Raw genomic sequence first — 72,089 nt, 5'->3', positions numbered from 1 at the left:
TCATTTTTTTTTTACTTCCGATTTGATAGGGAAGGCCATATGTTTGTTACAGATTAACTCGTTTCATTAATGGTGCTTGTACACTCAGCCCCGATGGATTGTTTCTTTTTTCTTAACAGCATACACTTCGCTAGCTGTCGATTCTTGCGTAGCATTTCCAAACAGGGATGGTACAGGACAAAAGATAGAGTTTTTAACGAACAGGTAAACACTTTTACTTTGAAAAAAAAATAGCACATGTATTTGAATTTGATCAAAGTGTAGATCGAACTTTATTAACATTTGGCTAAAAACTTGTGACGAAACATGTGAAGACATGTGCATTTGTTTAGTACAGTTAATACAGTTTTCCATGCAAGGTAGTTGCAGTTGGTGCTGTTTTCGTTCTAGTAGATCTGGGAAAGGTAAAGAATTTAAATCCATGTTACACCGGCTTCAAATGTGTACGGTAAAATTTAGGCATGGTGCAGTTAAACCATGGTGGCGAAATAATAGTGATTCATGGGGCCTGTTAAATAAAGAAGATCTACTTTGGGTCAAACGTTACAGTTCTGACGACACATACTGTAAAGATGTCGCCATGGCAGCTTTGTCGTAGCGGTACAGGTCCTTCACATGGCCGTTTAAGCTGCAGTATATTATTCCTTTAAAACAGAGGAGTTTAAATGTGCTGTTTGCACCTTTATTTAGGGATAGAGAACGATATTCAGCAGAAACGGTAGTGTTTCTCTCTTCATCTGATAATAACACAATGAATGAGTAAAGACATTACAAAAATGAGTTACTGAGTGGCCTAAATCTGATTTATCGTAGAATTACTTTGTTAAGCATACGTTGATTTTATATTTTGCTGATTGTCCAATTTATTGTTTTAAACCATTGTTGCCAGGTGCCCGAATGCGGATTATCTCTCCGTGATAGATACTTCAGTGGGGACTATACAGCAATCCAGCAAAACCGTTCTCGTGGCTATGTACGCCATACGATTTCAGCAAACAAACGATCTCTTTATTTCATGTAATATAACCTTGTGTCGTGAAAGCAACAAGGGCTTATGTGAAGCTGTGAGTATAATTAATTTGATTGTATGGAATCTTTGTTCAATACTAACATACATAATTATAAGATTCCTCCGGGCTTTGTCCGGTTTCCCACGATCATAATGCTGTTTGAGAGGTTGAGTCGTTTGAGAGGTTGAGTATGGCGTAAAACACCAATCAAACAAACAAACAAATAAATAAATAAATAAATAAATAAATAAATAATGAATTCGGCGGCTTCGGTTGCTCAAGGCACTGTGTCCTTATGACTGTCAAACCCTTCATCGTGCTCGAATCCAGTTCTCGCTGCTTCTGCTGCGGTTTTAAGTCAGAAATTTATAAAGCACCTGGCGCAGATCGATTTTTTTCTTCGGTTACCTCCATCTATAAGTGAAATGATTGTGAAGCACTAAAAATGTAAATAAATAAAATAAATATATACACGTCACTTGGTGATGAAAATGTAATACACATTCTTTTATACTTTGCAATGCACATGGTTTTAGACTGTCTAGATGAGCCCGGAAGCCTTCTTCATAGACGATAACACTGGAAAGGCGAAAACACAATATTGTTAGACATTTATATGATTTTGTGTATGGAATGATTAAGGTGATCTGACAGCCAACCCATTTCATGTTATAATGTATAACTGAAGATATAACATATATAATTGTTTGTCTATATTACACATTTCTTTTCCTCTGGTTTTGGCCAGTGCCGTCTCATCCGCATATCTTTGATACATTTCATAGCAACGCTCTCTTTTCATAGGTTGACTGTCCTGTTCAAACCGGAGGTCCATCCAGAGGATTTGGTCGAAGAAAAAGAGATTCCGACGAGGCGGAGTATGTGTCTTTAACACAGCATGCGATGGTAGTTCAGTCAGAAGCCGAAATAGGTAGGTTGTTTCTATAAACTAAATGTTCCCTAATATTAAAGAATTAGTTTTTCATAGAAAAAGAACATTCATCATCAACTGACTCTGGCTGAGTCTGACTGCCAATGCCGTTGTCAAGAATATTTCCCTTGTATCAGATTCATGAATGAAGCAAAATGTGCTGAATAATATGACAACCATCGCCCTTTGGGTACATAATGACACTTCTGACTTGACGCCGCAGTCGAACCTGGTGGAACAGGATTCGAGCCCGTTGCTGAAGAGCTTATCAACTACGGTTAGGTCTACGCTTGTCCAATAAAGTAGCCAGGGCACAACTAAGAAAGATTTCAGAAGTGAACATAACCATAGCAAGAATATGTGCATATATAGATATATGTATGAATTTGTATTTCGCAATCATACCCTATATGCATAATGTAGGTTTAAAGAAAAAAAAGGAAAACCAAACCCCTCATGTATTACACTTTAGACTGTGCTCTTCAGCAATAAAATGAACTTTTTGTAAGTACTTGTGTTTTTCTGTTGACAGACGCAATTCGTGGATGCAAGACCCGAACCATATACCAGACCACAGAGACATCATGCCTACAGAATACAGTATTCCTAGTTGTGACTGCGGTCTCCGTGCTGCTGCTGACTGTCACATTGGTTATAGCTATTGTACTATGTCGTCGTTGCTCCTATATGCACAAAACATCAAAGTAATCCCCTGTCTCAGAAATCTATGATCGGTGTACATATTTCATCATGATTCGAAACCTGTCGAAAATGTTCTGATAGGACATCTCGGAAGAAGTTTCTATATTTGTCAAGCAAAGTGAAAGGAAATGTCCCTAAGAGACAGACATACTTTCCAAGTTATATGATTAACTTCTGATATCCCCAATCTCTTCGTAAGCGCTTCACATACGGCCTATTGCAACTACATCAGTTGAACGATCGCATAGACAAATGCAGCGCACTGCGCAACTAAATCCATTTTGCAACGAGACAAATGGTTACTGTGATATGCATTTCTGTTTACCAAGGAGTCTAAGCGTTCCTCCTCGAGATGTCTTATGTTACGCGATGTCTGAAGTTACGCGATGTTACGCGATGGCTAATGTTACGCGATGTCTGATGTTACAAGATGTCTGATGTTACATGATGTCTGATGTTACGCGAAGCCTGATGTCGCGCGATGTCTGACGTCACGCGATGTTACGCGATGTCTAATGTTACACGATGTCTGATGTTACGTGATGTTATGCGATATCTGATGTTACGTGATGTCTGATGTTACGCGATGTCTGATGTTAATCCTGGCTTTGCTGTCTGAAATTCCTCAGGTAGCCATGTAAAACCAGCCAGCGACAGTTATTATGATTTTGCACAGGTGGTCGGGAATCTCTTGAGTGCAGTTATATATTGGTTGAGTTGGCTATTCATAACTAGTATATAGTCCAATCCAATCAGCCACATGAGAGTTTAAAGAAAACATTAACACTAAGAATCTGTTAGCAAAGAATATAAAACACTATCCAGGAAAAAATAGATGTATTTTATTTTTGAGAATTTTTTTTCAGCCAATTAAATGCATTTGACACAATAGATTCTACGGTAGCCTTTTCTGACCTTCTTGTAACGAGTGGGATCGCATCAGATTGCAGTAAGAATACAGGTACATATAGAGCTCCATGGACCTTGAAATGAATTATTTCAAGCCAAAAAAGTACGGATGTGACGTCATTGATGCAAAATGGCTCCAAAAGACCACCATATAATCCGTTGTTTTAAAATATTTCATATTCGATTTGAAAAATTCTAATTAAAACTTGATTTGTTTACCAGGATTGTTTAAGGGCATCCATGTTATGATTGCTTCAATTCAGTGTTTTCTTTGTTAACTATAAGCAGAACTTCATTACCTAGAAGTATGCAACTTCCCTATAGCTTGTCTACACGACACAGTACACATGTTACGTCATTTTTATATTTCCAAGCAACTCTGAAACAATTACTGTCAAAGACATTGTTGTCCATTTACTAAACTCTCCATTGTAGTAATTTGTTCAGTCTAATTCAACACAAGCGCGTATGGATCCCACCATGCATTAGCCGTTACTCAAATGATAGCTAAGCAAAAGAGGGAAAATATACATGGCTGCACAGATACGTCACATAATGTGTTAGAAATGGAAGAAAAGTGTGAAGTGCCGAGGAGACTAGCCATAGGGAAGTTGCACACTTTTAGGTGATGGGCTTCTGCTATAATTTATCCGCGTTTTGAGAAAGGTATATGGGAATCTAAACACGGGGCCTGAAATCTGAACCCTGATTTGCAGGCGAGGTGCTAAAATTTTACGCCATGGGTATAAACACCCATATACCCTTTTCAACATGCGAGTGACGCTTTTGCACCTACAGTATTTAGGGCTCCAAGATGTACCATTGAATGCAGAGTTGCAAATGAAAATGACGAACTCGTCATGGTCACTCCTACGCAGTAATTGTATTTCACAGGTTATAAATTATTTAAACTATTAAATTTAATTATTTATGTTATTTCTATGCACACGTGGGCTTGGTGTGCAGCTCAGACAAGTGATTAATGTTATTTTAACCTGTAATTAGTCGGTTGCAAATGAGAACTATGGGTGAATGCTTATATCACACTATGCTGTGTAATGATTTGACTCGATATTGGTTGGATTCATATTTAAAACAAATTCATCGTGGGTGACCAAAGGGTTGTGCCCCTTTTCCCCCTGGACAATGTGCTGCTGTATTCTGTGTTTCCGGTTTATGCTGATTTCTTTTTGTTTTACATAATTGATCGTAAAAATTAATGCTCCACTGTCTTACATAAAAGTTTGCTTATTTTATTATCAAACATAGCGGGTTTGCCGCATAACAATTGTTTTGGCGCTATAAATGCCTAATATTATCATCTCTATCTTCTTCATGATGGGCTTTGAATTTATCAGTACGTGCATTCCGAGTGATGCTTACAGCAATCCATGCTTAAGTATTTTAGTAGAACCACAATATATCTCCTACTGATAAATCATGTCTCGAATCGTCTGCTATTTATTAATGCATATCTTATATATATTCCTAAAACAATTGTTCAGATACCATCAACTGTCGGTGTTGAAATCGTAACTTCTTAGGCATCATGTGGATTGTTTCCACAGAACGAACGAATATATGTATTAATTTAAGGAAACTTGTGACACCCTACTGCTTATTTTTCATTCTCAAAGTGTAAATATTTGTTACATATTATAATAAAACAGTTTGTGAATTTACTAGTAGTTGTTTAAATTTAACTTACTTGGTAAATATTCAAATATATTTCAAATAATTATGGCTTTTAATTTCTAATATGTAATATTCTATCGCTGATTAACAGTATCATTGGTAGGTAAACAACGTTATATATCTCATGATGTAATTTTCGATATTTATTTGTTTATTTAAATGATGCTTCGTACTGAATTATTATTGGCTTATAATATGGCGGGCAGGAAACCGCGTGAACTCCATGCAAAAGTACTACTCTGGACGGGGCACATGCATGGCAAAACTCCTGACCTGAAGCTTCAGAAGAACAGCAATCCATCCACTAATCCGAATTAATGCGCTCCCTGAAAAACAACTTCAACGTAATCAGACACTACACCAAATCTAAAACTCCATTACATGCGTTATCATTGATTTCTTTATATCCTTTAGGGAATCAACAAATGGGAATTGTAGAGCAGGGCCATCGCTGTCTTTAGTGTGACATCCAAAAAAAAACCATTTATGTTATTTATTGAATTAATTGGTGATTTAAGCTATGATCAATAATACTTCAGATTTATGGGTTGGAACCATGGTTGTAACTGAAAAATCACCGGAGCATCGCGGGCGCGAGGCCTGATTTTTGTCAGGGGCTAGTGGAATTTCGGCAGAGGTGTGAAAGCCAGACTGATCGGTCAGAGGGAGTCTCACTTACCATTGAAACATCGCTAACACTAAATCTATACGTTGTCACCGAGAGTTACCGGCCCTTGAGCACACTTACGAATGTAGTAGCGTACTGTGGAAGGTTAAGTCCACAATTGTTAACCTTTTTAGTTCAACATGGCTGTTACCATGTTCTTTTTTGTTTCTTTGTTTAACTAATCCTGAATATCCAGTTATAGGGTAGGAATCCAACCTAACGTTGTGTTACATACAGGTCACACAGCGTAAATGAACTTTTACTACTGCGCTCAACGCTTTTAGGCACGGCAAATAGGTGAAGCAGGTGAATTCTAAAGTGGATCGATTTGATGATTTGATATTCATTTACTGGATATCCACATAATTGTACTCAGAAAACACCACCTTAGTGCACGGGATAACTTAACTCAAGGAGCCTATGAATTCACCTGTCAGGTTGTTACATTTTATATATACTCTATATTCTTTCTCTTATGCATACATCACTATTTGAACCAATAACTTCGTTACCGTTTACAGCTTTTCGAGACCGCTTTGCTCTCGAGAAGTTGGTTAGATCGTCCGCCTCGAATTTAAAAATTTTACTTGCTGCTGCCTCGCGTGACGCTCAGCACTGCGAGGTTAGGGCACGGTTACATCACTGGTTGGCCCGGTGTCAGTATAATGTGACTGGGTGAGGTGTTCTTTCTGGTTTCTTCGGCATGATCCTTCACTAGCGGCTGCACTTTGGCGGTATACAGTATATGTAAAAACACCTAAAGACTCCTCGCCGTCATATGCAAAATTGTTACGACCTTATACCCCAGGCATATATACATACAACTTCTCGACCTGTCGCAATAACCTAGAACCCAGATGATTCGTTTGTTATTCATGATATATCATCATTGATTTCATGCTAATTGGATTGATTTTCCTTTCCATATGGTTTCTCGAAGACAGGTTTATTGAAAAACCCAAACGGTAGCCTTCGCACGTGCGAAATTTCTTCCTGAAACCCCTCAAGATATCCGTGGGAAGACACTACTACATAAACTCACTGACGGCCTGGAAAACGCACCTTTTGTGAAGGAAGTTGAAGAATTTATTTTTGATTATTAAAAAAAAAACTCCGAAATTAGGAATTTCTCTACTTTATGTGAAGAGAAAACTTTCCGCCCTAAATGCCAGTTACCTGACAAACCTACAGCCTTAAAGCCAGTGATGTACCAACAAGTGATGAATCCAATCATGCATTCTTAGGGACTGATGTGTTTTGGCGAGAGAAGCAATTTATAGTGTAATAAGCCAGCCATACAGTTATAGCTGGGACTAATATAACCGATAAATTAGTTTCAGGTTATGGGTCACATCTTCGTTATTGTCGTGTGAAAAAGCTATTCATCTACATCTTTAAAAACAACTGTTTATTGATCTTATGCAAACTAAGATGGGTAGTTTTTAATAAGTTATGTTCATGGGCCTAACTTTACATCTCGTTTTAAGAAGGAGTTGTTTATAGAACGGAATGAATCCAGCGGCAACCCAATCAAGTACTAATAATATTTACTGGATTAACGATCAATTCAAAACATTATGATTGCATGTACAATGCACACCATTAATATTACCTTCAGGTAATCCACTATTTTAGTCTATACGTCATGTGAAAACGGAAAATATGTTAAGCATATCGGCAGTAATTTAAGTGACGACGTGACGTCACTTAAATTGTATTCAAATCTGTAAATGTCGAAAATTCTACATTACAATTTACCTTACATTTAATGTAGGTTACATTTATCGTCATTTCATGAGTTGGCCGAGATGTGGAAGCTGATAACGGATCTTTCGCTACCTCACTGTACCTATATGTGTAAGAGGTTATCATTAGTGTTAATATTTAATTAAACAGTATGGGAATTACATGTAAACAGGTGCATTCGTCTGGATAATTTGACCTAAGGTATAATGCGCTTCATAGTCGGATTACAATACCTGCGGGAAATTCCAACAAAAGGGAGTGGGTGTGGGGAGTGTGCTTAAAAATTGTGAATCCCAATAACGGTGAGTTATATTTATGGTCAGCTGTAATATTAAGGTATATGACATGATAGTAATGCTTTAAGATATACATCGTTGCCTCAGAAAATTAAGTGCCTTATACATATGCCCTTAGGTATGAAGGTATGGCTCTGAAATAAACTCTGTCTAGCAACTTGTGACAGGATTATGCGATTAATGGGAGAAATGTCAACATATACCACTTAAATAATAAGCTGACCTAATAGGTTTGACCCGATTGATGAGATGTTCGACGATAAACCTGTCATCGGCTAAATGAATCAGTATATCGAGATAAGTGAAGTATTTACACTGTAGACTGCACGGTTAATAGAGCAATACATTATTAAAATGTTACCAATTTGCCACCTCATGATACGCTTCATTTATCGTTGCTAACCTCTGTATTTATAGACATTCTCCGTGAAATCTTCTTGCTACCGTATTACAAGAAGAAAACCATCTCTTCTTGAACTGCAATCTTGCTTGTGGCGTAACATAATATGTATACCTATTCTTGAAACCAGTGCAATAGATGTATCTTTTTTCGGCATATAACTTATATAGCATTTGCTTTAGATATAATATAAAAGGCTACATCATTGAGAGCAAAACCTGGGCAGCCTCCTCTTGTAAGTTTATCTCCGTTACGGTTTTTGTCTAACTCTTCAGGTAAATGCTTAGCATTTTATACACCCCCTATAACACTATTGCTTAAGCAGAACTGTTGAGGTAAATGTCAACTTAATAGACGGCACATGATGTCAGATGTCGCACTGAGCTTTTTTACTTTACTGTATCTCAGGATTGGCCATTGGGTGAAAAGCGACCTAGAATTTAAACAGGTTGTTCGAGAATTTCGGGCTCGATGTCATTAAGAAGGACAAATAATTAGTATCTCATAATGCCCTTCAAAACCTAGAGTGTTTGATTAAAATGGCCATCTGGTACTCAGCTTACTATTACTATTTTATCTTGTCCATACAAAGAAAAACAAGCGCGCGTTGCTGCCAACGTACCCTTGACTTGGGGTCGCAGACTCAAAGCTGATATCGTTATCGTCGCTGCAGGGTTTGATGTACCTTTCGATTGGCGATGGTAATTCTGGTCACGCCTACATCCCTCACCAATAAACCTGATCGTAATTGAAAGATTCTTGTATACAGTTGTCAAATAAATAAGTACATAAAGTACTGCAAGCATTTTGCAGGAAAATGTTTATCATGTCCCAACGTTTAATGACATGGTCCATATCTCACGTCAGCAGGACGAGATGCTAATTTAAATGATATGTAAAAATATGCCAAAGTGTAAAAATGGTTCAGCGAAGGAGGTGAACTTTTCTGGACTCTCTGCGGCTTGAACGATACAATAACTAGGTAGAGTGGCGTGTTCATTTCAACTATGATGTCTGTATGCTTTACAGTCAAGGGCAACTGTTAAACTGATAAAAATACCTGTGCCAGATTTCTCCTGTTGCCTGCGCGAGGATCCACGTACTAGTCCGAGGGCACCCGGTGGTAACAGGAACACACTACTCAGTTGGACGTTACCCTGACACGACCAGTTTTACCATACGCCGATACTCAGACAGATTAACCTGCATGCAAGCCTACTTTACATGCACAATATCGACAGACTGCAGAAACAGTAACACTCGGATTCAAACACAAGCTGCTCCAGACGCTGGACCGCAGACAAGTGATATCAGCGTTATTGCAGTGGGGTAAGTTTTTACATGTGGAAATTGACTTGAACCTAGGAATCGTTCATTTACTAGCGGATTTAAACATATCTGAAGCTGTTGTATGTCATGATGCATTGTACGTTTTTATAAACATTACACTTGTCGTTGCCGTAATTTAAGACACAACAGAACTGATGGGATTGATAGTAACACAGAGGACAATAAACTTTGGACGGAAGAATGGTGGATTAATATTCTCCTATTAAATATGGGCTTTCACAGAATCTCTGGGGTTGTAAGTAAACAGGACAGCATATTTAAATGCCAAATGAACATTTAAGCTATTTGTTTTTGGCTAACTTCAGATGATGAGTTATGTGACCTACCTGTTATCTACTCATTCATTCAGTCATCCGTCTTGTTTTATTTGCTCTTGTTTTAGATGTTAGCCCTTCATTGTGTCATTATATACAGTGCATTCTGTCTAGATCAAGATACCTCCCAGATTCTTCACTGGCCCTGATATTGTATTAACATTCAGTGAGTTTGTTGGAGGCAGTAAAGACTGCGTGTTTCAATGGGTGTTTTGGGACAATAAAAGCTGCGTATAGGTACAAACTCATTGAGTTTGTTGGAGGCAGTAAAGACTGAGTGTTTCAATGAGTTTCTTGGGGCAATAAAAACTGCGTATAGTTACAAACTCAGTGAGTTCGTTGGAGGCAGTATGGACTGAGTGTTTCAATGAGATTCTTGGGGCAATAAATACTGCGTATGGGTATAAACTCAATGGATTTCTTGGGGCATGAAGGACTGCGTACAGGTACCAACTCAATGAATTTCTTTGGGCAATAAGGACGCAAAGCCAGCCTTCTGTGCTGTAGTCTTTATATTATACCCACTATATTCATCAGCCACTTAGGGCGAGGCTATAAAAAGACAACAGTAAATAAGTAATGTGCGTGGCGTGTGAAGTAAATCCACCCCACTCGCCTACAGTAAGTAATGAACGCACGCATAAATAATTGGCATGTCTGATGCTGTAAACGATGTTACATCTATCTGGAGCTTAAAGCGTGTCACTATTATTGCTTGTACTTCTGGAAATGTTAGAAATCAACGCCAGAAGGGTTTATACCTTGAATAAAGGTAATGAACTACATGATAATCCCTTTTATGCTTTTTATCGGACTTTTGTATTTTTCTCTGTTGCTTGGTTGAATAGCTGTCATCCGTCGTTCACCGAAATAAAGAAAGATCAAACTTGACCAGTTGAGCGTGGACATGATTTCATATGAACACAAATAATTCATGATATACGTTCGTAATGCATTCGATAACGAATCGTCACAGGCATGGTCCATGCACTAGTAACCTAGGCGATATGAAATAGTGACGTGGTTTGCTTGGCCATGTGGAACTCCTCGTTATCTGTATATCTGTTCTTCGATTACGCGAATGATTCGCTTCACATATATACAGAATAACATATTCTGTTGCACCGTCTGTCTTTCAGAGGTTCTAAGTTTAAAAAGAACCCGACTTGTTGTTGGTTGGCTGTCAGCTATATTGAAAACATCTGACTTACCCCCGCACGTGCTTTACGGATTTATTTACAAGCGCCTTTTCGCACTTTGGTATACACCTGGTGGTAGAGTAAATAAGCAGGGCTCTCCATTAGTATGTCTTCTCGGAGCTATATACAAGGAACCTGTGTTATCCAAAACATAGCAAAACGTTAAACAACATGTAAAAAGATGATGACCACTCGAGAAACTTTTCCAATCTGGCGAGGTGTACTTAAACCGTAGGCATGGACGGACCGGTACTGATGTGTGGTATACTTAATATCAACCAACCAGCTACTCTTAACCAAAGAATGGGTTATTACTGAATTTAAAAAGACATGTATCGATTATTTTACTTCATCTGCAATATCTGAAATATTCGCATTATAATCATTGACTGTGGTAAAATTGCAACTAATGTTTACTATATTAAACTATTGTGTCGTAAGTTCTGGTTAATCGAGCATCAGTACAATAATTTGCTTCGAGATCATCAGGAAAGTCAAACATTCGGATGTTTTATGGCTGAAAAGGAAAGGTTACAACACGATGACAGCATAATACATCAGCGATATCGCTCTTAATAGAATCTGAATGACAGACGCCTCGCTAAAGATATTCGTTCAATGTATGTAAAGCGTTAGTCATCACCGTACCATTATCCAAACGTCTAGCTTTTCATAAGCCAAATCACGAAATATGAAATTCCTGTGGAGTGTTGAATTTTGGTTAGAACGTTCAGCAGGTGCTGTATATCAGACGAATGCCGCAAGGTTTAGATCTACATAGAGAACACTGTTTATAAGGTTACAGGAAGAGTGTATTCTTGACCATAGCAGTTGCACCAAGGATTTTCACTGTAAGCTTTGTGATAAAACATTAATATTTTTATATCACCCGTTTTCACTGAACTGTAATGTTGATGAATTCTTCCGACACGACGTGATAGGACATAGTAAGAGATATGTTGATAAGCGGAAATTTCTTTAACACTGTCGATTTATTTGAAATGCTTGTACAGATTTGAAACTCATCCATGTAAAACGAAATCCAGATTGCTTGTATCAACTATATCCATTACTACATTAATCAATGAAGGATATTCATTAACATACGTCACTTCTCTTTAATCTGTCAACTGTCGTTTCTTCTTTCGTTGTCTTTGAGATATGGAATAAGCAGATGAACTTCAAAACGTGGTGATAAGAATTTACTAATGGAGAGTAAAACCAGCGCAGCAACGACAGTGTGATAGCTGGCAAGTGTTTACACACAACCTATGCTTAATAATTTTTCAGACATATGACGAGGAGGAATCATTAGATGTGTTCATATTATGTGTCCTCTTGTGGCAGGGCGAGTCCAAGTCGCCAAAGTGCTGCTGCCAATGAAGCATCACGGAGAAGGCAGCAGGCATGACACCTCACCCAGTCACATTATACCGACACTGGGTACACAAGTCCAGTTTCCTTGTTCTAACCTCTCAGTGCTGAGCGCCAAGCGAGGCAGCAACAAGTACCATTTCTAAAGTCTATGGTATTATTATATTTTGGTTTGATCCAAGGATCTCCCAACTTCGAGGCGGACGCTCTAACCATTAGACCACCAAAGCGGTCTAAATGCTTAAAAAGTAGCAACCTATACGCCTCATAGAAGGCAGAATGACTGGAGCAAAATTAGGTAAAAATATGCGTTTATATTGACAACGAAAATGGAAGGATGGTAACTGCAATGTAATAAACGTCTTTGGCGAAGAATTGCACAAAATGTTGTGCATTTACATACAACCATGTGAAGGTACAATGCATCGGGGAATTTTACTCTGCCAGCAAAATGTTGGTATACATAAGTTTCGGCAGGCGATTTTGTGAGTTGATTTCATTTACTGCATACAGATAAATAACGCGCTCATCGTGGAGAAATCACTAACTACAGGTCAAGACAAGCTTGGTGAAAACAACAAACCTTTGCCATCAGCTAGAATTGTGTTTGAACAATTGCATTTAAATTGCTCTCCAGATACAACCATTCATTACATTCGGCTGAGATACTAACAAATCTGATGTATATTCGACGAGCTCAGGACACAGCTTAATGTGTTTAACTTTGGAGGAAAATAAAATGAAAATAAACCTGGTACGTTTCCGTATATCCACATAACATTCTTTTTTATTGTACATCGTTATCAATTAACGATATGTGCACACGACCGTTTGAGACATTGACACTGTGTACTGGTGATTGGTATAATCATCGTGTGTAAAACCATGTGTCAGCAGTTGTTCACAACTTATAGGCTTCGGTTGCGTTTTGAGTTGTTTCACTTTTGTGTCATGTTTTAATTATACTCTTACAACGTGACAACTTTTATTGCTTAGAAATTCATACCGACATAGTGAAATATTGAACCGCTTCTCCGCTGGTGGATAATCTTCTTACATATTGCGTATATTTGATAGTGAAATAATGCTCGACAGATGAATTGGTTATACCATTATTATAGACTGGAATCGTTCATGAAGGATTGCCTACGAACGTAAAAAAACGACGCTAAAATTGAGATACCCAGAATGAATAACGACATATGTAACTTTAAATACTGATATTCAGAGAACCATGGGAATGTATTGTATTCAGCCCATGCCATGAATTTTAGTTAGAAATAAAGCCATATGTGTTCAGCTGGCAACACATTAAGCGGCACCACGTAGAGACAAGTCGGGTTAAGGAAAAAGGGTGTAATATGGGCCCGTGATTGATGCTGAATTATTAAGTGTGTAGACTTTCATGACAGGTGCACAGGGCTCCAGTAATCAAAGCTCTGTTTAAAACATGTCTTCTCACTGATTGATTACAGTATTAATACTATATCCGACAACGAAAACCCAACTGAGCAATGTATCATGTTCGCAGACTTGAATGACACCAACGGGTATTTGGAAGACCAACTGCAATATCTCTTCTAACCTGTGTCTGTATCTCCACTCTCTGACAGAAGTGTCAACGACAAAACGCACGTGTTCGCGAGAGAACCAAATCAGCCAATCAGTTTGAAGGACACACTGTATAATTTTTTGTCAACTGCCAAAAAACTATTCTTTTAATTTGCATAACGAATTAATGCATACCAAGAGATGTACCTCTAAATTTGTGTTACTGTGTTTCAAAATGAACCATGCAAATTCAGTTGGGTGTTCTTGAGTTATCTGGATATTGATTTTGATGTTAGAATGGTTTCACTTTTTTTTTTAATTTTGGGAATATTCGACAACAATAAAACTTTCTTATTTTATCGACTGTGACTCCTTAAAACGATCATCTTTTCACATAAGTACGATATTCAACAAATGCATTCGATAAGGAAACATATTCAAGTGTTTTGTCTTGGTTTACTGGACGATTGCAGCTGTTCTGTAAATAAAAACGTAAAAATATGGCTCAAGTTTTAAGCAACGAGAAAATCTGGAAATTTTATGTTATTGCGTGAAATTCAAACGTATCATACTTTATGCTGATGTATATTAGAAGACCACAGAGACTATTAGCTTACTCACAGTGTGCACTGTTATACAGTTTTGAAGAATAGACTACTGACGTGTTCAATATGTCCTCATAAACAAGATGTCTTTACTCGTCAAGAAGATTGAAAGATATTGCATGTTCTAACAGAAAAACATCAGCCAAAAATTTGTTCAGGCTCTTTTGTATGAAATAATTCCATGCAGCCTGCATGTTTTTGAAGATATTTTCTAATTTACATTCCTACTGGTAGAGTTTTGACACTAGATGAAACACAACACAACATAAAGTAAATCTCGTGGAATTCATTGATGGGGAATGTCAGATACACATGATAGATTGTGTACTAACAACAACTATAGAGTAAAACCAGTGCAGCGACGATAGTCTGACAGACGGCAAATGGTAGAGGGCGGTTTTACTCCCCTGGTTTTATCCCCTGTGCCTTAGCATTTTATATTGTAGTTAAACCAGGATTCAGGTGGTAGACTAAGCATCCCCGAGGCCTGATCCCATTTCATTGTTTTAATGTTATAGTATGTAAAATGTGATGACAGCACAGCGTTTTGCGTAATTCTACACAAGAGTCACGTAAAATATTGCCAATAACATAAGTGCATTTTAAAAAATTAATTCTGCTTAAGCCATGGTGCGAGAGAGCGTGTAACTTGCAACTATTTAACCATTTACATGAACAGTGAGAATAAACCACTAACTGAGGTAATTTGACAACAGGCTGGCTTTCAGTGGTAGGTGTGACAATTTGTCAACTATTACACCATCTCCCGCTGCTTTTGTTTTACGATCAATGTTGTAGACTTTTATTTTATAGTCCCACATGAACCGGGATTCTGCTGGTGGACTGAGCATCCCTGAGGGCTGGTAATTGCTTTTTCTGATGTGAATGTACATTAGGTATCATGACAACACTATACATTTTGAGTAATTCTAGACAAGCGACGTCTATATTTGCCAGTAATATCACTGTTTTTTTTTACCTAATTCTGCATACACCGCGGTGGTATTGGGCGTATATATAATGCTACTTTCTAAGTATTTACATAAACAGTTAACACAAAACTCTGACTGAAGTAAATTGACAGGGCACCGTCACCAGTTACATTTGACCACCATGTGTCAACTATCACACTGTCCTCACAACTGGCATTTTACCCTCTTCGCTGTTGTCTTTTATATTGAACACTTTTATATAATCATTTGTACCAAAGCCCGAAGGACTTTCATTCACGGAATACGAGATTGGAATTTGATTTGGATGTCATGACCAGAATGTCTACATGCAAAAACTTACATGTCATCGGCTTTATTTAGTATTTATATATATTACGTCTTACATATTCCTTTGGAAACTGGTATTTTACGTCGGCTTGGAAATTATCGAGTTGGAACCCCCCTTTATGTTTTATGAATGGTATACGAATGTCGTACTTGGCGATTAGATCCATTTAAATTTTCTCTAACTGGAGAAAGATCTTTTGCGCCATGTTTTGTAGGTATGTATCTAATTCGGCTTACCCGGATCTAATATAAACATAGCGCAGTTTAATATTACAATTATTAATTGTATCTCATTCGGCTTATCCGGGCCTAGGGGTAACATAAACATAGCGTAGTTTTAATATCACCACTGCCTTTATTTGAATAGCCACAATAACAGTGTAATGGGCATACATTCAAATCTTTTCTCAAAGACAATGTTCATTGACAATTTGACCTAGGATATTGTTTTACCTGTTGATGGCCTGAAATATTATTCGAACACTTCAATTGCCAATCACAGAACGATGCGTTGTTCACTGACACGATTCAATGTTACATCAGCATGGTGCATTAATGAACATTTGCAACCAACGTGTGACTGATATTCATGTACCTATGTTTAACATCCACCTGGATATTTTTCATCGACTAGGAGTTTGAAATTTGACCTGGATATTATGTCTAAAATATTGCGTGCCTTCTCCCAAGAACTGGTTTGGATGATTTTGTCTTGTATGTCCCTGGCTTCATTTAGTATTTCTATAATTATTTCTTACAGGTTTCATTCTTTCAGGTGTTTTTAGGCGTCTAAGACAAATTCGTTCCCAGTTCAAAGATAAATTCGTTCAAGAGCGTTCCCAGTATGTATATATGTACATACTGGGAACGCTTTTTCATGATTTCGACAGGTATACTTAACGCTACAGGCCTGCTGAAAGAATGCCGTCTTAATATCACAAGTGGTTGCATCGGTTTGGGGATTTTTGCTGAGCCTCTATCTTTACTTGGAATTCATGATAGGAGCAAATAATCATATATGTATAGTATTCAAGATATATTCAAGATTCATATTCAAGATTCATTGCATTCCACAGGACATAGTTTTGTTTGTGAGATTCACCATGGAATACTGAGATAAAGACCTTTAAAAATAGGATTATTCTTTATCAATTCATAAATTGAATACATGGTCTCCTAAAGTTAATCGCTTGACGGCATAGTTCAAAAACTACATGTATGTGCTACAATCAATGTAGTGAGAATCATTTTACTAAATAAGCCCAACAGACTGCTGTCCGTTACGTCGAAATCAAATTAAATGATGGGTAGGTGATCTGTGGCTACAGATAAGCCAAGAAGCCAATTCATCATTCATGATGGCAATAACCTGTTTCATAAAACGGAAGCGCTCAAGATTAGACTTTGTTTCAAACAGATTACAAGAGTCAGAATTATCATAAGTTATCAAAAATATTCCTGGAACAATTTATATTCATCGGTATTTATGAATAATTTACACACGAGCATGTGTCACAAAGGCATATGGAATAATGTAAATTAGGCATACCAAAAAAGAAAACAGTGACCGGAGAAAGTAAAATATCACAGTATGTTCTAAGTGAATAGAGTGCGCTTCGTGACACCCGTCAGGTGGGGCTTTCAAGATACAAAGAAATATCATATAATTGCTTGTAAAACATTAAAGTGGACACATGTTCCCTCCCGCCTGTAAGCTGACAACCCAGGTGACGCTTTGAGAACTCTTCCGATGGGTAAACAGGCAAAAGAATATTATGGTGTCCAGTCGACATTAAGTAGTACGTTGATATTACTGCGTTGATATTTGTTGTAACAGAACCTGAGCATATGACAGTGTTAGTCTTTATTACATGCTACTCTCGTTTAATAAGTCACGTTTGCAAATAGGTTCAGGCATATTTAATGATACGAATGTGTAATATTGCAGATGTTGAAGTTTCAAGCACTGGGCTTGTATTATGATAACTATGTGAACGACTTCATCTGGTATTGCGTTAAGATGGCAACTTCTGGGTGTTCCCCGGCAAGTTCAGGAAGCTGCATTTACGTATCCTTTCCTTTCTGATGTACTGATACTGCACGGGAAAACAGGCCTCGGGCATCAGGTAGTGCCAGTCAGGATCGTATCAGGACAGGACCGGACATGATCGCAAGATTTTGCCACTATTCGAAATGAGACAGTATTACCGCTCGGTGGTGATACACCACCGTAACGCACCCACTCTAGCTATTTCCAAGATAAGTTCTTATAACTCTGAGGGCCGCTAATTGCGACGCACTTAAGGAACCACGTGTAGGTCCCTGTGTACACAGCAAAGTGTATCTTCCACTCTATCGCAGCCCTTGGTCTGTCTTTCATTTATCTGTAAATGCATTCCAAATATTCCGTGTTAGGCAAACATAGCTAGAATTCATCAACAATCAGTTTTGGATGTGCGCCAATAGGTTAGAAATAAATATGGGACCGAAAATAAAAAGCCAATTTAAAGCGTACCTCTGTTTTTGTCTAGTTTATTCTGAGAAGTTGTGGCAACTGATACGGACACACTCTAGGCCGTAACATGAAAGAGGTGGCCTTTATTGACAACACCATTGGGAGTGTCCTTGTGAATGGGTCATCTCAAGAAGAAAGTTTATCTAGCAAATCCTCCTTCCTTTTTATTTTGGATTCAAAGTGCTGTATGTACATATGTCTACTAAAGTATTGTCAGGTTGACGCCTTTGTGTAAAGATTTGCTTAGCGCCTTTTCAACAAGGACATTAAATATACCTGCAATTAAAGGCGAACAACATCCACTTGTGCTGTGCATATACAGCATGAATTATACGTCGTTTTATTGTATCTGTGAACACTTCATGTCTTAAGTTTACGAATTAAGATTTTTTCAGAATCGTATCAATTCTGCTCTCATTGATCACGCATGTGTATGTCGTGTTTGAACATACATGTTTTCATAAATACTGATATTAAAATACTAATTGTCAGCAGTTTGTGAGTTTCATTCTTTCTGCCGACTAAATTAATAGAAATCAACGTCAAGATAAGCACAAATTGGGAATACTGAGAGACCTATCGTTTCAATTTGTACACCATGCAAATTATTCTCTTTAACTGTGGCGGCAATGTTCTGATTATAAAGCTTTCAGCTGTCTATAGCACATGCCATTTTCGTAAATGGAGTTATTTCCCTTCATTTATGAAACACTAATAATTATGGCAGATTATTGACCGAAATTGATTTTAAAAGGCCAGTTTACTTAACGTGTTCAAACTATCAAGTCTAGGTTTATTATAAATACTCAGTGACCTGCGGAACCCACACCCACTCTGTCAAATCCCTCTGATGGTTTGTTGACTGGGACGTCCTTAATGAAATGTGTTACTTATAGTGCTTCGATCACATCTAAAAAACGTCTCAAGCACGCCCTTGCACTTTAATATCCGGTTACTAGTATTTCTTACTGTTTATATTAGTAATATATAACGTCTATATTCAAACAAAACGTAAGTTTATAGATATCATTCACACTCTACATGACTTTGTATTCGACATGAAACATGAGTCTATAGCGATAAATAACTCACAACAAAATAATTACACTGATGATAAAAGTTAACATTTACAAATAATATTTCTTTTACCAATAGCTGATCCACCATCGATTATATTATTACATATATTCGATCAATTGTCTGCATGACATGACATGAGTGAGTGTTAAGTGAACGACATGATGTCCTATTCACATTTTAATAAAATAACAACAGTCACTTTTCAAATGCTTAATATGCTTAAATGCTTACTCCCCTCTAAACTTTGCGTAAATATAAAAAACACACTTAGTCTAACATTTGGACATAATGTCCGAAAGGCAATCAATTCTTTGTGCGATTTTGTTGCAAACATCTTTGCGAGGTGTGCCCGATAACTCTACAGGTGTCCTTCGATTGTATCATTGAAGCATACCGATAGGTAGCGTGTGCTCTTTCCCAAATACATCAGTACAAAGTAAAACTCTGACAAAGCTGACATTTTTTATAGTAAACTATGTAAGTGTAAGTCTCATAACTAGCATCCACATTGGTCGGTTGAAAACTTTCACTTTCTGGGTCAATAACTGAAGGGCCAGTTTGCAAGTGTTTACTCCATCTTAGTGGCTTTCACAACGAAGCAAAAGACTCCTTAGGTGAGAATTATTTGAAATGGAGCAATGCAGAAAATGTGTCCAAATACAAATAAAGACGGTCAGAATTATGGACTACCTTATACAAAACGGCTTTGACCTCGATTATCGACTTGGAATGCCCCTTGGTGCAGGAGTATTATACGATTCTTGGACTTGACGCTTATAGATTCAAAATATGTCCTTGTGCTTACTAACTTGTCTCCACGAGCTTCTCTCTGGCAAAGTTTTTAGTAAGATTTAGCGAATAGATTTTAAAAGGTGGAATCTTTTATGATTCCCGTGTCCACAGGTTTGACCATGCAATTATCAAGTACTTTACCTTCTTTGCGTCTTGAACCTGTATATATCAACTGTATAACTATTTTTTATCACAATTATATCAATCAAGACTAGAGCCCTAGAGAGTAGCGGAACCGTTTCACACACCTACTTCGATTTAAGTGCACTTTCTCTATTTCAATTAATGTGTCTGCTTGAAAAATGGTCACAGTAATGACCACATTTGGTTTATTCCAGATGTACAGCGTATAATACGAAATTGACATATACTGCATGGAAGAAGCTACCCTTCAGTTGTATAGACTATTTTCTAGTACATTTACCCCTTAGCTTGTATAACGCATATGGTTAATAGTAACTGACAACAAGTAGCAATTATTTCTAGAGAAACCAACCAAGCTCCTCATATTTAACCGCATGCATCTTTGACACTATGTTCTGTTAAATAGTGCTCTGTTAACTGATTTACAGTGTTGCTCCGTCGATATCTATTCCGGTTGTCTTTTTGACATTCTATATGCGTGATGGTTAATTTCTCATTTCAACTGACCCCTATAACACGGAGAGTGCTCAATTAAGGTAGGAATTCTGAATGATGTAAAATGTCAATGGACCATGCTCTGCCAGCTGTTTAGTACCAGACATAAATTATAACACAATTAAAGTGCAACTTCTTATGATGTATATATATAGCTACTTTTGCCACACGTTTGTTTCTGTATTTCATATAAATCTGCACAGGCTAAAACACACTTGACATCAGTTTTCTCCGAGCGCCTCATAAAAAGTGCGAATTTATGAATGTCCTTGGTTATGCTAAACAGAAGCAGGGGGATGACCATGATAAACAGTTTTTCTTGATGTTTACGGAAGATTTCTAGTCTCGGGGTCAGTGAACTATTGTAAACAAGACGTCGGTAAACTTTATCAGAGACACGATGGATGCCCATGTAGTTTATTTACTCAAGGGCACAACATACTTGTTAGAGTCACAAATGGCCTGGAATGCCGGTTAAAATGCATGTTACCCAGATAATACGAAGAGCGAGTGACCTTTAGCTTAGATCGCCTGACTACCTCTGACTGATCTGGGAGAACCTTGAAGAAACTGAAGACAGGAATTGTACATGGACGATATGTAGACGGCATCATGTTTACAGTTTATAGCTCTCAGAATCACAGTGTACCCATTGACGCCAAGTATGCTCTTCAACTCTTCCTGTCAGACGGAGTCTGCTCACGGCATGGCATATTAACTGTGCATATATCCTACACCATTAAAAACAGATTGGGGTGAATAAAATAACGTATACGTAATAACGGCTTCATAGTTCACGATTTAGCAACCCCCCTAAAAGCATTGCTTGAACAACGCTAATCCAGTGGTATGCTCTTTTAGCTCAGGTTGAGCATTATTTATGGTCTGAATGAGTATGGCACACAATCTCCTTCTTTTCAAGTTTATTATTCGCTTCGTTAGACTCCTAACAAAATGCGAAATTGAGGAAAACGTTCGCGAAGATGGCCACCTGTGCTAAGGTAACTTTATCCTTGTTGTTTGGGGCATCAAAGCTCACGTGCCAAAATGTCACGTTTTCAGAATACCTGTCAGCAGCTGTCTGTGGCCTATACATTGGTACAGCGAATAATTCTCTGGCTGCTTTTCCCTCGGTGAGGATGACTGGCAAGGCTGTATCCGACAAAGGTGTAAATAACGTCTGCTGAGTAGTCTGTTCTAATCGACTGTAGTCGCCATAAAACTTTGAGACGTACCACTAAACTATTATGTCATGATATATGAAGACTTACGCTAAAATGCACGCAAAGTAATCCACCAGGATTACTGCTTCTCTGCGAACTCCTTATAATAATGACATCATTGTTTGATAACTGTTTCATTTAAGCAGAAGCTGTTTAAGTTTACCGTTTATTTTTTTGGTAGCATTCACAGAATGTCTCGTAGATTATTAATATCATGATTCTTTCAGAGATAAATGTAAACTATGTGTTTTAACCCGATGGATAAAAATAATATAAAAAATACCATGTTCGTTTAAAGCTTTACTATTTGTAGAACAGATTCATTTATTATCTTCATACTTCAATTATTGTAAACTACATATAAGTCTAAAATATCAACGATCCTCTGACATCCACTTCGAACATCACGCTTCAATCTAAGTGATATTCTGACTTCATTTAAGATGATCATTAGACCTCACTGGGACCACATGTCGTGTTCTGGAAGTTTGGTTATTAGAACATCGACCGTCTATCTGTTGTCAGTGAACATTGCTGACTGCATCACTATTACATCTTTGTGTTTGATCTCTGTTGAAATCGAAAACGCAAATGAAGTAAACATTTTGACTCACGACAACTGATGAATTTGCATGATACACGAGTTGGATACTGATTTCATTGATTTTCCTAGAACATTCCATGCATTTTTCCATATTCACTAAATCTTGTTGGATCCATCTCTGTGCATAAATGCGTTCTAATTTTAACGTTGTTTTGAAAATTGGTCAAAGAATGGTCTATGTGTTGAAAGAGATTTGTTCCTTAAAACCAGTGTTATTCATTGAACGATATAGAGCTTCACCGAATGGAAATGACATTCACAAAAGAATTCACACTCACATCATGGATGGATTTTTAGGAACAACGCAAATGTGTTCAAGGTCAGAAATGTAGGTTTAATTTTGTATGCAGGTATAATGGGACGAATTAATCCGGTCAAGTAATGGTATGCAACATTTCTGTATATGCATGTATGTTACAATGCTATATGTACATTGTTGTTGAATTCGAGTCATTATGGTCAGATGGGTCATGATCTTGACGGTCTATTTTACACATTCAACAGGATTACAAATGTATCCACTAGTGTGCATGGGTCGCATTTACAGATGAGAATAATTCACACACTGAAACACTTTCACAGGTTAACAGGCTAGATCCAGGATAATATGCTTGTTTAATTGTCTGAGGTATCGATGGATTTTTGGGAACAATGTGAAGGTCTTCGATGTCAGAAATGCAAGTTTAACTTTATATGAAGATATAATGGGAAGAATCAAACCGTCGTAGTCACAATCTTTCTGGTCAATTAGCTTTGACAATGAGGAAATGCATTGCTAAAGAAACTGCATTTATAGGCATCGATTTCCTATCAGTGGAGAAAAAGTCCATTTATTTATAGCACACCGGGCACCAAGGTGAGACATAATATGATGAATTCAATAACAGTTTCTGAAATGGCGAGAATAATCTCACTATGGCACTTGATTAATTTCGCGTGTACATAGTAACCACGAAATGTCTGTGTTTTTTGTCAATGGCCTTTCGTCTATGCCAGCGATGGTAATATTGTTTATGATACATCAACATGTAACGGCCGGATCATGTGCTCTCTAGTTGTTTACAGTTAATGTCTACGGCTGTTGGCAATTCAGCCTCTCCAGCGCCTATCTCCATCCAATTCTAATCTCCTCTGTGCTTCAATACGGCTGCAAATAATTCCTGGAGGTGATCACGTCTGTGTCAACACAAGTGCTGCAACTTCCTGCCATCCATTAATCAAACCATAACACTACGGTTTTGGGCTTCAGCAAAGTGGCTGTACAACACCATTATAAGCTCCTACGCATGTCATCGGTTCGTGAAACTGTGCATAAACTCAATTTTCAGTAAAATTACTTATTTATTTAATTGATTGGTGTTTTACGCCGTACTCAAAAATATTTCACTTATACAATGGCGGCCAGCATTATGTTGGAAAGAAACTGGGGAGAGCCTGGGGGAAATCCACGACCATCTGCTGTTTGATGCCAGACCTTCCCACATAGGGCCGGGGGCTAAGCTAGCACCAGCTTAACTTGAATTCACAGCGCAATTTTCAGTAAAACTTTAGCCACTAGGAAATGGGTATGAAATAGTTTGTACATAATACGATAGTCGTAGGTCAGCGCAACCATATTTGAAGATGTCTTCTGTAGACAAGAGAGCAATAACTCCGCTTATACCTATGTAAGTAGAGGAATATATAGCCTGTGTAATGCAGAAATGAGTACAGCATCTTAAGCCTAAGGCACAACAATATTTTACACAGCCACTTTGAACATGCGCTGAGTACACAGTCGCTTTGCAAATTAATTATTAAACTCTGGAATCCATGGGCGCTTTAAGACCATACATGTGTACCTAATATGCATATAAGGAATGATAGTTCAGAGATCCATTTGGTCATATATAATTCCAGAATTGTTTCCACATTGACCGATCTGAATCGTTTACATTTACTATATCACTCTAGAACTTGGTACGCTCACACCTCTGCATGCGGTCCTCAACGGTTCAACGGTGTACTGCATGAAAACTGGATTATATAAATCCGGAGTAATACAAAAGATTAGAGCATGGATAGTAAACCTACAGCAGTGAAGGCTAACAAGTGAAATCTGGCTCTTGTCAGATACCTCAGAGTTTATTTTAACTGTTCATATACATACTTGAAAAGTAACAAATTAAACACTCTGTCGCCATGGCTTAAGAAAAATTAATGCCTGAATAAGACTGCATAAGATTAAAATTTACTAATCAGAAACCGGCACATCAAATCTAAATTTATCAACCGTAATATCGAACTCTGATGTCCAAAATACTCCCCAACATTTCCAAAAATAAAAGAAGGGAAACTAAGATAACCTTAAAAAGAATGGCACGATGTCATGTGGCTTACTTGGGCTTCATATAGACTGTTTCATGTGCCAGTCGTGGTGTGCATTACTTGCATTACTGATGATAGGGAAGATGTAAACTGTGTTTCATGGTAATAGGTTTATTACTTTAGGAAGAGTTGCATGGACAGAATACATGTAAAAGCACTATTACGTCCTATATGACGATAATTATGAAAAATAATCACCCGATTGCCATCAAACTTAAGATCAGATGACAGATTTATAGTAGGGTTCAGTCTGGGAGGATATGCATGTGCAAAATCGTGTCTACAGATGCACAGCTGGACAGACAAACGAACAGACAGGGTGACTCAATAATAACCCCCCTCCCCCTCCCACACACACCTTACTTCGTTGAAGAGGTATATTTTTATTCATTATTTAAAGAATAATTCACGGCAGATGCCTCAAACGCATTGTATATCAACGGTATTTGTCTTCGATAATAACATACCGGCTCCATAAATCCAGCTTTTTCCAGGCACGGAATTTCAGGAGAGAAAATACAGAACTGTATTTTGATAGTTCTGCTAGCAATAGACGAAATAGCACTACTTCTGTACTAAACCTCTGCATAAGTATAGTCACACAAAATAAATGATGGCTGAGTAGTAAGACGAAGTTTGAGTCCGTAAGTCCGTCTCTTGTGAATTTATATCCTATGCTCTTCATCGATGGACGGCAAGTGACATCAGCTGGTAGGCCTAATACCTGGTTCAAAAGATCTTATAGGAGAGAAGTAAGTGATTGTATATTGCCAGATTTTAATATTTCGTTAGGTTTGTATGAACTAAGCAATACAATGTCATCTCTCAGCGTGAGGTTTTTCCTTTCCGGTACTCAGGAGAAGTCAAATGTGCCAGAATTGTGTGCACACGACTGTGTACATTATGGGTATCTATGTTTTGTAATTAAGAGAATAAATCTAAACGTAGATTTAAATGATTGGGATAATTTAAAGTATCCTGAATATCCTGTTATAATTAGTATGTTCAAAAATGTGTAATGTCACGGTAACCTCACGCATGATCGAATCTAATGCAGTTGAAATAAACCAGACTAATCTATTACTCTCCCGTGTGAGTGAGCCATTTTACTGTGTTATACTGAGTGTAAACGGTGCCTAATCTAGAATTGGGTAGAAAATGAGGCCAGGTTTACTCATTATGTATACCGTCTGCGTAGTTATTAAATTCCTTGTCAACTCACATACCATGAATATTGAAGAAACTGAATTTATTATGACAATACCTGATCTATGCGTACGTCCGTATCGATCATGTACCTTTCTTTATTTATTACGGGTGTCATTACATACTGTTGCTTCCCACAGCTGTTCTTACAGCCGGTACGCTCATGTTCACCAACTTTATCTGGCTTTCAAGAACAGCTGACGACGCCACGAAAGTCTTTGTTGTAGGACACCATACCCTGCATGAAACCAACCATATACCTACAGATTATAATCCCGATGGTAACGCATATAACCTACACATTTCCTTCACTCTACAAACGTCGGATTACAAGCACACAGGGTGTTGCGAGGTGAGCTGCACAGTAAGGAGAAGTAGCTTGTTTTAAAGGCAACCATAAACTATGCTTCACTGAGGCTGTATATAATGACTTGTACTTATAGACATGTTTCAACTCACTATTTCCTCGCATTCAGGTGCGAGCGCCAGCGTGATGCTCAAGTTAGATACCGCGTTTTTTTTTTGTTTTTTTTTTTGGCTTACATGCCTTGAAAAAGACAGTGTTTATGTCAATATGATCACTTAGGCAAAAGCGGAAGCGGCAGTTGCCAGTCCGCAGCATCTGTTATATAGTAGCCTTTTCCCTCTGTCGGAATATGCACTGTGTTTTGAACTCAAACCGATGGCTGGATTCCATCTAGCCACATCCTCCTCTATAACGCTCGCAACTGGTCACACATCGATGTGTACCAAAGATGGCCGTAGTCTTACAGTGTATAGCAATGCCCTGGATTATAAAGTGCAGTAAACCCCAGAGGCTTACAGACACAGAGAGAACGACTTTGGCCAAATAAAGGCCACTCTCTCTGTGGTCAAATCACAGGACTACACGTGAAAGGAACAACTTCTTTACACGTGCCCTTTACTTTGTTCATTTGATAGCAGAGCATTCAGAACAGACAGCCGCCTAAGTTTAGCTGCTACCGACGGTCGGTAAATATTTTAGCATATTTTTCGATAATTGACTTCAAATGTCAGCTCCGGTAAAGTACAGTGCGTAGGCAGTGGGAGAGGTGGCAAGGTATTCCAGAGGATTTGAGTGCTCACCGGGTAAAATCGTTACAAAGGACTACTAAGTATGCTTATTTACAGGATGGTGAGTTAACCAAGTCTCGTCCGTTTATTACACCCTGTGTTGTTGTCCCTTTTTGCTCTTTTGAATGCAAAGCTACGTGACTTGGAATTGCCGGATATTTGATTTGCCAGCAGCCCAAGATCGATGTATGCAACACTGGGAACAAGCACATGGCTTCCGTTTGTGTCTTGCCCCATTTCCCGCCTTGAGGCTTAATAGATTCTCTCAAACACCTATCAAATACACCAACGTACCATTAGATGGAGTAGATTTTCACTTTAAAATATCCACGCAATTTATTTTCATTAATTTTTGTTTCATCATTTACTTAAATATTGCAACAAATTGTTACGCATCTCCACTTTCATTTCATGATTTTACATGATTCCATGTCTTGACTCAACACAGACTTTTTAAAATGTTTTGAGAAAGAATAAAGCTTAGTCCTGCGATACATTAAAAACGTCAATATGTACTTATGATGAGTTTGTACTCTGTGCTGTTTTTAACAGATATACTTCTCCGTTGTACAACTTTTCTAACGGCCGACGGATGGAAAGAGATGTAGTCCTCTGATAACAGTGAGAGGAAAGAATAAATTGTAGGAACATTAACAATTATGTTCAGCTTAGCATCTGTCGTAATAAATTAGCTGTAAATGCTCGTCATATTCCACATCACCCTCAACTGGCTCAGTGCTTGGCTTTGATGTGGAAGCTACAGTAGAGTTTAGCTTAATGTATCCAATAGGACCTCTGATGGAAACGTAGCATACAGCCCACAATAAAGTAGTTTATAGCTTGGAAGTTGCTAAGGATATTACATTGCTTGTGCCCCTGAGAAGTCCTTGGGATGGTCGGTGGGGAAGGCGGAGAGTTATGCTAACAATGATGAAAACAGTTGTCAAATTTTACTGATGAATGTCAGCTTGCTTTTACTATTGCAGTGGTCACTTTGTCGAACGGTGTGATTAAGAAATGTACGCCCCTAGTATGTAAGTGTATAATTTCAAAGGAAACTCCTGAAAGTTAGGCCATGTGATTATTGGTGTAAGTTTTTTTATGCGCGCTTACTGTTTGATACTGAACAGAAATGTTCCCTGCGCCGATACAGCGCTATAACAGCTGGATTTACCTTCGCAGCAACTGTGTGGCACTGGGCTGTTTCCGCCAGTTACTATGTACCTTAATACGTACCTTGAGGTCGCAGCATCACAATTACCGCATAGCCCTGTGTAGATGCTCTACCCGCAAATGTGGAAGGTCATATTTCACTGCCCACTATAACCTGTGGCAAACTGTCCATATTATTGCGGATATTACTGCATTAGAAATTGAAATTGCACGAAGAGTAGCAGATTATAAAGCTTTCTCCAGTGTGCTGAGGTCACTGCTCTGTTATTTATCCGCTTTTTATCTGAATGTGGCATATCAAACATTTACTTTTCAGTTGTAAATGAAAGTGAACTAAAGTAATAAAACAGTGTAAAGAATACCCGGTATTGCTTTCCTGCTGGCTACCTTGGCCTAGCTTTCAGTGACGACAACGTTACACAGATAAACGTACCTGTGAGATTGTATGCTGGATAATATATTATCTACTCCCTGTAGCGTTAGAATGTCTGCATTTTCGCTAAGGTGATAAAAGATGTGCAATACGTTTTACAGATGTGAGTCAAGAAACAATTACATCACACTATTAGATCCCATTGCTTTATTGGTAGAGCGTTCATCAGATAAGAAAGCATTAGGAAGACTAACTCATACGTCATAACCAAAGTCAACATGTGTTTACCTCGCAGGCACTGAGTCTCTGATGATGAACGGTAGTGCCAGGTCTTCAAAGCTTGTCGAAGTTACGGTAATTGACAAAACTCTTTAACTGTGGATAATCAGAAATGCAGACGGTAACTACAAGCCGGGATGATCGCATCGAGGGCGATAAGAAAAGGGTAACTTCTGTTTTGTTTTTATTTTGTCATCCAACAAAACGCACACCAGCGGCATCCAGAGTGGTTACCATCGGCATCCAGAGTGGTTACCATCGTCATCCAGACTTAGCCCTACACGTGAACACATAATATTCAGCACACAGATTTTTGCACACAGTGTAGATCGTTTTTTTTACAAAGCTAAAGCAGGGCGCAGGTCGACTTGGGATCGTAAGCAACTGGGTACAACTCGACGCAGTTGATCTAACAGGTCGCATAAAACGCTTATATCGAAAAGTTTGACAAAACCTTACGATCTTGAGCAACTGGTGGCGTCTGGTCAGATTCAGTTTCGGTGCCCGTAGGTAATGGTGGGGCGCTTGTTTGCGATGCGTGGATGTAATTGATATAATGTCTAATATACCTTTTCTCTCGAAATTTAAGGTTTCTTGGAAAATGTTTTTGTTCTTTTATTCCAACTTTTTTATGTTATACTCCCATTCAGTCTAATTTGTTCCAAGTACAGCCCTCTCCCTCGTTATACTCCCTATACACATCACATTCTTTGTCTGTTCCATGCAACAGGTATCGTGCGGGCTCAGCCTCCACATATCGATGGGTTTATTTTCCTCTCCATTCGTCCATTCGGCTCTCGCCATTTTCATAGTGTAACTCATCACGTGATGCATCACTGGGAGAAACTGGGACCAACTGAACGCAAGCACGCGTAGATCGACGGAACAAGGTACAACTGGATGCTTCCAGTCGCAGAAAAGTAGAACATGTTCAACTCCGGGCACCTACCGAGTCAGAAGTTGTCGGTGACCACAAGCGCGCGTAGATCGACTAAAACCAGCGTCCGATCGTATACTCACAGTTGCTTCCAGATGCTCCTAGTAGCTTTTAGTCCCCAAAAACTTAGTTGCTCCCAGTCTACGCCCGGCTTAAAATTGAATCATACATTTCAATAATAAATCATTTGTGTTCTAAAGTGAAACTAACTTGGTATGCTTTTCCAAAATGACCTTTTCATTCAGAAGTGTTTTTAGTTCTATTGTGGTAATGAACTAACTAGGGACATAGCTCTTTGTCAGTTCCGTTGGAAAAAAAACTGTTATGTCTTAAAACTGTCAATTGACAAGTAGAATTCCGTACTTAAAAGCATAAATGTGTGATTTGTCGTATGATTTTTCTAAATTGGCCTTGTGATTATTGACTCAGAACGTCCATTTTGGTTGAAAGCTGGTATGCGAATGCCTAATTTGAGGCATAGTGGCAAGCATGTGTGAAGGTAAATCCTGTAATGGAAGTTTAATACATATGTATTTTTTGCGAGTTTTTACTCCAGCGTATTACTTTGTGGGAGCTCACCCTAAAGTTGTATATCTTTGAAATATAGCTAGTAGCCAAAAAATGTCACCAGTTTAGTGATATCACCAGTAAATTAATCAGTGCTATTAAGACCTTCCCGGTCCCATTGCATTGTTTTCATGTAATCGGTCATGAATTGCGATGACAACACATTTTTAGTTGTGCGAGGTGACTTATAAGTTGCTACTGTTTTAAGCATTTACAAGAATAGTTAGAATATAACCCCTTTCTGGGGTTAGTTTCACCTAATGCGTGCGATCATTTGCGTATTGTCGCAGTTGCTTTGGTTTTACTCTTCATGCTGTAGTCTGATGTATCGTGTACATGTATAAACGATGATTCTTATGGTGGTCTAATCATCCCAAAGGTCCGTCCCTTTTCATTGTTTTCATGTTACTGTTATTAAATCTGATCATAGCACAGTATTTTAAGTAATTCTAAACAAGTGACGTCTAATAAATTGCTATTAAAAGCTGGCTTTTAACTTATTCTGCTTAGACCATGGCGCTAAGGGGATGTAAGTTTCTACTTCATGAAGCATTTACTTGAACAGTTAGAATAAAACCCTACCTGATGTAAAATGACAGGAGGCCGAATGCATCACACTGCTGTGGCTGCTCTGGTTTTTCTGTGCTGTACTTTTATGAATCGCTTTGACCTTATTGCGATTCTTGACCAAGATCGTCCATAGTGGTTAACTGTTTGTAAAAGAATGTCTGTCTTATACAGCAGTGTATGTTGGAATTTTTTATTTATTGGCTGAAAATGCTGTATTTGTGCCCACGCATTTCACTGAATAATATGAATATGATCTCTTGCTGATGCCTCGTTGCACCATGTAATAGTATCTCATAACGTAGCGGGATAAAAAGGCTTTCTAGCAGCTTGTAACTGACTACTTATAATCACTAGATTGTTCAGCCCAGAACAGGGGATAACGTTTTTTCTGAGGCGCCAAGTATTGACGTAAGGTCGAATTAGACACTTACTGCTCACCTCTTCTCACACCTATTCAAGCATATAGGGGCAATTTCAACCTCTCTGGAATGTAAAGCAGATCTGGTTGCATATGAGATGGGTTATGAAATGTGAAACAGAGGGCATAGCTCATACACGAAGACAGCACCATAGAATTATTCGAGCATAACCTCTTAACAAATGCAAAAAAGGCTATCTAATAAATGAGTTTTCGCTATTTCACAGTTATATTTTCTGCACCATTTTCACATTGACATGTGATTTGATTATTTTTGCCTTTAAGATGAGCTTAAGTAGAAGATACCAGTCTTTTTTGCAGCCACTCAATATACATATATAGTCTGGTTTTCAGGTAATCTGTTTCTTTAGAAAATACCTTATTCTGTACTGTGTCTATGTGGCGCACAAATGTCATAAAAAAGGTTCAATGCATGTGTAATTTATGCCGCAAGTTTAATCATTTTTTTTACATTAGGTGAAATCAGTTGAACATAAAGAAAGCGTGGCCTATCTACTTACATGCCTATGATAATGTCCATTTGATTCTCTGTTAAACGATGCCTGTTTATGTCATGTCAGGTAATATAGAAGATTACTCCGTGAACAAATCACACTCGACTGGAACATGAAAAAAGTCATATAATTAAGATAACATTAGAACAACCTTGCGCGACTTATCGTGCTCCCTCGGTGGTCGTCTGATTCGTATAAGATATCTTACGCACACACACATACACACATACATATATTACATTTAAATGGCTCTCGCATGGTTCTAAACCTGAAAAGCTTTTCAGTATCAGAAGATACTATTTGTTCAGGCAATCCTATACTGAATCAGCAGAAAGTGAAGGGTAAAAAAAAGAGACTAAAACTGAGATGAAGAAAGGAAGTTTAATATGTTTTTATACAAGAAATACAGCAGAAAAGAATTAAATATTTTCACAAAGACACTTTTATTCTCCTCCCCCCCTCCTCTTCGCAGGAAATTAACAAATCTGTATCAAGTGACAGTGCCTGGGGACTCTAGGCTTTCAAAACGTTCCTATTAAACTAGACACAATTTGTTCAAAAAGTATTTTGAGTGCTGGCTAGAAATTCTGGGCTTGATATAGCGCAAACAAATATACCCTTTACAGTTATTTGCTGAAGTAATCTCGTGAGCATGGTAAGATATTTTATCTGTCTATCTTTAATTGATCAAAATACCTTCTATATATATATATATATATATATATATATATATATATATATATATATCCATTCGTAGCTGCATAAAGTCTATACAAGCTTTATTAAATATTGTTATAAGATGAGATGATATATGATGATATATATAAGATGACATCACAGAACTGCAAGGCAATACATATGAGTTAAAACTCGTATTCATGGTTTACATTGGCATTCTTGAGGATAACATACAGGTTCTCCCCTCGTTATTAGTTATGGAAATGTCCTCAGATTTAATATTGCCCGTTACGATTATATAGCAGACGAGAATAAGAATACATATGTGGATTTGAGGAGAAAAAAGACAGTTATTTGGTGCACTGTGTCTTATTACTCTGTCCTATTTTATACGATCCGGAGGACCATAACAAAAGACGACACTGGAGAGAAACCAAACATTTATTGTAAAGAACTGACATTCCAGTTCACAAAGAGATCCGGTTGAGGAGGACACCGACCCACCTGACGCCGGCCGACTGATCATCGCCGTGTCTTGTCCGCCACGACACACTCAGAGGTCTACCGCCCAATGTGGGCGCATCTTATATGAAGACCAGGGACAGACAGGTCGGGAAAATACTTCACAATTATAGATTTCTGGCCCAGGCCGCCTGAGCGGTGTCACGTGGAGATTGCCGTCGGTGAATGTTGCTCGCTCTGTTGACAAACCGAGGAACCACTAGCTGGTTGTCGGAGCGCCCATTTCGTTCTCTGGAATCTTTAATATATGCAGCTGCGTGTTATTGGCCTGGCACTGCTAGATCAGGTTTTATACTATAGCTTGCATGGTGTGCTTGCCTGGGCCCCATGGGTATGGTAATAACACAGTGTGTAGGGGCAGTGAAACTCTCAGGCGGTGACTTCTACAACTTGTCGCTTTTTCAGAAGTACGTTGAAGTGGCTCTTCGAAGAAGTCTTGCTGTTAGCAACATCATCATAGCATGTTAGACGCAACTAAGTTCAGCCCCAGATCCAGATGGATTCGGAACTTGAGGGACTATCTCTTTTGTGATCAACTCTGAGAGAATTCAATCTCCAAAACAACACTGTGCGTAAGTACTTGCTATATGTATTGTTTTCTCGTGCTCATAACCTTATTAGTCATATTTGTGTACTACTTCACTAGTACCTAATGATCCAACTCTAACTGTGTATTGAACTCTGTAGAACGAAGCGGTAAGTTTTGAAAAGAGATGACGTTACAACGTTTTGAAATAGTTAAAAAAACAATCGATGAACATCTGGCTTAATTGGTTTGTTTTTGCGCATTAGTGACGACAATCCCAAGCGCTGTGTTTAAGGACAGGCCTTCATGTATTGGCTGTCAGTAGCTTTCATAGTATTACTATTACACAACCACCGATTGACATACATGGTAGCATACTTTGGACATTTGCAGCTGGAGTGACTCAGAGAGACTGGGCGAAAGTGCACACTTCACTCCCAAGCACTAACTGTACTAGATCTGTAATGCACTCCCTCTCTTGTAAACTTGTGCTGAAATGACAGCTATCCCGCGTGTTTAGTCGGTACAATATTTGCCATTTGGAGAAAACAGCCACAGCATTTTAACACAGTGTCAGACAAGTTTAAACGCCATACCTGCATGGGGGCGTTTGTTATATGTATGTATTGGAACCTCTAGGGCAAGTTTAATACCCTTATAGTGACGAACACAAGGCCCAACCAGGTTTAAGCTTTTACACATGTAGAGACAAAAACGAACATCCGTCTAGGATGATTGCATTTTAGTGTATGGGATGAGCTGCGAAGTCCAATTATCAAAGACGACCTACTTAACACGTGAGCTTCATATACCTGAAAACCCCTCACACTGCTGTGTTGCTAGTGTTATACACAATTGAGTGATGCTTATGCCCTGTCCTTTCATGATTGTCAACCGCGTCTCACAGCCCCTGTGAGCCAGCGGAAAACTTACAGGTAGGTCATTACCGCACCTGTGTAGCTTTCATTGAAGGTATCATATGTTTTTTAGTTTCTTGAGGAATATCTCTTTTTGGAAAATTATACACCGTTATGAAGCTTCTACAAAAAAGCGTTAGGAAATAAATGACTGTTTACATGAATAATATACAATAATGTTTAATGTACAAAATATGTGGACTATATGGTGTCTTCAGTTTGCGGACCGATCCTACTTCAACTTTGATCTGACTGTAGCTTGATACTTAACAAAAGTGAAACATTCCAGAGTCTCTCTCCCCTCCGACAGGTCAAACAAGTTGAACATTAATTTAATGTCTGTCAGTGATAAGCCCACGGAGAGGGGTCGTGATTCGACCCTGAGTTTCTATCCTGCGAGATGAGAAATAACAGCATTAAGATGCACATGTACATATTACAACAGTTTTTGTTACGTACAAGCCAACTGGCTCTAATTTGTAGAATCTAATGTGTAACTCTGGAGAAGTTTAGAGCATGTGACCAGTGAGTACATTACTTTCACAAACGTAGAAATATCTTCAATTTTATGTCAGTTGGATGCATCGTTGTGTATTTCGCAGTCATCTCAAAACTGTTTCGCAATCAAGAGTAAATAATGTTTTTGCTATCGTTTACCTGATAAATACCATCTATTTGTTTACCCCTCACCCGCCGGACAGATAATTAGTCAAAAGACAGCTCTGTCCATGGAGAGAACGTTGCATAATACACAACTCCTAAATAAACATGGACTGGAATGTAAACCTCCTTCACCTGTAAAATTAAGGGGCATATCCTCTAAGGAATAGAAATTACATGAAAGATACATACATTATCCTTAAAACATACAAAAACACTTATCTTCCCTTACATTCATTCAATTATAGGAACTTGTTTGCTTTTATACTCGATTGTGACATTAAATATTAACCGTGACCTAACGCCTGTATGTCTTTGACTGGCAATGCAATATTGATAATCCAGGTTTAAGTAATTTATATGTTGACGGTGGAAATAACATATCAAAACATTAAAAAGATGTTTGATTGAGCAGTTTATACTGGGACGGAGTCAATATACCGCTCGACCAACTAACTATATTAATACGGCCTATCGGTTGACAAGATTGATTACACTGGAGCTTGTCGCCAAATTTCCGATTGAGCTAAACTGACAGTGGAGCACGTGGTCATCTATTTGGCGCTACTGTAAATCACTTTGATATTCGGGATTACAGGTACATAAAAGATAAAGTTATTCTCTACAGTATTATGATTCCTGAAAAGCTGCTATTGTGCCCTAAATATATCTATGTAGGTGTTGTCCTCTTTGTGTGTCACATTAACCCATGGAGATGTTGTCCTTTATGTATGTCACATTAACCCATGGAGATGTTGTCCTTTATGTATGTCACATTTTCATGTGGAGATATTATTCTGTGTCTGTGTCACATTTACCCGTGGAGATGTTGTCCTCTTTGTGTGTCACATTTACCCATGGAGATGTTGTCCTTTATGTATGTCACATTTTCATGTGGAGATATTATTCTGTGTCTGTGTCACATTTACCCGTGGAGATGTTGTCCTCTTTGTGTGTCACATTTACCCATGGAGATGTTGTCCTTTATGTATGTCACATTTTCATGTGGAGATATTATTCTGTGTCTGTGTCACATTTACCCGTGGAGATGTTGTCCTCTTTGTGTGTCACATTTACCCATGGAGATGTTGTCCTTTATGTATGTCACATTTTCATGTGGAGATATTATTCTGTGTCTGTGTCACATTTACCCGTGGAGATGTTGTCCTCTTTGTGTGTCACATTTACCCATGGAGATGTTGTCCTTTATGTATGTCACATTTTCATGTGGAGATATTATTCTGTGTCTGTGTCACATTTACCCGTGGAGATGTTGTCCTCTTTGTGTGTCACATTTACCCATGGAGATGTTGTAGTCTTGGTGTGTCACAATTACCCATGGAAGTGTGTGTCTCGTTTACCCATGGAGAAGTAATCTAATTGTCACATTAGCCCGCGGGGTGTAATCTGTGTGTCTCATTTACCCATGGAGGTGATGTTCTTTGTGTGTGTCATGTTTACCAATGAGAATTTGGTACTATCTTTGTGCCACGTTTACCCATGGTGCTACACCGCCACACCTGTAACAGTTTGCAGGGTATGGAAGGAGTGCGTGTGTGTTTGGGGGGGGGGGGGGGATGGTGACGTCTTTCTGTTGGATGGTGAAAAGTATATTCATTCCAACTTACATAAAAGTGAACACGTATGTTGTCAATTCATCTAGTGTCATTAAGCATTTTATACCATTTCTGGGAAACACACGATTATTATAAAACCATGTACGTGTGGACCCACGAGTGACTGAACTCTTCTATGTCGCTACCTGCATTATTCTTGCTTCTGATATATAATGAATAATGAGTTGTGCGTAGATAAGTAAGTAAATAAATAAATGATTAAATAGTAAAAATGTATACAATATTTTGTTATGCGGTTGCACAAATTACAAAAATGTTGCTGTAGCAGATAACGTCAAGAAATCTACATTATCCTAACGGTTCATATCAACTGTAAGGCTATATTTAACTCTATCTGTGAGGGTTTTTTCCATCAGTCATTATCTTGCTATTTGTGTCATAAAGCGCGGCATACTTAGCTGAAGTGGTACGCTTCAACATATCCTATAGGACATGGACTGCACTAGGTTACGAAATTAATGAAGTGGAACATTAATACAGTACTGTGCCAGGTCTTCTTAGGATCGCTTTTGGTCATCCAATCACAAGGTACTGACACATGATCCATAGATTTCTTTTAGCGAGTCGCCTATATTCAGTTCTCTGTGAAATCAGTCATCCTCGCTACCAAAAATGGTAGTCAGTGAAACGTAACAACACAAGCTGGACAAATAGATATGATGAAAGTCTACATTATTATATTGTATAAACGAAGTGTTCTAACTCATAATGTTAAAGTCCATAAGCTGGATATTGGACGGAGTTCAACGTGTTTTGACGGATTGCGACACCAGTTACCTAAACTGCTATCGACTTAACTGTAAACCCCGTTACTGACATTTCCATGTTTGAATTTGTTTGCAAGTTTTAGCATGATATAACCTTAATAAATGAATTTTATTTGATCTCTTGTAGTATATGATCTCACGGCGGTATGGAGCTAGAGATGGATGTTAGGAAATTAAAGCCATGTAATCATGTACAGGCTGTGTTGATGCGTGGCATTTGATCTAACCGCTTGTTGGTGCAGCCATTGTAAAACAAATTGCTCCCCAAGCCCATGGTCCAGCATCTACTTGCTTTTGAATAATTATATCGCCTTCCGACGCAATGAGTTCTTGATGTCGAAACTTATGGAGTTTAACATTATGAATTAGAAAAAGTATTCTAACTGCATTTTCCTTGTAATAATATGGACATTCAACATATCAACGTATTGAGCTTGGGTTGTTACACTGAAGGCAATTTTGATAGCGAGTATAAGAGACAGCTGTATATAGACGATTCCCTAAAAGAAATAAACTATAATCGTTAGTTTTTCTTTCTGGTTGATTTTCGACGGATTCGACGGATCGACGGATTATGCTTTCCTGAGAAAATAGTAGAATGATATGCTCTTCATTACGACATAAGACACACGATGAAAAGTTCAGTCATTCACTATTGAGCCCATACACATGAACGTAGACTGCATTAATAAGTACTCACGTAGCTTGTTTCGTGTTTTTAAAGTTGAACTGTATGCTGTAGGCACGTTAAGTGTGTGCTGAGGACAAATCTAGCTTGACGATATAAATCCATCTGTTGTGTTTTTTGAAGTTGTTTTATTCAACTTGGGATAAAGGCTGGGAAAAAGTGACACGAGAATCACAATTAAAATACAGTTATAGTTTATATTCTCGTTAAAGTGGGTGCGGCGACCTTGTGGCTAAGTCGTAAAAGTTTGAATCAAGTTGTGAGCCAATGTATACGACATATGTACACTCAAGCGTCAAGCAAGACGATGGCTGTGGCGTCTGTGGACAAACCGTATGTCAGAGCATACTGAGAGGGCAAACAGGAGCTTGAAACAAACCGGTGTCAGGACGGTGAAGTCGGGTGGGCCAAAAGGCGATAGAACAAAGATAGATCTCGGAGAGGTATCAGACCTCGGATCACTCGCTAGCTTTATGGGGGGTATGCCAGTGGACATGCGCACCGCCACCATCGGTCGATTTATGTGAAAGAGCTCTAAAACACAAGTGTACGCGGATTATTCATGGTGGTCAGCTTTCATTTACAAGTGCCTGTTTAGGGATAAAAATCTGTTACTAATAACTTCGGGTGGAACTTTCACGTAAACAAGGATTATTAACACGCTAAATGATCCGTTTCCAAAACCAGTCTTGATATACTAAGAGAGCTGTATGTTTGAAAAGAGTATACATGTAGGCCTAGTGCTAAAAGAAACACGTTTCGTAAACCTTCAACGCAAATCACTTACTAGTTGAATCCTACTTGTGAAAGTATATGTTGAAACGTTTGTTGTTTTATGTGGCATCGAATAGCTTGTATTACTGCGAAAAGTTAGAAAAAAAACACAAAATGCACACGTTATTAAAATTACAGCTAGTATTGCTGTTGCTAAGCTGTGAGTTAACGTTCTTAGACGGCTATATGTGTCTCTCATAACCGAATATAAGGTTTGTGGAGATGGGAGAAAAACAGAACAATACGATGCGTGATTTTCCTCAGCATGTGATGTACTTTTAGCATGTCATTCAAACTTCTACGTGACGCCTCGTGGTACCTCAGGTCAGATTAAATCCTTATGATGCTGGAATGTCATTGAACCTTCGTATGTAGGTACACCACGTGGTCCGGATACAGGTAATTTAAAGTGGTGATTCTGATTTTAAACGACAGACTTGAATTCGTCTTTGTGAAAGTAGCCTATAACTGAAAACGTTTAACAGACATGAAAAAGCCTATGAACTCCTATTCGTAGGGAGATGGCCAGAGAGCAGCTGTTCATTGTCAAAGACCTGTTGAAGTTTGCTTTTACGGTACATGAAATTTCAACTGATATCGTAGCAGTACTCCACTTTATTTGATGAGCTTGCATACCTTTCCAGTATTTAAGTACCGTTTGTTTCTCTGAAAGCAAAATGTATATTCCTCGTGGTTGAGCGATGAATAGTAAACGGATAATAGTAAAGTATATAGTCACGCTTAGATCCTAATTTAGATGAGCTTAGTAGATATTAAAATCAAAGCTACAAAGGCGGAGACCACGTCTGTGTTCCACAAAAACAAGGAGCACGTGAGGCAAAGTGTAATTAGTGGTATCCCTGTAGTGGTGCAGACAGGTTCACATCGTACAGACTGCGGATGAGTTAGTAATCTTTTTACACGTGAGCGTTACACAGCTCTCTGTGTTTCATTCACAACAACAGTGTTTCAGAAGAACATAGTAAATTCATTGTTTTTGTGTCTTTACCTAATTGTTCTGGCATGTTATGTCTGCTTTTCGATGTTCTGCCTAATTTAATATTGTAAACATCAACAGAACGTTGTTAGAATTAGTTAAGTCCTAGCTCGCTGCCCTAAATGCCTTTTCCTTTCCTTTGTGGTGGTTTTTCTACGACGAGTATATATATATATATATATATATATATATATATATATATATATATATATATATATATATATATATATATATATATATATATATATATATATATATATATATATAACCTTACAGCTCACCGCTACTTTATAGCATAATATTGGAAGTCTAAGGCGGGGTCACCAGGAAACTATGTTAATATCTTTACCACAAATTGGAAGCACTGTCTGACTCGAGTAGTTTGTCGAAAATTTCCCAGCCCTTAGTAACCGCATCAGTTGCGATTCGCTAATCCACAGGCGCAAGAATAGCGGAGGTATAAAGACAACAATATCTTTTTTAACATTGATACAGGCTGGGTATATAAGATATCATTTGAAGTTCACAGGAAAAATTGTTTATAGTTTCAAGATATATTTGTAGTTGGTTCTTGTCATGATGTTTCGAAACAGTTAGGCGGTTAGTTTAAGTATAGTTGAAGTTTGAATATTGCCATTGTGCAAGGTGTACATGTATAGTGTCAGAAGCTAATATTGACCTAATATCTTCTTGGTCAATTGGAATTTGGCTCTTCAACTTCTGGGACCATATTCATACTGTATGTCATAGTAGCTCGACCCACATATATACCATTCAGAAGATCGTTAGTTCAAAACCTTTCTAAGTAGGTCTCCCCTTTCACCAAGGTTGTGCAGCGGCCTGCATGTTTAACTCAGCTGGCATAACTGCCGATCTAGTGCCCCTAAGAGGGTTTGCGGTCTGTTTTCCTCTAATGCACAAAATCGATTTGTAAAAGATGAATTAATGCGCCATCTGTAAAATAAACTCAGTGAGCTTCACAACCTGCGTTTAACGAAATTTCTCAAGATGCATATACCACGACATTCCATTGGATACAATCTGAGTACAGGGCCACAAATCCGCAGGCCCGACAGTTTTCTGTAGGAAAATTGAGTTATACGAGGATAAGTTTCACTTCAAACTAACATGTGATGATTTGCATTTGCTTTGAATAGCTTATTTTTTTCTCGTTAGACTCCTTCTTCAATGCTTTATCAAGCTGGTAAACTTAGTTTATACTAATATACATATACGTAATACGCAACCTATGTATACACATAGCGCCGCCTAGTGGGACAGAGTAAACCCATCGATCCACTGCTTTCTGCTGAAGTTCTGTTGTTCATGTTTTATATTCCATGCTACGAAGAAAGCAGACCATGTTGTCATCTTTTGGGTAGTAAGATACTATCATATTTGCGGTGATGCAGTAACTCTCAGAAGGTCACAAAGCTGTATACTTAAAGCCATGAACTTCAAACAGGATGCTAATGTTAAAAAATGAAATTATAATTTTATATTGTAGAGTGTTAAATGTTGTGGGGAAAGTAATATGTTCAGCACGATTCCATAATAAAACCTTCTTGTAAGTAACTCGTATCTGTGGTTCTATCGAAGTGAAGTTGACATTGCTGAATTGTTTTTTCTTCTTCTTTTTGACTAAGCGTTTTTTGGGATGTGAGTTTTTGATAACTTTCCGTTCCGGTAGGAAGGAGCCATTGAAGTTTTTAAGTAAGGGGCCTACATTTGGTTGTCAACACGAACCTAACTCGAACATGTCAAATTCGATAAAATACGGGTTGAAGTTAATGGCATGTCGGCGTGGCCTAATTTATACCCGCGGAGGGAGCGTCCACAGCCCATCTCCTATTACCTAACCGCACGTTTATCGGTGGTATAAAGCTTAAACTTAACCGCTTCACAACGACACAAAAACTGACTTCGTCTTGGTTCATCTTATTTCGTGTGTAGCCGCAGTAGACCAACGGCAAAAACTGGCACATCGCGTTCGCAGATTTTGTCGGGGATCTGGGAACCCAAATCCCGCTATCTTCCCGTGGACTTAAATAGACGATTAACTGTCGACATTAAATCAATTTTTGTGATCAGCTCAGACATCCAATAGTCCCATCGTATGGCTCTGTTATGGCTTGGATAAAAACAAGGAGGGCTTTGCCATATAAACAACTTATATGTGGTCGCCGTTAAAAACACACAAGTCTTTTCGTGATATATGTAGTTGTGTTTTGTAGCGGATGCACCTGGTTTGACCGCGCGAGCCTCGCTCCGCTAGGGAAATCAATGCCTATGAGATCCCCCTGTTTTCCGCATATCAATCATACAGGTGAAGAAAAAAGCACGGAGCCCGACAAGGCACTCATTAATCAATCCGCCAGCAATTAAGTAAAATAATTTAAATATCGACCAAACTGTACTTGCAGTTCGTCTGGTTAACCATTTCTTAATTGTATGGCGCAACATGATATGGCTGTAAGCCTTTATGCTGATTTCAGATAGGGGGCACGTATGCAGTTGAACAATGAGTTGTATCATCTAGCATTCATCTCCGTACAGGTGCCTTACAAAATCACATTAAAGCTATGTTAACCTTAATAAACACTTGTTGTTCACAGAATTCACAATTACTCTGTCCCGGTACACTATATGTCTGTTCTAGTACACCATATATCTGTCCTGGTACACAACATATCTGTTCTGTTACACCATATATCTGTCCTGTTACACTATACATCTGTCCTGGTACACCATATATCTGTTCTGGTACACTATATATGCGTCGCTAAATTACAAGTGAATATGACTTGCTCTAAGAAAATATACTCTTCGTTAGATTTAATGTTATGTGAGACTATCTGCTCTGTTTATTTGATCTGGTTGCCATTAATCTTAGACCTGTGACTTACCCAGAATTTAAGGAATTATTGGAAATTATGACGTGAGGAACACACGTACATCTATACGTACCTGTCATAACAATGGCTTTGGCTCCATAGGTACCTTATTTATCCCAATAATAGTAGAAGCTAACAAAATGAAAGATGAATAAATAAATAAATATGCAAATGAATCTAGAGAGACTATATGACACGGAGGCGTTGAGAAACAGCATTTATGTACTCATAGACTTTATTCTCTCCTCTGTCGCATTGAATGAACTCTTCGGATGCGTGATATGAACAACTGATAAGGTGTTTTTATTGCAATGGAACGCTCTGATCTTGTCTATGTTCCCAGGTAGATGGTTTGTCCGCAGAGCCGGGTGTATATAAATATTGACGCTGTTGTTCAAAGCATCAAGGAGGTATCGGAAAGAATACAGCTTGTTATTATAGTAAGCCAAGTGGTTTTGGCAAACCCTGACAGTCTCTTCGGCCTGTAAGTGCTTGTATGAGGTGAAGCTGTATACCAGGACAGACTAAATACACTCTCAGAAGCTAAGCAGACATGAGGATGTGTCGTTCGGAGGATTCGCAGGCTCTTTCGTACGTCTTAGAAATCTGTGTACTGGGATATGATAACACACACGATAAGACCCGAGGGGAAACCTGCCGGCTACTTTTATACTGCTCTGTTATATAGAGCCTATGTGTGTATCCACTCATACTGCACTGAGTTTTCCCCGCCATGCACTGGCAAAACTGGTGGTATGGTTTACGAGATACATTGAATACATATTCATAATTCATTTTGGGATATTGCTGCGAAACCCATTGCTTTATCCTCTATGATAGGAAATTAGCCAGTGTTATGCGGAACAAGGTTCGACCACTAAATCTATCGCTCAGCTCAATATGTCTAATCTTGGGCGCTGAAATTACCAGCCTTTGAAATACACGAAAAAGCTTTTTGAGGGTAGAATTACCGAGCCTTTATGGAAAGACGGAAAGCCGAGTTTCACTTACCGACCGGTCGTGACGGCTTGTAAGACGATTACTTTCCTCTTTGCGCACTCGGTACTATAGACGTCGGTAGAGGGCCGGTCGGGGCAAGGGGTCGCCCATTGTACCGTGCCTGTGCCGGGGGCATGTCGTTCATAGACCCACTCGGCACTGTTCGCTCCTAACTAACAGCTAGACTTCGTAAAGCTTCCAGATCTCCAGTTCTATCATATATCGGTATCTCCATTGCATTCAAAAATATAATAAAACGAACTGTTAAAGCGTTCTAGTATTTCAAACATCCTTCCAGCAGCTTACCCGCTCGTATCTATAGTTAAATGTAAGGAGCGGCACGGTAAATACCGAGCTGACCATTTTAAAATACCCGGGCAAGAGCATATGGGGGCTATATGTATATTACATATACTTTTCCCTTTATGCTGAATCCCAGTGAAAGAATAATTCATATCATCATCTAATTACGACGAACGAACTGATGTCAGAATTCCAGATGCCGCCGGGAACAGAAATTGATCGGGTAAACATAAGTGTTGCTGCAGCATAATCTCGCTCATTATCATTCTCCATTTAATATTCCATTGATTAAAATGTCGGCTGGGTATATTTCGTTTTGGCTTTTATTAGATTATAACACTAAGCACCCTAATTCCTACATGAAGCATTCCTATTAGAACCATCTCTGCCACTGCACGTGGCATCCACATCCCTATATGTAACATCCCAATCTTTACATACAGGAACTCGGTTATATTTATGAGTGAATGAATGAGCTTTTTCGCCATAACTTAAACACACATAACTGTATGTGTTTTGTGTCATAGGCAATAAAAATACCCGTATATTACAAAGATATACGTGTAGCTTGTCCTTTTGATTAACATAACTCTAGTTGCAAAATGAAAAGGATATTTATTAAGCTGTGCCAGAAAAGATACGAGTTAATGAAAAAAGATTTATGTATAAAAACTGTAAATAGATATTCTATACAAAACATAAATTCATAAAGTCGAATGTTGACATCAAGTGAGTGCTTATAAGGAAATGTACTCACATACAACTGTGAGTAATCTCGTCGTATACATGTTATGAAAATCAAATTGTACACATAGTCGTTCAAGAGATCTGTGATGTCAGAGTTTATTATGTACACGAGTATATTCGTTGAATTTTTCTAACAGTTCTATCTTGGTGGTCGGTTGGGCACACTGGCTTGACTCATGTCGTATATACCTAGTGGTGGTGACCTTTTGAGATAGGTGAGAAGAACATTCCAGCGTTGATATTGGAAGGTTTTCTTCGTGAAACCCAGCACAAGAAAACCTGAGTAAACATGTGTTCTCCCACATGTCCAGTCTTATAACAGCGTTAGTATTATTTGCTTTTGACAGTGTTTACATATATCTGACTATAACCCGTGGTTCTACATATGGTTTAACCCATATATCACTTTAGAATGAATCAGGCCCCTTGCTTTTCATCATACTGTATATGCTCAGTATATACGAATTTATCATTACAATGTTTCAAGAATACTTGGTGGAATATTTCAGAACACTTTTTTTTTCATCTCGCAGGTAAAATGAACTTTTGAGTAATTCTAGTTCAGTGGCGGTTAATAAATTGCAATTATCATCACTGTGTTTTTGCCTAGTTCTGCTTAAGCCATTTTGCTAGAGGGCTTTCACCAGCTACCACACTGCCGTCGCTGCTCTGGTTTTTACTGTCTGCGCTGTACGTCTTTAATTATATTCTAAATTGTACCACATTCTTTTCATTTTATCTACAGTATGGGAGGTATCTTATATTGATGAACAAGTCTTCAAGATACATCTGCTTTACTAAACAGGTTCCGTTTATTAATCCATATAATAAAGCTGTGCATGTGGTAACTACAAGGAATGGTTCGAGGCCTATCTCTCAAGGGTACGGGCCCAGGTGTAAAGAGAAGCTGTCCCCAATTAAAGACAGGTAGAACGTATATTAGATAAGCCAAATTCAGTTGTCAGGATATCATGTGGCCTACGATGACTTTATCTCCTATCTTGATGCACACTACTTCATAAGTCACAACCCTTCTGAACATCTCAGAGTCCGTTGTCCGGTGCCATCTACATTTATCGTTCTGTAGTTTAGCGATGCATCATTCACTTCAAACCGCTAATGGAATGACAGATACACTGACATCGTCAACGCAATGCTAATCTTATCACTAAAGTAATATCTCAGGAGATCCCTTCATGGAACGACTGCAAGGGAGGTTACCATACCCCATCTAACCCGCCCACCCCCACCCACTCGGCCCACCTCGCCCACTCGGCCCACGTCCACCTTTACATGGATTACAAGTTTAGACCTGTCAAGATGGCCTCAGAGCTTATCATATTTGAGAAATGTTAAGGGTAATCTACTGATCGAACTACCACGAATGTTAAACTGAGATGCAATAAAAACATATATGAATGTTTTAATAATCAATAAAGAGACAATGTATAGGATGTTACGGATTATTTTCTAATTTTGGGATGATATGAACAAGGCAGCATTTTAAATACTTGTGGTATTGCATAAACATATGTAATACATCTAAATCAGATTTCGTCCCTATTGCTTGGCTCGAATCTGGATTGCTTTTTCTAGAAATTCCGAAAATGAATCGTCAGATGTAAAGTGGTATAACAGACATAACGCTCTATCATGTTGTATGGAGCCAAGTTTTTGAATAAAACCATTCCTCTTGAAAGTGTAATACACCATAATTAACATCAGCAACAAACAAACCTTTATCTGAACATATATGGTTTTTTTCGTGCTTTTCGGTTAATATGTTTTTTTATGTTTCTGATTTATTCGCTAATGGTTAACATGACTGAACTTTTGCTTTTTGGTGCAATGGTATAATTCCCATGGAATTACAGGTCGCTTTTTTGTTTTTCTCTCTGTTCCAGATGAGTCACCAAGATGAATTGTAAAGCCGTGTATACGTTATTGCTGGCATGGTGTTACAGCCTCACAACCGTCGAGACACAGGGTACGTATAAGTTACGCAAGCCATATGTCCTACCCTAGTTAACGGAGATTTAACATTCACTGTTACCATCTGCATCAGTCCTTTCGACCCGTTTGTTAATCTTGGCTTTAAAGGTTTGTTCGTATTACATGTGCTTACCATCTTGACCGAAACTGCCGGAAAGATACTGTTTACAAATTCGCTGATTCAGGCGTGGAAAAGTCTCCCTGCAGGAGCCTTTGACTCTTTACTTTTTTGTCTGTGACTGGTGAAAGTACAAGGTCATTTCTCGGACACCTACAGAGAGTATGATAATTTATCCTATACGGCAATTTCTGCTCTGCATTTTTCTTTCACAAGCCCGAAAGGAAAATTATATCTGATCCAATCATTGCCATGTGAGGTAATGTCCATTCTCTAAAATATGGAGTTATTAGGTTTAAAAAAAAGTATAATTGCGTTTAAGTATAAGTTAAACGCACACCAAGGTTAAACGTATATTTCGCTGCATTTTACTCATTTTTTAAAGTTTATCTTGTTAAATCAAGACTGATGTAGTGGATAAATAGTACTTTATAGTACAATGCCATTGTTTTCTTTATCTGAAACAAACAGCACATAATCGATCGTTGGTCTGCTAATTTTGTTTTGCACAGGTTTTATTATTGGCATTCTGCTTAGTACTTCTGAAAACATTTACCTGCAACTGGTGATCTGGAAATGTCTGAATTTTGTCAGTCTTAAGGTAAAGTTAGTCTGTGATACTTTGAGTAGATATATATGTATGCTGAATTCATGTCAGCATGCATCATGTAACACAGATTTTTACCATCAGTTGGTAACGATAATGTAATCAGACAACGTTTTTCAGACATGCAAAGTGTGGTACCAGTACGCACCATATGGTATGGTGGTTACCGGCGATTCTATGTTCTGTCTGGAGGTAACAGGATGTGACATGTGTATACACTATCTCGGGCTGTTCTTTGATATGTATATATATTAAACTGTACGTTAGGTGGAGCTGACTACAGGCATAAGCGGAATCCTATTGCAAATCTGCTGGGATGAAGTACGTGCGATATGAGTCTCGTTTCGTAGCGTCTTGAGACTCACAACTAAGAGTCTCCTATAACATTTTATTAGAAACAGGCAAACAATCGATAGAAGGACAAATACAATCTAGGGCTAGCAATTAGGTAAGCTGTTCTATTTAAAATTCTTAAGCACTCTTGTTATTTTGATCTGAAAATGACCTCTGTAAGAATGATGATACCATGTTATAATATAATGTGGTTTAAAATAGGACCTGTTCTGTGAACTACATATTCCCAGGTATGAGAAAAGATATGTGTAGAGGTGTTTGTTGTGTTGATAGATGTATATAAATTGACGAGAAAAACGACAGATGTGGGCCCTTGCCGCCTCGTTGAGAGGCAGTGGGCCTATTGTAGCATCTAAACCACAGGCAGCCACATTCATCTGAAATACAAGACGTTAGTGCTTATTATTACTTCACTGTGGTTTTCTCATCCAACGCAGCTTAAAAGGCTATCCCTCGGACCATGTAGGCAGACATATAAGGCTATAAATCATGATTGTCAAATATGTTATCATAGAAAAAGAGCCAGGTGTGGGATCACTACCTGTCTTGAGCATTACATTATAGGATACTACATGTACATGTATTTACAAGGCCAGAGATCATGTTACTCCCTGAGCTTGGCGTATGTTTGTGGTGCTGTATATGTGTACATTCAGCGCCAAGTTCTAACAGAAAAGTCAAAAATGATTTCATAGCTAGTTAAATGCAAGCTTTTCCTTTTCTCACCTTTTGGAATAGTGTTAAGTTTGAACCAATATTTTATCCCCATAGAACAACTATAATCTTTTAATTAAGATTCAGGACATACAGGTTAATTTAAGTCCTGTGAAGGCGAACGACTGCAAAACAATGTTCTGATTAATCATCTTACAATTTTACAAAATTATCAATAGTGTATTTAAGCTTTACAAATATGTGTATATTTTCGCCCAAGAGCGGTTTACCTGAGGTTGAAGTAATCAAAATGGCAATCAAAATGTCGTCAGTGTGTTCAGGCCCCACCTTCTTCCTTCCGATTCGGGACTGAAATAGGCATTGGGTACTCCCTGTTTGTAGTACAAAAAGTTGGCACACTTTGGAAATAGCTTGTTTAAGGATAGCCATATGCTACCGAGCCTCATTTACCTGGATCTGTAATATTAGCACGTAAGACATTTCAAAAACCCATATGTTATCGATCTCTGATATTAAGGCCGCATGGTTAATTCAATCCTAGACAACTAATTTTATCCCAGTTCTTCACATAGATCCTGTTTCAGACATAAATTTTGGCAACCTTTTTAGTTTGTGCAAACTTTTTTTTAGTTCTCAGTACACATTGCTAATGTGCCCGTATTACACCTATAAAACTGTAGCTAAACGGTGTGTATCTTTAAAAGCATGTTACAGGCAATTTTATATTGCAGCAGGTCACAATGTTTTGTGTAAGGCAATGAGGGGACATGGCTTTTGGGGCTTGCCTGGGTTACACCACCCTAAGGCTCTCCTGTCAGCTTAGTGCTAAACACCAAGCAGTTCAAATTGACATGATATATAATTTGACAGATTTCACAGTACATGTTAAAAGCAGGGTTAAATGATAAGAGTTGATACTTGCTAAAGTGTAAACAAAAATTGCCATATTTACTGACTCAAGTAAGCTATTTAGATAATTCTTAAATGAAGAATTTATTTTTTCATTGTTACAACTAGGATTACTACAGTTTCATTTGAAACCTGTGCAAAACTACGATATTAATATGACTTAGATGTCATTCTGTTGCCTAAGCGTTTAAGAGCTGGCACAGGTCTTTCGAATATGATGTTGTCAGAATGAAATTAATTGACAAATATAAAATGGTCTTTATGTTTTTCTCCTTCAGCAAGCGTTGTGTTTCGCACGGAACCAAACAATCCGAGGATTTACCTAGAAGCCACCAGTGGCACCTATGTGTGTACTGTGAATGCATATGACGAAGACAGCGGGGAGAAGCTGACGCAGTACAAATTAGCAAGGTTACCTGACGCTAATTATTTTACAATTGAGGAAAACAGCGGTGTCATTTCAACCTCTGAAAGACGTATTGAAGATTCCGTGGGCACTGTGTTCAACCTAAGGGTGTATGGTGTCTTGGCTGGCTCCACCTATGATATGAGTATCTCAGTGGAGGTTTCCAGGCAGAACGTGTATACGCCTGTCTTCGAAAATGCGGTCTACACGTTTTCAGTGTTCGAGGACGCCAGACGTTCGTCGTATATTGGGGCAGTTCACGCGACCGACCAGGATATCGATGATTACAACAAGAACTTGGAGTACTATGGTGTGAACAGTAGCCAATTCATTGTGGATAAGTCAACAGGAAACATATTTTTAAAAGAACCTCTTCCGGAGGGTGCGGTGGAATTTGACCTCACGGTGGTCGTGTCTGATCGTGGCGTTCCACCATTCTACAACAACATCTCAGTATTAATACGAGTAACCTCGCTGCCAGGTAAGATGAAATGTTGCGTATCCTTGAGTTCAGAATACTTGAGGGTTCCATTAGGAGCATAATGATTGATTTTCAATATTTGAGTTCGCTTATCACGTTGCGGTTTGACCTAAAAGCTATATTGATAAATGCCAAATGAGATAATAGTTGCAAGATAATAGACCTATCAGTGCTCCCGTCGGTATTCGTAGGGGCGTTAAACATGGATCAAATGTGTGATGAACCTGTTTACAAAAAAACTCTTTGATCGATGTGTTTGGGAAACATGGTTCGAACATTTTCCCCCGGTTTAGTTTTCCAGGACGTATATATCACAACAAGCTGTACTTTGTGGCACCAATAGCATGGCTATGAAGCTGTTATTATACACTACTGCTGTATAAAGTTTTTATGGGTTCTTTTTTCAGCCCCTAATGACTTTTGTAACGCTTTCACGGGAGAAAAGGGCACCGTTTGCTGGAAAACGCCAAACATCTCTGACGCCTACGACGGTTTCAAGTTTGCATACGGACGTGACGGCGAGAGGCTGACCAACAGCGAGATTGTTCCAGCTTCATTAATCGTACGCGATGAAGCCTGCGCACCAGTAGATGGAGCTGTAGTCGGGGCAAAATATTCCTTTTACACCTGGACGTTAAATGGGACAGAAAAAAGCCAGAGAAGCGTCGGCGGCAAATTTGTGGCCAGCCCAAATTCTGAAAGTAATAATAAAGCATATCATAATATACGTAACAAAAATAATGTTGTTTTATTGTATTTGTTGACTAGCTGATTGATTACCACAACACCAAATAGCGCATAAAAAGATAATGAACTTGGTAGATCAGGTTTAATTTCATAAAAATTGCAATTTTTTTAACATAAGGAAGACACACAATTAAGAAATTTTTTGTTTGACCGTATCAGCAAAAAACAGTGAACTTAAAACTTAAATTTGTTTCAGGCTTCTTGCTGACAGGTGAAAATTGTAAAGCATTTAATGTGTGCAATCTAGTTCAACCCTGTGCCAACGGAGGCAAGTGCTTGTGGAGTGGAGAGTTGCAGTTCTCTTGTGAATGTGCCGATGGTTGGAGGGGACAGAAATGCCTCTTGCAGGATCTTTGCCCAACTAAACCATGTTTTAACAACGGCCAGTGTGTCTATCTGTCACACCAGACATTCGAATGTCGTTGTGACGAGTCTCATTACGGAGATCGCTGTGAACATGCAGATCAGTGTCTAACGAGTCCATGTCAAAACAGTGGAAGCTGCACAAAGACAGATGATGGAAGCTTCTATTGTAACTGCACTGAATCTTACTCGGGTCATACATGCGACGTATTTGATCCATGTCTGACCAACCCTTGTGTTAGAGGCACATGTCTCAGAGAAGCTTCATCAGACAGTGGTTACATCTGCCAGTGTCCGGAAGGGTATAACGGAAGTCGATGTCAGTACAGTAACCAGTGTATTGTTAATTCGGGTATTTGTCAAAACGGCGGCACTTGTTTTTCCCTTGTTAACAGTTACTACCTTTGTTTATGTCCGGAAGAGTACACAGGTAAAAACTGTGAATCATTCAACACATGCGTGCTTGATATCTGCCAGAATAATTCCACGTGTTCTTTTGTGTCTAATAACAAATACAAATGTTCCTGCATCAGTGGATTTTACGGGCAAGAATGTCAGCACTACAACTTGTGCGCGGACAAACCCTGTCTTAATGGGGCAACGTGTCGAAATACTACAGACAGTTTTACGTGTGAATGTCTAGGAGGATTCTATGATCGTTTATGTGATAGGCATGATCCATGCTTTGAAAACCCCTGCGAACGCGGAGGGATTTGCACCGCCATTTCAGACTGGGATTACAACTGTACTTGCAGCCCAGAGACATTTGGCAAAAACTGTTCATATGTGAACTCCTGTAAGTTAGAATTTTGCAAGAACGGGGCAACTTGTGAGAATACCACCCTGGACGGTAGTTTCACGTGTCACTGTCCGGTCGGTTATTATGACCGGTATTGTACCAAATACGATCCGTGTGTTTCTTCACCCTGCGAGAACGGCGGAACATGTAATAATGTCTCCAGCCAAGAGTTCAGCTGCTCGTGTCCGCTGGGCTTCACTGGTAAGACGTGTTCTTTTATCGACCCTTGTGTTTCTAATCCATGTTTTAATGATGGTCGGTGTGAAGCCTTGTCAAATACCACCTTTAATTGTAGTTGTCATCCAGGTTTTAGCGGGGAAAAGTGTCAGTATTATGACTTTTGCATAAATGACCCTTGTGGCGTGGGAGGCACGTGCTGTTTGACTTTTGATACGGGAGAGGTATCGCTGGTGGGTGATGAAGCCACACCGTTTAGGAACGTGTCTAATTTCTTCACCTGCTTATGCGATGAAGATTACACAGGTGTGTTTTGCGAGACGGCACTGGGTGCTTGCCTCTCCAGACCTTGTCTTCACGGGTCAACGTGTCACCTCCAAAATCAAGGTTTTGTTTGCTCTTGTCCGAGCAGTCATACAGGTAAACGCACACTGAAATGTCCTGCACATGTGCTATACCCCTCTTTCTCTGACACCTGGCTTAGGTATGTTACTGGGAATAATTCTGCAGCAGTTGATTTGTCTCTACTGTCGAACTGTCATCGCATTTAGCCGCTCATTTAATGTAGAAGACGTAGATCCACGGGTCTGGACACTGCCCATTCTTCTGTTATATTTCACATATTCAGCCCTTCGTATCACCAGCTTTTCCGTACTTTATTATTCGCTATAGGATTGCTAGATTCTCGAAGTCTTGATCCTTCTTGCCCCCTCTTTTGTTTCTATGTCCAGTGTCCTATATTTGGAGGAAAATGGTAATGAAATCATGTTGCACGCGAAAGCCAGTCAGCAATGCTTTATTACCTGCCATCAGTCACGATATGCTCCTCTATATCATTCTGGTGATGTAAGGCCTAAACTCTCTGTGCTTTCAGGAAACATTCTCCTGCGCTCTGAGGTAGTCTTGATTACTAACACTCCCTTCCATTTACCTTCAGTCCTTGCCCATCTTATACACAATCATGATTAATAAAAAATATGAAGGAACTGTAATATTTCAGAATTTATTAGATTAATGGAATATCAGTTATCGCCATCAGCGCCGTTGACTTTCATGATCAGTGCGGCATTTTATTTGTTCAATTTAGATTTTCCGCCATATCATGGTTAAAACCTCGTAACGGTTACTGGAACTAGCGCTTACTCAATTATCGGGTATAATAGGTCTACTTATTTTCTCTCTTCGTGCGTTACCTCGTTAAAGTATCAATTTTCACACATAACATGTTTGCAATTCCCCCCATAACGGTTTCAACAAAAGTATCTCTTAGTGTAGTAATTTTCAGTGACTTTTGATCTTTATTTTCATCCGTTTTGGTCTTACTGCTGGAACAGTAATTGAACTTCATTATTTAATGCATTTTGGTGTTATTTTAGGAATATTATGTGAAACACAATTGCCGTGTTTTTCATCACCATGCCGCAATGGAGGAAAATGTTCTGAAGGAGGGGCACATTACACGTGCACCTGCACGACAGGGTTCACCGGAAATACCTGCGCAGATGAAGGTAAGCGTTATGCCTGTTACCTGGGGTATATTGACTGAAGGTTGTATTTCACCGGCTACGTGAGACCATTTGCAAGCTGTCACACTATCGTCGTTATACTGTCTTTGCTCTCTGTGTTGTAGGTCTATAGTTATATTGTAGGAGAGCATAAACTCACCTTTATGGACAGTTTCATACCTGATGTCAATTATCGTGTATACGTTTTGAGACTGTTAATACCTAATACTTGATGATGTATATAACGTGTTTGTTTTGTGCAATCACATTTTAAACTCCAGTTGGAGTTGGAGTATGAAATAATAGAATTATTTAAATCACCGCATTTATTCATTGTATAATTGGTTCCACACAGGAGTATTGCCTGAATTGATTAGATAGTACTTGTTGGTCTAAATATGAATGCCGTCACGCTATCCGCCTCATTCCAGTGCTTTGCCCCAGTGAGCGGACACAGGGTGTTTCCGGGTCGTACGCATGGCCGAGTACCGGCTATAGGGGCTGGGCCCTGCTGCCTTGTGCACTTGGTCCCCGAGGACAGTATGCCAAGAGACGATGTGGTGCCACCGATGACGGTGTTAAGTGGGAATCACCGGAAACAAGTAATTGCACAAGTGTAAGTCGTGTGTGTATTGATCATAAGTGGATATAATTAGATTGGAAGTCCTCATGAGTCAAGTGCTCTCGTTTCAGATGACACCGATAACTGTTTTGTAATTATCGGTGGAGTGTACCAGTTTCGACTGAGATTCTAACACTGCGAAAAAGAATAGAGAATACCTAACGGCGTTGTAGTAGTCTGCTACTTTTGTACTAAGGACATATGATTGAAAAGCTAAGTGTATTTAAAAGGTCCAAGTTGTATTTGTTAAATGCTATTTACTAATATTTTTTTACTGATCACATGATCTTATCCGGAAGCCAAGACTTGACTGACCCGAACATTGCTCTTTTGTATTATGTGTATATCTGCATAAACGAAGAGTCTGCTGGTGTACTCGATTCCTGGTTCCTTTGCCTTTTTTTAAAAAGTTATTGTATGATAAATGTGATGACAACACAGCATTTGTGTAATTCTAGCCCATGGAGTGACGTCTAATAAATTTCAAATGAGAACACTGCAATTTTGTTTCACCCAATTCTGCTCAAGCCATATTTGCTTTTGTGGCATGTAATTTGCTACTGTTTAAGCATTTACGTGAGCAGTTAGAATAAAACCCTAAATGAGGTAGACTGACAATAGGCCGTATTTCACCGGTTATACGTGACAAGTTGCCAACTACCACACTGTTGTCGCTGCTCTGTTTTTCCTCTATGCTGTGCATCTTTAACTATGTTATGTGTACTACCTTCAGTTCCAATATAGACCTGATCATGTTCATTTTATTTGACGAGGTTGGAGCGACATTAACACGCTTACATACGAGAGCAGATTTAAGTAATAAGCTCATTGCGTTTGACAATGTCCGCTAGTTTTGCCGATTTTACTCTAGTTCATCGGTCTAAAAATTCCCCTTCCCCACCCCACCCTAGAAAACAAGATAAAAAGTATTGACACCTGTGAACCCACATCGGTATTTCGTTGTTATACAGGGGTTATATTTCCTCTTGTGGTGCAGTGCGTACCAGACAGACGAAGGTTAAAAGCTATACATTTGTCTTGGGAGTATTGTGCTTATCAGATAGACGAAGGATAAAACCGTTGCATTTGCCTTGGGGCGTTGTGTTTGTCAGAGACACAAAGGCTAAACGGCCACATTTGTCTTGGGATGTAATACTTGCCAGATAGACGAAGGTGAAAACAGCTACATTCGTCTTGGGGTGTTGTGTGCTTGTCAGGAAGACAAAGCTTAAAACCGCACATTTGCCTGTGGGTGTTGTGCTTGTCAGGAAGACGGAGTTTACAAGCGCAACATTTCTCTTTCGGTTTTGCGCTTGTCAGAAAGCCATAGTTTAGATGCACTACATTTGTTCTGCTATTATACAGAAAGACGAAGACTATAAGCGTTGCATTTCTTTTGTGATGTTGTGCTTTCCAAAAGGGCGAATGATACAAATATTATGATTGTCTTATTGTATTGTGCTTTCCACAAGGATAGTTAAAGTGCTAAATTTATCTTGTGGTATGTTGTGTTTTATAGAAAGACGAAGGTTATGCAACGGAACAACTGAAGATGTTAAAATCCTTAACTAGTGATCCTGCAAATATGGGACCCGACGACGTAGCCAATGTTGCCACCGTACTAGAATTTGTGTTTGAATTTTCGCTGAGAAACAAACAGGTATTATGTCCTTTCAAGAAGATATTTATTGTATTCTTCATTCTGTGTGACGTGCTGTTTGTTACCCTTTGTTCATTTGAACAGTTTGTCCTGTGTACGAAAACGTGCATGGGATTTACACAAGAGAATATCTAGCACACTTTCTTTTAATACCAATTCGAATTCATCTCCGAAAGTTGAATGGTGTGATGTGTTGCTTCAGATTTTTCATAATCTAAAACCTGACCTGTTACTACGCATGTAGCGTAAATGCATTTCGATGTCACTTAGTTCATCAGGATCTAGAGATGTTAACTTTAATAATGGATGACTCTGTTTCGCTGCAGATCGCCAACGACCTCACCGAGGTGGTCAGTAATGTGATGGATGCCAGGGAGTCCGTATTAAAAATAAGTCAGAGTCGAAACAGTAGTAGTCAAAGGTATTATTATTGTATGTTTTCATAATTACATTTGTTCAATGTTATAGTCCAGTTTGTAGGGTGTGTTTATATCCGTTTAATTCATACATGTGGGTGCAGTTGAAAGCCAGTGTATACCCTTAATCGATCGATTATCACATCAGATTGGTTAGAGGTATATAGCGTGGGACAAGGGACATAACTCTTTTCACTTGCCCGTTAAGTATGGTAAGGGATATTTAGAAATTCTTAATATCAAAAGCATTAAAGGAGAAGAAAACCTAAAAACACGACACTATCGACTGAAAAGAACACATTTTTTTTGTATCTGGTAGTGCCTGCTGCATAATTTTGCCATTTTTCCTCGCCATACACGTAAAGCCTGAAAACCGGAAAGCTGGCATAAATCGTTGAGCCCATCGCGTCCTCCATCTTTAACTCCTGTAATTTATGCTGAGGAGGTGTTGCCTCTGAGCCAGAGAGAGTCATTAACACTGCCAGCTTGTTCGTGTAAACTCGGAACTTACGTCCAAGATTCTGGTTTACCGATCGTCAAGCGGAAAACGAACTGTACTGTTCGCTATCTTTTGACAAGAAGGGTTCTACCGGAAATGTACGATCTTCACTTCGGCGGCAATTCTCCTCCTAACACAGAAGACTTCAGGACTAGTTCTTAGGCAAAATGGAGTCGCCCACACAGGATTTCGACGCTCACTTTATTTATAATTTATCAACTTGAGGTACATGTTAGAATTTTTTATGGCATTCACCTGCGAGGAAAAGCATACTCTTTTCAATGGTATTTGATTGATATTTAAATTTTCTTCTCCTTTAAGGCATTACCATGTCCCATTGCTACAAAATGATGTTTTTCCTTTTAATATGAATATTTGGGTAGGTCTTACAGCAACCAGATAGTTATGGTTTCTCCCGGGCTCTGCCCGGTTTCCACCTAGCATAATGCAGTCCGCCATCACATAACTATTTTGGAGTAAGACCGGAAACACTGAATAAATAAATAAAATTTGTTCAGTAACTGACAACGTCGTGTGTTTTTTCTAGCCTGATATCTTGATCTGTTAAATCCATAAACCTGTTCACCTTCTTACCTTCTATCCTTGAGTGCAACGCAAGACAGCATTCAAGTTAATATATAAACATCTCATCTCTTTGCAGAATGGTGGGATTAATCGGGAATTTTACGGCACAGGCGGAAGTCGTGGAGGGCAGCAATGTGACTCTCTCCACAAAAAACATTCACGTGGTAGCTCTTGATACATCAGAGAATGTATCTGACATTACCTTCTCGCCGGCGTTTTTGGATACCAACAACATGTCGATGGAGGTCAGAATATGACATCGCTAATGGTTTTTATCTTAAAGTGGAACTGTTTTGTTTTGTTTTGTGGTCATTGTTTTTAGAAATACAAGAACATTTGCATTCCGATACTATTTTTTTTATTTTTGTTTGTCCATGGTGTTGGATTTAACTGTATATATTCGCTATACCCAAAAGACATTTGGATTATGCGTATAGTTTGTATCAAGTCTTAACACATACCTTGTTTTGTTTTATTTTGTAAAAGTTTCCCTCTGTTTGTTTGTGCCCACAGACAGATGCAACTATTGTCATTCCGTCCAGCATCATCCAAGACAACTCTAGTGATGGTCAACGGTCCGTACAGAGACTGGAATTTGCGGCGTTTAACACAGCCAAGTTTTTTCTTGACGAGTACACGGAGGAGAGTACGGACACAATAGTCATATCGGCTTCTCTGACAGGACGTCAGATAGACAACCTCTCCGAACCCGTAATCATCCATTTTCCCGAGGCATCGGTAGGGGCTGTTGACAGTTTTAGTAAAGTCTAATATATATTGAAAGTTTCAGCCTTTGGAGCTGTATTAAAGTTTATAATTTTTGGCCTAGGAAGCTTTCATAATCGATTTAATACAATGTTCACATTATTTTATAGTCGTGGGATTAAAACTTAGGAAAGTTACATGGATAATCCTAATGTGACTGAAAACATTACAGGCATTCCTATAATGCTCAATGCATAACACAGGTAAGCAAAATGCAGTGAAGAAGAGTTCATCTATAGCGAATAACGACGTTTTCGTTCTTTTGCAGCCGCATCGAAACTATACTTGTAGATTCTGGAATGAGACAGGTAATAGCTTGAGTGTTCTTACAATCAGTACTAAAAAAAACTACAGTATATAGAGTAAAACCAAAGCAGCGATGGCAGTGAGATAGTTTACTAATGCTTATACGTAACCGGTGAAATCCGGCCTCTTGTGAAATTACCTCGGTTAGGATTACTGTTCCTGTATATACATAAACAGTAGAAAATTACATGCCCAGCAACGTGCATGTCCCTTAGCGACATAGATTAAGCACAACTGGTAACAAATACCGGGTTATTCGTTGCAATTTATTAGACGTCACTCTGTATTCTTATATCTAGTGGACGTTCTAAATAAGCCTAAAATTAGCCTGGGGTAATGAAGGCTTTATTATTTCATCCATTTTTTCTGAAAACGTGCTTGAACTGATATAGGTTTTTCGGTTCCGTCTTGGGTTTTACGGTGATATGCGCACGTAGGTAAAATGCTTCAAACAAACACAAAACGGATGTTTGAATTTTTGAGGATATATTTACCCATTGTTTATTACTCTCATGCACTTTTGGTCCAGGCGGATACTGGTCGACAGAGGGCGTAGATACTGTTCCCACCATAGACAACTACACCGAATGTCACACATACCATTTGACCAGTTTTGCTATCTTAATGGTAAGTTGAGAGAGATTTCCATGTTTTGTGAATAAAGGAGCTTATGAGTTCTTACAAGAAATAAAATATCGTCAAAAATGGAATAAGGTGTATGCTTTCTTTTTTCTGTGAAGATTGTGTGTGTTTTGTGTGAAAATATTATCATATTAATGCGTCTAAAGTAATTGCCTTTTCAGGAGGTGTGTTCAGATGAATTACATGTACTTTCAAAACCATTTGACTGATAACTCTGGTTTTGCACTGATGAAAAGAATTGTCTGTCTTCAACAACGTTTGATAATTTATATCTGATGTAATGTTCATTCTGTTACAGGATCCCTCTCCGGACTACAGAGTGGCGGCTATTCATAATATTATTCAAACCTACATTACCTACATCGGCTGTGGTATCTCCATGTTAGGATTGACCATTACCATTATTACTTACGGCCTGTTTAAGTAAGTTTTTGTGAAAATGGTAATCTGTTTCTGCTTACCCTTCTTAAGAACAGCTACGGAACATCAAAGCTCGCCGGTGATACCCATATTTGTATTCTATATGAAAATTATTTACGCACCAAGGGTTTGAAATTTGATTTTGATGTCTGTGTGGAAAACTACAACGTAGTGAGTAAAACCAGATCATCGAGGACAGTGTGGGAGTTGACAAGTGCTAACATATGAAATGGACTGTTTGGTCACTTCACCTTATTTAAGTTTTAGGTCAAACTGCAGAAGTTCATCAAAATCTGTTGCCTGACCCTGTCGAAACACTCATCAAACACTGTCGCCACACACGACTAAACACTGTAACTAAACACCATCAAAGACTATTACCCAGGCACTAGCAACAACTGTAGCTAAACATCATCAAACACTGTTGCCAGCTACTATCCAACACTGTAGCTAAACACAATCACTGTTACCAGGCACAAACAAACACTGTAGCAAAACACCACCAAACATTGTTACCAGGCACTATCAAACACTGTAGATAAACGTCACCAAACACTGTTGCTAGACACTATCAAACATCGTAACTAAATATCATCAAACACTGTTGCCAGACACTATCTGTAGTCTGTAGTCGACCTACAGTTCTTAATGCACCCGTTTCTTGGGGTTCATCCAGAGTTGCTAAAACCTGTGCATGTGTAAAATAAGACAATAAATCCATAAATTTTGGTTTCCAGTTCAAAACCATTCGGTGGGAAATTCTGCCAGCAACCTGCAAATGGAACATCACCAAACACTGTCGCCAGACACTATCAAATACTGTAGCTAAACACCACCAAACAGTGCTGCCAAACACCATGAAATACTGCTCCCAAACAGCATCAAACACTGCTGTCGGACACCATCAAACACCGCTTTCAGACACCATCAAAAACTGCTCCAAGACACAATCAAACACTGTTACTAGATACCATCAAACACTCCTCCCAGACACCATCACACACTGTTACCAGACACTATCAAACACACTGCTCCCAGACACCATCAAACACTTACCAGGCCCCATCAAACATTGCTCCCAGACAATATTAAACACTGTTACCAGACACCATCAAACTCTGTTACCAGATACCATCAAACACTGCTCCCAGACACTATTAAACACTATTACCAGACGCCATCAAACACTGTTACCAAACACCATCAAACACTGTTACCATACACCTTTAAACACTGTTCCCAGACACCATCAAACACTGCTCCCAGACACTATTAAACACTGTTACCAAACGCTATCAAACACTCTTACCAGACACCATCAAACACTGTTACCATACACCATCAAACACTGTTCCCAGATACCATCACACACTGTTACCAGACACTATCAAACACTGCTCCCAGACACCATCAAACACTTACCAGGCCCCATCAAACTTTGCTTCCAGACAATATTAAACACTGTTACCAGACACCATCAAACTCTGTTACCAGATACCATCTAACACTGCTCCCAAACACCATCAAGCACTGCTCCCAAACACTATTAAACACTATTACCATACGCCATCAAACACTGTTACCAAACACCATCAAACACTGTTACCATACACCATCAAACACTGTTACCAGACACCATCAAACACTGTTACCAAACACCATCAAACACTGTTACCAGGCACTATCATACACTGTAGATAAACAACACCAAGCATTGCCTGTGCTATTTGGAATACCGGTATTGGAATTATACATAATTTAAATAGAATACCTAATTTATCCATTGTTTCTTTTGATATATAGTTATGGGACATACTGGTTATATTTCAGGTGCCTTCATGGAGACAAGTCGGGAAAAATCCTACTAAACCTCTGCGTCTCAATGTTAATGCTGAATATTGTGTTTGTCCTGGGTTCCCAGAAAGGAAGTCATTATGGGCGGGAAATCTGCATGACTGTAGCCATACTTATACATTACTTCCTGCTCACAACGCTGATGTGGATGTGCATTGAGGCAGGAAACATGTATAGAGTATTGGTGACTGTGTTCACCAAATACACTGACTACTTTATGCTCAAAAGATGTATTATCGCATGGGGTAAGTACAGTGGTAAATCGCCCTAAAAGTTCTTAATGAACCCGTTTCGTAGGCTACATCAATAGTTGCTAAAACCGTTGCACGTGTGAAATAAGATTTTAAAATAAATAAGGTTTGTTATTCCAAAAATTAAATAAATAATAAATAAAATAAAATAATTAAAAAAATGAATGATAAAATAAATCCTCCGGTTTAAAACCATTAGGTGGGAAGACCTGCCAGCAACCTGCCAGCGGATGGTCGTGGGTTTCCCCCGGGCTCTGCCCGGTTTCCTCAGACTGAAATGCTCTCCGCCGTCGTATAAGTGAAATATTTTAGAGTACGTTGTAAAACGTCAATTAAACAAATAAATAAGTAAATAAATAAATAAAACAAGTAATAAATCTCTCAGTATATGTGAAGCAAGAAGAATAGTTTGGTCTTTTAATAAATTAATTTCGCTTTCTTTTTCGAAACCTTTACATCATGTGCGAAACCTGACATTTATACATACCTCCGTCTTCTTATGTTCCAGTTTGAGACCTTTATTGTACATGTAAAGAAGAACATTTATTCCTGTTCTTTTCATACAGTTTTAAGATGAACTTCAGACATAGCACCTGATTTTTATGATAACATCATGGCAAAAACTTATCTGCATTTTGAAGATCAATCAACGTTTAGCCTTTTATCATAAAGCCATCAAAAGTACATCAAGCTAGACACTACGTATATCGTTATGCATTTATATCACTGTTTTTACTGCCTTCATCCAAATTCTACCCAATTGTCTTCCACCCGGAACTTCACAGACCGTGATCGTTATCCAGTCGGATGCGTATCTGTTTACACAGGATTTTAGCGAAAGAACAATTTCAAATGTATTGTACATAGTGAAATCATTTAAACAAGGTACAAATAAGTTTGAGAAGGTTATCAAGCGATCCAAGAAGTATTTTGACATCATGTCTGTGACAATAAACCATGCAGCACCTATAGTTGTTTCTGCTGTTTTAGGTAAGAACGTTTTTGTCTCCACTCGTACAGGGATAATAAAGTACTTGTGTTATCAAATTTCACCTGCAATGGGACGGCCGGAAAGTACTGTGTGATTGTATAATGTATTTATTAATAATCAGATATCGAGTCGGGTGGATCGGCTTTTTATTTTTTTTTTTTTTGATCAAAGAAGTAAAAGAAGCTATATATGCGAAGCGGCGTTGCATGAATTCCTCGACAGTGTGTCGAATTGTTCTTCCAACTACCCGATATACATTGTTATGACAGAGGTGTTTGTTTGGCAACAGACAGGTGGAACATGGGCGTTGTGCATATTTCAGGTGTGAAAAGTCGAGTTTGAGCTTCCTTTTGAATCTATATTTGTGTTTAAGTATATGGTACTACACCTTGAATGTATATATCGAATTTAGAGACTCTATGTATAAGCTACAAATACATACTCGAGTGGGAAGGAATACGCCCGTGGTTAAAGATATTGTTTGTCCTTATAAATTGTGGATCGATATATTGACGCCATGAGACAAAGAAAACATCTTTTGAGTATTCTACATGAGCACCTGGAATAGTTTGTTTTGTTAACAGACGAAGTTTTTGCTGTAGGATTGACATTAACATATACTATATAACCACCAATTGAAAGAGTGCAATTGTTTTAGCTATCGAAAATCATTAGAGAACCAATATTTATTGTAGCATTGTTTAGGGACCATACATTCTGTAAAGAGTTAGGGTTTGATCTGTGTGGATGTCCAGTGAACTACAATACCGACTAAAGCACCCACGATGTTATGTCTGAAAATGTTTGTACTAATTTGGCGCAATTTTGAACTGGGCACGTTGGGTACACAATCTAACGTTGGTACGCATTATGTGAGAAGAATCATACGGGCTCCTGACTTATTCGCAAAGATTTCAGTGCAGTGGTAAATTTACTGATTTGTTTAAGATTGTTATGTCTGGGAACGCGGCCATTAGATGAAAGAGTTAAGCGGAGATAATGTGAAGAAACATGGCAATGCTTCTTTCCTGGGTGAGTAGTGATGTATGGGCCACCCTACTTGCTCGCGTAGGAATCCCTTCAAATCAGAGTGTTCATGTTAGCCAGTACAAACAAGGAGATTTACGTTTTATCGAAACGCAGAGATCGTATCCTTTCCAAACCATATCTTCACACGTTCGAGGTATATTTGGATTTAGTAAATGTGGATTTAAAGATCTGCTAGAATAACAAGCGGAAAAAAACATGGGACCGCATAAAGCCTCATGATCCAAATAAATGCTTTCTTTGATCAACGGTAAAGATGATAGGTGACGTCATTTACTTTTGGATAGAGCCTACGCGAAATAAATAATTCCATCTTAGACGCCAGGCTTTAATTGAAGCCATAGTATTCGTGATGAACAAAACTTTGTGAACAAATGTTTCTCGATTGAATTTAAAGCACGCTGTGTAAGCTTGTTCAGAGGTCCCACTCTAAGCAATCGATTGTACTTGTGCTGTAAGCGGTCCCACAAACGCTATTTTCTCTTAAAACAGAATACTATTTATCGATCGCTGAAATTTTCTTTGATCGCCATTGATTGCCAAGAACCTTTTCCTTTCAGTTGCATAAGATTAGAATCCTGAAAGACATCGAGTTGAAGAAAAATCCACCCTGTTATTAGTTTTCGATTTTTGGAAATGTCTTTGTTGCTTTTAGGAATTCCTGCCATAATTGTTGGGATAACAATGGGCGTCAGCTTGTCGAACTATGAAACACAAGACGAGTTGTAAGTCGATTCAATTTCCTATGCTCATAAGTAAAATACTTTTTAATTAACACATCACTCTCTTTAGACAGCCTAGTAAAAGATGCAATTCTGGACCTCAATTACGGCCTCATTAGAAAAACCTTTCTGTTTCCAACAAATAGCTTCTTATTGTGAAGAACGCACTATGCCTCTGTGCTAGAACAGCAATTTTTAATTCTCGGTCGAAATTTCGCTGAATATTTATGAATTTCCCGTTGTCCATATTCATATATTTTCACATTTCTATCTCAAGATGTGAGATGTGAAGTTATAAGTACAAGTTAATATCACAGTTAAGTCAAGGACAACAATTGCGCTTATTTCAGCCCACTTTCTAATAAATAACCCAGTCATCAGACTATGATTGTCGCAGATCAGATTCCAGTCCATATATAATGGCCATACGCTTAAACCGTTAATTATCTTAATGTAATATGCGAAAACGCCCTAATGGTCTCAGAAGTCTGGAAGTTGAATTAAAACTCATTTATCATTGTCTTCTTCAGCGCAAATTATAAAGGCTTATTTTATTTCAAACTTCTGACAATTCAGTGGGAATGTCCAATAAATGAAAGGTCAATATTATTGTTTTAGAAGTACTCAAAAAGTAACTAAATTCTTAAAAGCTGGTGTTTGGTGATGTTTGCAAAGCTAAAAGTCAATATTTACAAGTTAATCACTCAAATTTTTTACTGGCTACAAAAATTAATGTACGAGATAATGTATTATAAGAAATTCCTAGACTATGAACTTGATGGTCATGAGTAGCGCTTTCATATGAAATGTTTCAAGTTCACGATCGATGGCCGTGTTGCTTGTTCTTTTATCTCAAAACACAAGCCACACATATTGACAGGTGGCGTGTTTTAGCTTTTTGAAAAGTCGCCAAGTCTTTGTTTGCTCAATGCTTACATGTTTCTTTCATCTCTTCACCAGCTGTTTTATATCGCACGCCAGTACCACGGCGTTTTATGTCGCGGTGCTCGCCCCAGCTTGTGTCATCATCCTCATCGACATCGTCGTCTTTGTCATGGTATCCCGGGTGATTATGAAGCCCAGGTTCACCGGTCACATCAACGCTGTGGACACAACGATCACAGCAGCTCAGGTCCGAGGAGCCTTCACAGTCCTCGTTCTCCTCGGCGTCTCCTGGGTTTTTGGACCCCTGGCAATCAACGAGGCAAAGCTGGTCTTCAGTTACCTGTTCTGTATTGCCAACGCATTTCAAGGATTTCTCATATTTATTTTCCGATGCTTTATTAACCCAGAGGCCAGAGCTGCGTGGTTACAGTTGATCAGAACGGGTACTTTCAAGCGAAGACGTGGCCCAACTGTTCCGACCACAACATCGTCTGCTTCCAGAGGGGAGTCCAAAGGCAATGGCGCCCTTGATGATTCCAAACGTAATACTATGGTTCTGAACGGAAATGTTTGGCATACAGACAAATACATCCAGCGATCACACTGGGACACAGCTAATGGCTGTGAACATGAAACGCTGAATGGACACAGTAATGGACATAGCAATGGGCACAATAAAAAACATTTGAATGAAAAATACAATGGAGTGAACCACAATTCATCAACCAAGTCCCGTTTCAGCAAAAAAGACTTTACCCAGTTATAGCTTCGACTTATGTGATAGAGCTTGGAAGACATTTACGAATATAAAACACACGTGTTTGCTTCTTTACAAAGGATCGACGCCCATACGAAGCTCTAAAGAACACTTCTGAATACACGATGTTGATATACTGTGTCCTGAAAACGATTTGCTTTATACGCTGTATACATCAGTACGTTAAGCTGTTGTGTCATTAGACTGTGCTAACAAGGGCGTGGCTGAAAACCGTTTACAAATGTCTGTAATGGTGGGTAAACAATTCGTCGTGTATCAGACCTTATATTCTCATAGTTGCTTACCACGAATGTACAATTGTGATTCCCACCAAAGAGTATGATGTAATATGCTATTGTAGAGAAACTGTACAATTCTGGTTCCAACCAAAATATAAAAACTCACCATGCTTTTCTCCTTGATTTTCGGGGTTGGAACGTTAACGTCTATACATGTACAATGTGTATGTTGATTACTGAATAGCCATAAAAACCACAGTGCATACGTATTTTGGTTCAAAAGTTATGTGATGCATAATAGGCGTTTGTAGTTTCTGACGTTTGAATTACCGCAACAGAAATGATATTAATTATGGGCATTTTTATGTAACAGAATGGCTTACTTTGCATCAACACCTTAATGCTGTAAAGTCAAATTATTGGTAGTCTTCCTTATCTCCTTTTACTTGGGTTGCAGTTAGCTCACAATGTAACCTCGATGTCGAAATTCATTCTAGTATTGGCCTACATTATACATCTGTGCCTCAGTTATATTTTCACTCAACACCAGATCACCAAATCACAAGAATTTATTAATAAATAGTAGTATATATATATATATATATATTTATATAATAATCGTCACCACCACCACCATACCTTTCCGTTCATTTTTATAGGTATATAAATATATACAGCCTACATCGGAAATGTGTAGAAGTTGTAAATTCTACGTCTTCCTTACTAAAGGGAGACAAACAATGATCGCTATGTTTGGCCGATATTTACATGTGTAGATTTCACAACTTTTTTTCTTACAAGTAAAAACCTACGTAAGGCCGAAAGGGGGATATACTGATCTGGTCCAGTTCTTTTTCAGTGATGAAATTCTCATCATTCGCAAAATGTGAAAAGTCATTGACAAATGGCTCCGAAGGAATTTTCCAAACATTTATTGAGATGTAAATATTGTTTTCCTTTCGTGTACATGACCCTCTCCAAACTTTTAGCAGAACACAGGGAGTGCCGTGCACTCTTGCATAGTTTTGACAGTCAGTGCCAGAATTCAACTTCCTTTCTCTGCAGCTGTCTTCCATTGGATTATACATAATTATACGACGTACCATAAATATACATTCTTTCATACAAATACCACTCATTGTAAATAACACAATTCGTAAAATCTATTCATCCATATAATTCCTAGCTTGTTTGTTTTTTAGTTAAGTGCCATATGTCCACAAAGGTAGTCAATGATAGCTCCAAAGTGCAATGTGATAACTCATGCTGTCAGTGGGGATATCTTCCGGGACTGTGTATCTCGTGGGATGTATATGAAAATAAGGTATCTATATTCAACATTGTTCAACTAATCGGTATTAAAACCCTGTTAGTGTATAATCATTCGTATCAGCTTATATTGATGATTGTGTATAAATATTATCTGACATCGGTTTTTGTTTCCAGGGTATGTCTAAGATTACCTAAAGTGTGCTCATGTATTTGTACTTATTGTAATGTTGATTTCTCCAGAAGTGTGTCAGGTGATGCTAAAGTGTGCTATTTAGCATTTCATTTTGCGGGCTATAACAGGACACACATAATGATTTATTGTGGCACACCATACTCTGATATTTCGAAACAGTTGATCGTTTCCGATTGGTGAAACTCAGATTTACCGCCAAAAGGAGTTTAAAGACTAAAGTCAATTTTTGTATAACTAGTTGAACATATTAATTTTAAGTTAATAGAGGGTTTAAAATTAAGTTGTCAAAATTAGCACATGGGCACAATTTACACAAAATACATCCGGCACATAATAATTTTATTACTTTTTGCCGCTGTATGTCCCACACAATTTGTCCATATAATAATGATATTTGTGCCAATGTGGTGTAGCATTAATAAGTGTTAAATATCACGTGATTATATAGAAATAAACTCAATTCTGACACCAACAAATTAAGTTACTCTTATTTATGTTGGTTTTGTGGTAACGGAATGTATGTTTATTGCCTCTTGTTCAAGCCTTTAATAATAACGTTTTATTTCGTCTTCCCGACAAGAAGCCAGAACCTACATCTGCCAAATCTTTGGTAACGGAATCTCTTCTGGTAATATTCCTATAGTAAATCTGTGTTGATGTTCTAATACCGTTCAATCTGAATACTCCAAGCTTTAAGATAATGTTATTATGCAAGCTGAAAAACGAGTTGATGTGCTGAAATGCCAGTCCAGGTTTGACAAAAACAATAGCAATTCAGCCAAAAATGACCGTGGTGTGATTGATGGTTTAATCTGCTAACATCAACGCGCTTGTTCCTTTCTCTAGTGTTGATCTGTTACAGTGCTGTTTTGATCTGGCCGGTCCAGAGCACATGTATGTACTGTCAAATGCCTTTTTTCGGCATTCAAATACAGCGACTTTTAGCACTAATAATATTCCTATATTGCTCTGACGTCTATTTTTGCATTTTTGAAAGATTTTTTTCAGAAATTATAAATTAATTCATAGCGCTTGTATTTCAAATCGGTAGGGATTAAGAGGGGCGGGATCCGACATGGCCTTGGAGAAGGATTTTGTTGATTCTTCCGCTTTGACTGTTCCTGAGGCCTTGGTGACAATAAACGGTTGACAACGCTCGTGCGGCAGTTCGTGGAGTGTAAATCCGTTGCAGACGACTTGTCCTACAGTGTTGTGCTTACCTGTGTGTTACAGGTGGGAAAGTTTGTCATTAACTTTCCAGAGGTCGATGGTTAGCTCCGCCCATACAACTGACTACTATTGTATATGCTGAAATGTCTTAGGTATAGCGTAAGGCAACTATGAAATCAACCCAAATTCACAAGGACATGAAGATACATGTACAGTATGTGTCGTCGCTACGGTAGTGTTTAGGTTAATTTATCGTCTTATAATGGTTGTTATTACGGACCAAGTTGAAGAGATCCATGCTTCACGATCTGAAGACCACTGGGTACATCGATCATTCAGATCACCTAGAATTAATAAACATTAGCAGCTAGAACTTTTTTCTTAAAAGATTGCAATTTTTTATTTAACAATAAGGCGAGACTTCTCTGTGGTTTTGTGGTATAGCAAACACATATACCCCTATTTCACTGACTGCTAAAAATTGAAATCCATATTTAGATCATGCATAGAAAGTTTGAAGTTATCTTTAACATAGATTGCATCATTACGATGACTATCATCTCTGTCATTGCCTATAATGTGAAAATCGGGACTAAAATATCATGCCAGAAGTCGTTCTGCAGTATTGATTAATGCCAACGTCTGAAATGTCTTCCATTATAAGAAATGTAGCTATGCCATCGATATTCAGTCTAACTTCTAGAGTTAATGTGGCTAATTTACAGAGTAGGGCTTGGATTCGGAAACAACTGAAACACTCACAGACAAAGACAACGTAGATTCGATGCATAAAAGTGCACTGGCTGTGTGTGTAAATGAATAAGATTTATCACTTGCCCAAGACCATAGCTTCTCTGTATCGGGAAAGGTACAATCTTCATGACGGGTTCATGTAACCTCTTTGTCTGTACAAAAATGGTTTGATTTTCAGATCCATGCGTTTTCAACTTTAGATACGAGCTTATATATCAACCATAGAAAGCTGAAAACATATATGAACATATCCGGTTTTTAGTACAGCGTTCAAAAATATTGAACAATGCAACGGTATCTGTTCATCTGGGAGCTGTATACCCAAACCTAAATTTAAGAGAATTCAGGATACTGAAATGGCCAATGTACTTCTAAAATATATGGAATGTACTTCTACAAATGTATGGAATATACAACATGCATATGACATACATGCTACCACTGACACAGTGGATAAGAAAATATAATTTTTTTTAAATATATATATATATATATACATAGTGGTTCGTGTATCTCGACTTTACTGTCTGTATAACAATCATATTTGACACACTAATGAGTGATTATGGACACAGCAGTGTGCAACGTATTCCTTCAGATAATTGTTTTATTATATTTCATGACCAATAAAATGATGCTGACACGCGGTTATTAACAAGGTGTCAAACAAACACCAGCAGCAGAATGACCATCGTCTCTGCGCGCTTGAGCCAAAGGAAGCCTTGGCTCTGGCTTTGTTCGCTGGTATAGCAGTGAGCCGGTGAGGCTGTCAGTTGGTCACAGACCCAAATCGAAGTCTGGCATACTGCGGCAGATTAATAATGCGCGACGTCCACTATTCATCGACACCATGTTTAATTTGAGAGGTAATCAGATCGGAAATATAGAAGCCACCTCGTGTGTGCATAAATAGGCCTATTTCCCGGGTTTGTTTACATTCCATCATTATAGAAGGGCACATAGACCTGTTTAAGCACTACCTGCTCACTAGCAGCTAGTCTAACTTCTTGATACGTGTATGCAGCCATGATCATTGTGTTCGTTCCTAAATGCATTCCTAGTTTGCTCCTGTAACAATTAAGCATGACTTCATAACTCATGCCTAGTTTAGTGACGTAACAAGCAGGACTGTGAAACTCATTCCTAGTTTATTGCTGTGACAAGCAGGACTGCGAAACTCATTCCTAGTTTAGTGCTGTGACAAGCAGGACTGCAATACTCATTCCTATTTTAGTGATGTGACAAGCAGGACTTCAAAACTCATTCCTAGTTTAGTGATGGTAACAAGCAGGACTGCAAAACTCATGCCTGGTTCAGTGATGTAAAAAGCAGGACTTCAAAACTCATTCATGGTATATTGACGTAACAAGCAGGACTTCAAAACTCATTCCTGGTTTAGTGATGTAATTAGCAGGA

The 72,089-nt window shown here is 38.5% G+C and overlaps 2 protein-coding genes across 7 annotated transcripts in view; both read left to right on the top strand.

Annotated features, from left to right (window-relative positions):
* LOC135470553 (EGF-like domain-containing protein 1) overlaps positions 1-5,224 on the top strand; it is a 15,612-nt gene extending 10,388 nt beyond the window's left edge. For all 3 annotated transcript variants that reach the window (XM_064749569.1, XM_064749568.1, XM_064749567.1), the window contains exons 8-11: positions 120-204; positions 890-1,064; positions 1,815-1,941; positions 2,474-5,224. In XM_064749569.1, the coding sequence (XP_064605639.1) occupies positions 120-204; positions 890-1,064; positions 1,815-1,941; positions 2,474-2,649 (563 nt within the window). In that variant the 3' untranslated portion in view covers positions 2,650-5,224. The remainder of the gene's footprint in view (positions 1-119; positions 205-889; positions 1,065-1,814; positions 1,942-2,473) is intronic.
* A 28,432-nt stretch (positions 5,225-33,656) lies between these two features.
* On the top strand, positions 33,657-69,220 carry LOC135471789 (cadherin EGF LAG seven-pass G-type receptor 3-like). Of its 4 annotated transcripts, none has more exons than XM_064751127.1 (17): positions 33,657-34,150; positions 47,396-47,478; positions 50,425-51,033; positions 51,441-51,734; positions 51,977-53,539; positions 54,496-54,627; positions 55,056-55,240; positions 56,766-56,906; positions 57,233-57,327; positions 58,483-58,651; positions 58,920-59,144; positions 59,440-59,479; positions 60,007-60,104; positions 60,418-60,542; positions 62,370-62,638; positions 65,338-65,407; positions 66,365-69,220. In XM_064751127.1, exons 2-17 carry the CDS (start codon positions 47,409-47,411, stop codon positions 67,053-67,055), a joined length of 4,776 nt encoding a protein of 1,591 aa, XP_064607197.1. In that variant the 5' UTR covers positions 33,657-34,150; positions 47,396-47,408; the 3' UTR covers positions 67,056-69,220. The 4 variants fall into 4 exon arrangements, with proteins under 4 accessions (XP_064607197.1, XP_064607198.1, XP_064607196.1 ...); XM_064751128.1 differs by having other exon boundaries at positions 33,657-34,154; positions 51,977-53,143; XM_064751126.1 differs by having other exon boundaries at positions 33,657-34,154.
* The last annotated feature ends 2,869 nt before the right edge of the window (positions 69,221-72,089 follow it).

Source organism: Liolophura sinensis, chromosome 7, assembly GCF_032854445.1.
Source record: "Liolophura sinensis isolate JHLJ2023 chromosome 7, CUHK_Ljap_v2, whole genome shotgun sequence".
NCBI classification, from domain to species: domain Eukaryota; kingdom Metazoa; phylum Mollusca; class Polyplacophora; order Chitonida; family Chitonidae; genus Liolophura; species Liolophura sinensis.
Note: the sequence above shows the minus strand (reverse complement) of the source record. Positions and strands in the feature narration are given on the sequence as shown.

Excerpts from the sequence above, each read along its gene's own strand:
- LOC135471789 (XM_064751127.1), top strand. The coding sequence starts at position 47,409 with ATGAATTGTAAAGCCGTGTATACGTTATTGCTGGCATGGTGTTACAGC. Across the intron at positions 58,652-58,919 it reads CCAACAACATGTCGATGGAG|ACAGATGCAACTATTGTCAT; the intron begins GTCAGAATATGA and ends TTGTGCCCACAG. Across the intron at positions 60,105-60,417 it reads CCAGTTTTGCTATCTTAATG|GATCCCTCTCCGGACTACAG; the intron begins GTAAGTTGAGAG and ends ATTCTGTTACAG.